General features: G+C 34.6%; 3 protein-coding genes and 1 pseudogene across 4 annotated transcripts; 1 reads left to right on the top strand and 3 right to left on the bottom strand.

Moving 5' to 3' along the window:
- Window positions 1–3,525: 3,525 nt before the first annotated feature.
- On the bottom strand, window positions 3,526–11,468 carry LOC147394440 (rust resistance kinase Lr10 pseudogene; annotated as a pseudogene). The gene is made up of 4 exons (XR_015181312.1): window positions 11,460–11,468; window positions 11,018–11,073; window positions 8,939–10,860; window positions 3,526–4,296 (listed from the first exon to the last, which is right to left on the bottom strand). The product of XR_015181312.1 is annotated as a rust resistance kinase Lr10 pseudogene (transcript).
- A 743-nt stretch (window positions 11,469–12,211) lies between these two features.
- Window positions 12,212–16,912, bottom strand: LOC147394439 (rust resistance kinase Lr10-like). The gene is made up of 4 exons (XM_086453299.1): window positions 16,899–16,912; window positions 14,931–14,952; window positions 14,763–14,833; window positions 12,212–14,661 (listed from the first exon to the last, which is right to left on the bottom strand). Exons 1-4 carry the CDS (start codon window positions 16,910–16,912, stop codon window positions 13,782–13,784), a joined length of 987 nt encoding a protein of 328 aa, XP_086309425.1. The 3' UTR covers window positions 12,212–13,781.
- A 9,005-nt stretch (window positions 16,913–25,917) lies between these two features.
- On the bottom strand, window positions 25,918–27,368 carry LOC147394438 (uncharacterized). The gene is made up of 2 exons (XM_086453298.1): window positions 27,144–27,368; window positions 25,918–26,475 (listed from the first exon to the last, which is right to left on the bottom strand). Exons 1-2 carry the CDS (start codon window positions 27,366–27,368, stop codon window positions 25,918–25,920), a joined length of 783 nt encoding a protein of 260 aa, XP_086309424.1.
- A 5,868-nt stretch (window positions 27,369–33,236) lies between these two features.
- LOC147394437 (uncharacterized) lies at window positions 33,237–35,023 on the top strand. Its single transcript, XM_086453297.1, has 4 exons — window positions 33,237–33,467; window positions 33,666–33,965; window positions 34,073–34,459; window positions 34,547–35,023. The coding sequence occupies exons 1-4, from the start codon at window positions 33,237–33,239 to the stop codon at window positions 35,021–35,023; spliced, it is 1,395 nt and encodes a 464-aa protein (XP_086309423.1).
- The last annotated feature ends 25,925 nt before the right edge of the window (window positions 35,024–60,948 follow it).

Genomic DNA, 60,948 nt, shown 5'->3' with positions numbered 1-60,948 from the left:
ATCATGGAAGTGGTATGGAATTAGGTTGGATTAGGGACAGGCTAGAAATTAGATTGGATTAGGGACTTGGCTTGATATGATTCATGTATGCATGAATGTATGAATGCATGTATGCATGCATACAAGAGGAAAATGTGCTAAGTGGCAATTTTATGCAATATAGGTCCATTGAAGGGTTTTGGATTTTTTATTAAAATCCACTTGAAATTTTCAGAAATTCCTAATAGATTCGTGCAAATTGGAGTGTCTACAGTTCGTGAAGAATAATTTGATACAGATAACCATAACGTGTAAAGTTGATGGCTGTCCATGGAGGATACATGCATTAAGGATCCTTACAGATCCAAAGTCCGCGATACAAATGATGACAAATTTACATACATGTGGTGGAGGAATTTCAAGTAAGATGGGTCATCCTCATGTAGCAAAAACAATATTTTCGAAGTTGGTAAGGAAAAACTTAGAAGATAATCCTCAATACAAATCATGTGACATGGATAAGGACATAGTAAGAAACTACATTATCCGCCTTCCTTACATCAAATGTTGGAGAGCAAAAGAGATTTCAATGAACGAATTGCATGAAAATTATAAAGAAGCGTTTAATACCTTGGTATTGTTCTATGGTATAAGAGACAAATCCGGGTAGTATTACTATGCATAAAACTGGTCTAGAAAAGCATTTTCTTCATTATTTTCTATTATTTCATGCTAGAATAGTTGGGTTTAATAATTATTGTTGTCCACTCATGTTCTAGGATGGAACTCATTTGACTTTCTAAGTCTAAGGGATGTTTACTGGCCACTACCACTATTGATGTTGGGAATCATATATTTTTATTTGCATATGCGGTTGTGAGCAATGAAAATGATGATAATTGGACATGGTTTATCATGTAATTGAAGTCCGTTGTGTTTGATCCACGTGGGTTAACTTCTATATCAGATCATGAATGTCATTGCAAATGTGCTTCCAAATGCGTTTCATGCCTATTGTGTTTGTCATCTCAAGTATAATTTGAAAGACTTTCTAAGGGGTCAATTTTATGATCGGAAAAAGCCACAATTGCACACCAAATATAGTCTATTGTTAATATAACTGACATGAACACTTATATGGACCATCTCGATAAGTTGAAAGAAGTCTCTAAAGAAGCATATGAGTAGGTAATGAGTAGTGAGCCCGAACATTGGTGCAATCTTTTCATTCTAGGTTACCATTACAATCACATGAGTTCTAATATTGTTGAGAGCTTTAATGCATGAATTTGGGATGACCAACAACTATCAATTATTCAGTTGTTGGATGGCACCAGATCGAAGATGATGGTTAAAATGCATGAGCACAGGGAATTAAAAACATAATGGCTAACTTTTTCGGTTTCATTAATTAATGGTCTACTCAACAACACCTTTTATTTATTTATTTTTTTGCAAATGGAGGGGAGATTGAGGTGAGAGATTATATTGTTTGTGTTGTGAGGTTTAACGAACAAAAATGCACATGTAAGAAATGTCAACCATCAGGTATACCTTGTGTACATGCATGTACTGTGATTATCATTCGTGGTTGTTCCATATCATAATATTGTAAAGGTAATTATTTCACATCAGACAATTTTTGTATGAGTTTTGTAGAAACATTTATCTAGTTCCTGATCATGACAAACCTGTTGACTATAAGTTGACACCAATGGAAGTTTTCGTACTATCCTCAATTGTGTGATGACCACCAGGATGACCCAAGAAATGAATGATTGAATCTCAAGCTATTGTAGAGGTCATGGTCATAATAGGGGAACTGGCAAAGAACCTCTTTTGTAAGCCTATAACTTTTTTAATGAAATATGTTGCTTTTGATTACTTTACTTACATATAACATACAAAGAACATCAAAAATACGAATCACATACATTTGTGTCATATAGATAAAATCAATGTACAAATAATATACATACATCCAGTCATTCATACATTACAAAATTGTTTACAATAATTACATGCAATCAAACTTCAGGTATCACCCCTATAAGAAGGGAAGTTGTTACTTTGTAATGCATGTCTTTTATATCGTGTTTTGATATTTTACCAATCTTATCTGATTGGCTGAGATATTCTACAAATTTCAAAATAAAAATCCCACAATCATCAGTGTTAGCTTGTTGGGGGTGCATCTGGGTACTCCATAACGGTCCAATCAGCCCAAGATTCTGACTTATCCACCACCTTGACATGGTATGGCACTTTCGATAGGATGTTCAACTGTAAAACACAAAATGTTTAATTAGATCAAAATTAATTAAATTTACAATGCCAATGTTTAAATAATGATTGAGACTTACAATTATTTTCACTTGTGACCAATGTGTCTTGGGTGAACGAGGGTTCAACTGTCTACAATGACAACCTTCTTATCATGTAGATGTATTCCAATGGCCTTTAGTAAGTATGGGAATGAATACCTAGTATAAAATAACAAAAACCATAGAATTCTTAGATAAAGGATAATCTAATGCTCTTTTTTCAGACGTCCCCTATACGCTCCCTGACCTGGTAGTTACAGAAACATAAATATTTTTCTTGTGTATCCCGAAGCAAAGGATCTATGATTCTATGATGGGGGCATATAGGGTCATCTGAGAAAAGAGCATCATATTATCACAACTTTAATTCTTACTATATCCAAAACTAGTTCCCTTGGCACAAAAGGCTGTCACTCTCCTTTGTGATTGTAAAGTACAATATTTCAAAGTAAGGAATTTAGAAGTCGCAAAAATTTCCGCAAAATCATAGTATTTACCATTTTTAATCCCCCATTTTTATTATGAAAATATAAGTAAAACTCATATGAGCTCTAATTCAAAATTTTCATTTTGGATCCAAGCGCATTGAATTAGATTACAAATTTTTAAGAGACAATGTTGTTTGGGGATCACTTTTGGTAGAGTTTGTATCAAGCTGGTCTTCATCTAGCCAATATCACTACGTGAAAATACCCAAATTTCGATGGCCCAAAACCGTCGAATTATGTAAAGATTTGTCAGCCTCGACCGTCGAATTGGTCCATCGAATTGGGCCTTGTCGAAAAAAAATTTGACGGTTAAAAATCATAGAATTTCATTAATTCAACAGCCTAAAACCGCCGAATATGATATTTGTACCATATTTTCGACAGTTTGAGACCGTCGAATTATTTTAAAGCCCCCAATCAACACACTTTTTTACGTGCCCAAATGCTTTTGTCTTCAACCTATACCTGCGAAAAAAATCACATTCATATCCATATCCCATCCACTTACATCCGCATCCACCCTCCCATCCCATCCACATCTACATCTACCACCCCATCCCATCCACTTACATCCACATTCACATTCACATCCCATCCACTCTCACCCCCATCTATTCACATCTCATCCACACCAATTAACATTCAATTCATAGTATCAAAGAATAATAAGATTTAAAAAAATGATTTAACATGTTACAAACAAAAATTACTTATCTAAATAATAGAAATCAAAGTTTATATGAAAATGTGTTATAGAAATACACATTTTACACACCATAATAAACCCACTCTATTTTTATTCTCGAATGAATCCTACACTACATAAAACAAGTATTTTATTTAATCCGACTAATGGCTCACAACCTGAACTAGCCAGGAAACCTCATCTACGAAAAAAGGAAACATAGATGTTTGTCAGGATTTAACTATAGAACACACAAACTTCTATATAAATAAAAACATGAAGATTGAAATTACAAGCTATGTTTGAAAATAGGACTTGTATTCACCTGATCACATGTTTACAGATGTGAACCAAAGCCATGCATGCATCTCACCTGGTGGGTTTGTAATTCTTTCTAGTTGGCATCAGAAAGATGACTAGTGAAGCAGTTTGTGAGATATTCAGCATTTGTTCTGCAATCTTAACTTACAATCTTTGGTTATTAGCTTTTGAGTACTACAATAGCTTCAACTGCACCTATCAGACATCTTAAACTCCGGAAGCATTCAAAGTTCTCACTATTAATAACCCCCAGGACCCACAATGATACCTTGACAGTGGCACTACTATGGTAGCTACTCACTATTAACCCTACAGCACAATTTGTGACCTACCAACGCTTCGAAAGAGTCAACCACTTTTCCTTGCTTAATTGATTCCACAAGAAATCTAATTACCTCTTTGAATTTTCTCAAAGAAACCATGAACTGCAAAGAAATAAAACCAACCCAAGTTCACAGAACCTTTATTTATTTATCTATGCATCCTTTCAATAGCATACCTGGTAACCATACATCTCCTGTCAGACCTCTTAACAACAACATCAACAAGGACCAATTTTCCTCAAACAAACAAAAACCCATAAACAATCAATAAAAAACAACCCACAAACAAGAAGAAATTAAACAAATCTGAAGTTATGATCTGTCAATTTAATAATTAAAATCTAAAATATGCCTGGTCGATTTAAAGTTGAACTTATTAGTATCGAAGGAAACTACGTAAAGATTTAAAAACTAAAAGCAACCAATAGCATCTCAGTGAAAGAGCAGCTTAACGGTGATCAAAACTAGGTTTAACATGTTAGTAGCCAAAAATATCTATGTTAAGTCTAAACTAGTGTGAAAATAACAACTATAAAATTTTGCTGATCAAACATACATGAATCTATAATGGCCAACCTCCTCAAAGAACAAATCCTACTTAACTCGTTTCCATTGCTTGTAAGGAAAACAAAAATGCATCAATAAAAACAATACAAATTAATGAACATTTGAAACAGAGTATATAAATTAATAATTAGATTAATACTTACCATTTCTTCTGCCTTTTTTGCTATACCCTTTCTGCCGGTTGTGTGTGGAGTTTTATTTTTCTTACGAAGCTTTTTCATTTTGTCACACTTTGTTGATAAGTCTGTCGAATTATCCCCAATGCATTGCCCCATAAAATTGAATTCCATATGGAGGCGTGAATCAAATAATGAGTGGTTTGGTTATAGCCACCAAACCAAAACCAGTACAGGCATCCAAACACACCGCGGCTCTTGGAAAGAACAAATTCTCATTGGCAAAGTGGTTTGGTTTCGGTTCCAAGTGGAAGAGTGTGGCAACTCAGCATTTCATTCATGATAGCAAATCTCATGAACATGAGTTTTCTACTAACAATGATTGTTGGGTTTAGGTATTTGGCAATATTTCTTGTATTTTTTTTTTTTAACTCTAGTTGAAATAAAATAAGACTGTAAAATTTTTTTTTTTTTTTTTGAAAAGTAAATAATTTCCCTCTATAACAAATCACCAACTCCACTGGGGATCGAACCCAGAATCTCTGGTTTCATAAACTAGTGCCTTATTCATTGGGCCATAGAGTCATGACGGAATTCTTGGCATTTTTTATTTATTTGATGTTTATGTGTATCATAAAAAGAGAATTTACATGTTTCCCAAACCACTTTTTCAATTATAAACACTAATTACCCCCACAGAACTTTGAGATACCCTTGTATTTTCAACTATTACATGTCCCATTTGCCCCACCCACCCCCGCCCCCCAATTACCTCTTGATTGGGTCTTCTCTCAATATACTAATTGGAAATGACCTAAATATCATTTCTTTAACTTCTAATAAAAAATCTCTTAATATTTCTCCCCCAAACCATCATTTTCAAACTCTTCAATTGTACCATTAACTATAGTTTGCCCCCACTATAGGAAAATCCTGGCTCTGACTCTGCCCAGGGCCCATCAGAGGTATCAATTGATAAACTAACAATAGAGTTGAACCAACTTGAATTGATTGTATAGATTCCCTCTCTCTCTCTTTCTCTCTCTCTCCCTCCTCGTCCCCTAAGAAAAAAAAATCAAGAGTAACTCTCTCTCTCAAACTTTTTGAACCAATGGGATACAATTAAAATAACAAAGATTAACCATCCACAATCAGAGCAGTTTATTTGATTTGGAAATTGGTGTGAAATGTAAAAATTGAAGAGATTATGCCAAACATTTATTGGTTATTAAGTCGGAAAGATTATGCCACATGCTGCAAATTGGAGAATTGGTATCCTGACCTCTTAGAGCACTCGAATAATCCTTGAGGCACATGCAATCCCCTTCCTCAAACAGTAAAGTGTTCTCATTTCTCTCTTGAGGGCTTCTTACATTTTCCCTCATCTGTCAATCTAATATGCACACATATAATTCGTGGGGTGGTTTTATAAAATTACCTCTTATTAAATGGGCCTAAGTACCAACTAATCATTGATTCCTAGTGAGACAATTGGGGATGTGTGGCATAAGATCTAGTAACGACAAACAAGATGAACGCAGGCCATAGTTTCATGGGTAATTCTCCAACAGATGATCCACATAAACAAACAAATCTCCAACCATTACATAAAAGGAAAAAATTATTAAAAAGTTGGTTAAAAAAGAATTATCATTAAAGACCAATACCCAAGTGGGTTCATTTATCAATTGTCCCTCAAAAGGAAGACTTATCGCTAGAGATAGTGTAGAACAACATCTTGAAGATGCGTGCAGCCTAAGGTGCTTAAATAGTATCTAAGAATCCAAAAATAGAAAGGTTGCGTTCCTTTTGAGGTTATACCAACAGATATGGAGATTTGTAGCTAATGTTGGAAGAGCTCATACAAAGTTTGCTGATAACATTCATATCAGAATTGGGTATGATTGACACAACCACAATAAGACTAAAACATAGCCAAGAAGTAAAATTTAAAACCTTTAAGCACAAAAGATGAATGATCTTCCATCTTTTTCTCACCAATATAAACAAAACAAAGTCATAAAGTAAGCTTGAAACTATCAACACATTAACAATAAAATCCCTGAATTATGAAGTCAAACTTTCAATCTCATCAAATCAAGACACCTAAATTGGGCTACAAGAATTTAGCAGTTGACAATAAATCAACATCTTACAATTATAATCCATTTCAATAGATCCTATAGCAGAAGCAAAGATCATGATTGATCTAAGCTAGCATAAACATTAACGGATAATAGGAAAATAGGTTCTAAATAGTGATGATGATTAAAGCTTCTGACATGGTCGTGCATCAAAATAAAAGAATATAGAGAACCTTCACAAGATCAAATAGCCAAGTGTAATCTAATAACGAAGTGAAGTGCTATCATGGAACATTGTTCATGTATTATTTACGTTTAATTTGATTTTTTATTTGGAGCTTGAGATAGTCGCAAACAACAATCTCCTCTTGCAGGGGAATGCCACGTGTCTCTTTTAGCAACTCATTCAGAAATAAGCATACGTGGATCAAGATTATTACCCGATAGTCTTTTCTTCCGCACTACTAACTTCAGTAATAGCAGGCGGTTTCTCAGTCCGGAGTGCTAAATCAAGATCCAGTACACCTAGGTGAAACTAGACTTGCTCAGACCAGTCTGAGAAATTTATTCCATTAAGGATCGGAACAGATGAAGCATGTAGCGAATCCAGATTAGGATCCGACATAGCACCTATTTAATGCCTCAGAACACTAATTAATTTGACTCCAAGGTAAATAGACTTATTGGCCCAAAATTTCAGTACTCTTTGCCACAAATTTCTGGCTTTCCAAGGTGATCGATCGTTGAACGTTGGTCCTTGATCATTAGTACTTGACACAGTCATGTACACAAACAGTGATTAATCAACAATGATTGACAATCTCAGGTAAAAGATATGACTCAATCAAATATGATCGGGTGATAGGAGTCTAGACGACTTCTACCGCGATACAACAATTTGCCACGCATATGGTCAAAGAGGCGCCTTAGTGCAAATTTTGGAACCCCACACAAAGCCTCTAGTAACACTTACACAACAGGGAAGAAAGGCACCTTAGTGGAAGTTTTGGAACAGCAAAAATCATGCAGCCTTGCAGAAAAGGCTTGAGAAGTTGAAAGATGCAATTCAATAGAGAGTAGATTGAAAATAAACCACTCATCCCCCAAGCCCAAACTCTCTTACCCTCTAAAAAAGAGGAAATATTTGCATCATTAAGCAAGCAATAAGGATAGATACAGTGTCCAACACCTAATCATTGAGTTCCTTTACGAACCCAAATTCTAAGAGATCCCCTCACCTCTACCATCCAAATGTTCAAAAGAGAAACTGGATTAAAGTTTATTCACTCTCAAAACCAGAACAAAGTGGGGGAAATCCTGGTTTCACCTGACCATCATCAAGAATTATAAAGAGATCTTTACTAGACTACGCCATCCTGCATAATGACTTCCTAATCCCCCCAACATGAACTTGGCCAAAACCCTACTCAACACTTACAAAAAGGATGTCAAAATATCAAATTTGCTCCAACTAGTACTTTTCTCAAACAACATACCTACTAAATATTTTTGACCATGCACAATGTAACTCAAGGGGGAAAAGCTAATGGATCCACTAATCACAAGGAAACTAAGATGCACAATATATTCATGAATATCACAACCAACATGTTTCAATTCTCGATCATGGAAACTAAAATTATAAAATAATATAACACAAAATTAAACTAGAATTTCATTTTTGTAAGCAGTCCAACGTGTGTTGGTTCAAAAATTAGAAGAAGTTAAGGTCCAAATTCAGGGGGAAAAAAAACATTAAAACATAATAAAAGGTTGAGGCAGAATTTAGATCATTAAAGTTCAATTTAGCATTTTACAAATAAAACAAATGAATTGCATGAGTAAGAGGGTTTTCAGTTCATTATAAGGCTCCCGTCAAACATCAACAGAGGAACAAAAAACCTACACAATTTAATTAATTAGTAAACCAAGCTTAACTTATATCAGGAATCCCAACACCACTACTTATAATTAATGTGAAAATTGCAATAACACAAGCTATACATAGAGATCTAGAGTGGTTTTTTAGGGTTTTTGAGAGAGAGACTTACAGATGAGATTTGGAGTGGTTTGATCCGTGGCACTGCTAGGTGAGCGTCAGTTCTTTGGTTTTCGACTTGAGCTTTGATTTTTTCTTCGATTTGAGCTATGAGAGATTAAAAATCCATTGACGAAGTGAGTTATCAATCCGAAATGGGAGATTGAGGGACGTGAGTGAGATTGAGAGATCGTCCCGAGTGTCTGGTTTGATCGAATCAAATCAAGAGGAATTTTTGAGTTGTCGATTGAAATGGAGCTTCAGTTCTTAGGGATTTTTGAGTTGTCGATTGAAATGGAAGAAATTCCTTCGAACTCAAAAATCGGTAAAGATGGCTGAGAAGGAAAATCTATAAAGAAGGTTTAAGGTTTTTTTTTTTCTTTTCTTTTTTAAATAAAATAAATTTCGATGCTTCGTTGGGCTTGGGCTGTCGTATTTTTTTTATTGGGCTGGCAAAAATAAGCGTGAGACTTGGGCTGCCGACTTTAATACTGTAATAGTAATGAATTGTAACTTTTTTGAGGTAGTGTATGCTTACCAAGGGTAATTCTTACGAAGGAAACTACAAAATATATAAGATTGTTGCTGAAGTCAAGACAAAAGAAAGCAATTAGAATGGAAGACTCAGGAATATAATTTGTAAAATGCTCTCATTCATAGTCAGAAAGATACTTGAAGAGGAGAAGATCTTTCCAACATTCAAGATAGAAGCTGTTATTTATATATCCTTGTTTGTATTTTCGATTTTCTTAACTTCTGTTTATTTAAATATATAATTATTGGAAGAACAAACAATATATATGAGTACAAATATTCAAATCATTGAGCTACAATCACCTTGACCTACTTGATTCTCCCATGGATTGAGAGTCCCTTATTGTCTAATTTTGTTTCATCTGATCTACAGAAATTATATGGAACATTTTTAGTCAAGTATTGTACCCCTGCTTTCAAGAAGAAATAAAAGGCTTTGGTGGGACCTTCAAGCTTCGCGAATCCCCTTCTAACATTCGGATCACCATTGTCATAGAAGGACGATCCACTGGGCTACATTGTATGCACCATAGTGCAACAATTGCGAGCTTTCTCATGATCTCCTCTTCTCCTTCTATCTGACTTGCTAATCCAAGTTCTTTCCCTTGACTCAATTGATCATAAATCCATTCTGGATAATAAATTTGGCTAAGATTTTCAACAGTAATATCCAAATTTTTTCTTCCCCCAACCATCTCTAACGTCAACATTCCAAAACTATAAACATCTGCTTTGTAGGATACTGTTCCAAAGTTCCTCGAGAAAAGCTCAGGTGCAATGTACCCTATAGTTCCTCTAGCAGCTGTCATGGACACAATACTTTGCTCCTTGGAGCACAACTTGGCAAGACCAAAATCAGAAATCTTTGGAATGAAGTTACGATCTAGTAAAATATTGTGAGGCTTGATATCAAAATGGAGGATGCGTTGGTCGCACCCTTGGTGCAAATACTCTATCCCTCTAGCAATGCCAATTGCAATTTCTTGTAGCTTTTCCCAAGTAAATGGCATAGGAATTGTATTAGCTTCTTTTGGTAAAATGAACTTTTCTAGTGATCCATTTGGCATGAATTCATAAATGAGGGCATGTCTTGTCCCCTCTGAGCAGAATCCTAGAAGGCGAACCACATTGAAATGATGAATCATACCAATAGTACCAACTTCATTGACAAAATTTTCTTTGCTTCCACTAGAAATCTCGAGCATCTTGACTGCCACTGGGATTTCAGTAAGAATATTTCCTTTGTATACACTTCCGAATCCCCCTTGCCCCAATTTATGCTTAAAATTTCCAGTAATTTTCTTAATATCCTTAAATGTATATCTTGTTGGCTTGAAAGTCTTGTAGTTTGCTAGAAACCTTTCTACCTTGAGCTGAGTTTTTCTTTGCTGACCATTTTTCCTACGTAAGTAGAAAATAATAAGTATTATTAATAAGGAGCCTCCGATGCTTGTTCCTATAAATACCCAAAAGATGGAATTAGCACCTATATGAGAATTTATTTTGCTCAGTAGAATTTTCTAAAAATAGTTTGCAATAATAAATTGAGGAGACCCACCTATGATCAATGGAGTGTGAGAACCTGAACCTGAAAATTAAACAAAAATATAATGACTTAGTATAAAGGAGTGTTTAAGATCTTTTAAATGAGACACTAGTGGAACACACACATTAATTAAATATCAAGGGATTACATACATAATAATATTTTAGTGTATTAAATTATCATAAAAAAGTTTATTATTATTTTTTTAGTTCTTTAACAGCTATTAATTACAATTTACTTGGGACAATTTTGCAATCAAAATTTGGAAAAATTATTAAAACAAATTGATTGTTGATTTTCCTCTTCCAGGAGTGGAATGGAGATACTATTACTAGCGAGAATCTTCTCTGGTGGTCTAGAGTAGAGTACAGTCCAGGATTGAGAGTGGGATATGTGTTAGAGAGAGGAATAGCCTCTTTGCTTCTTTTACTGGCAGTGAATTGCCCAACACTACCTTATACATTGTTATTGTTTATTCCTAGCACCCAATTATTTTTTTTAGACCTTAATTTTAGTTGAGTTTAATTTATTTTATGCTGCTTATTTATTTAATCATAATGACTTATTTATTATATGGTTATCATATGAGTTGCATGTTAGCTAGCACCATGAAATCCTAAGATAGAATCCAAGGGATTTGTGTTAAAATTTTGGGTGCGCTACAATTTAACACACGATTTGTCATGCACACCATATTCATCATATTTAATGGTTTGTGTGAGCAATTTGACCTTTAAGAAAAAAAAAAAAAAAGATCAAAATCCAACCTTAAACCCAAAACCAAATGCAGTCTCCCAATTTCGAGGACTAATTAGATATAATCCAAAGCTAAAATAATCCTTGTTTATATTTGGTCGTAATTGTTATTAAAAAGTTGGGAAAATTACTTAATGGTACCTAGTGCTGACATTTCTTTTTGATTAGTCCTTGACTTTTAATAAATCCCTCTTTTTTAATCAGTTCCTGAACCTCAGTCTAGACATTTCTTACAATTGAAATGTCAAAATTGCCTTAATCATTTAAACTCATTATTTTCATACAAAAAAATTGGATTTTCAACATTCCAATCAAATTTTGGAGACTCCATTCCGATTAAAAGGATTTGAGAAGGAAGAAGTTATTTTCAATGATTTTTTTCAAGCAATTTGAAGATGTATGTATAAAACTCAGATATTTTTTAGATATATTTACTTCATTTTCTTATCAAAAATCGATCAAGGATGGCTCTTTTGGTTTGAAATCATCTATACAAGTCATTATGTCAAGTTTTAAATCGATCTTTCTATGTATTTTACTTGAAAAATGAAATCGGGTAAATTTTACAGCACTGAGGTCGGTACTATAAAATATACCCGATTTCGTTTTTTTTTTTTTTTTATTGAGTTTTTTCAACTAAAATACAATGAAAGATTGGCTTAAAACTTGACATAACGACTTTTGTAGATGATTTCAAACCAAAACAACCATCGTTAATCTATTTTGATCCAAAAAAGAAGTAAAAGAATTGCAATATTCTGACTTCATGTTTTGTTATAAATCGTTAAAAAAAAAAAATACATTTAAAAGTTCAAAATGAGAAATATATCATTTTCATTTGTCATGCACAATAAAAAAAAAATCGTCGAAAAATGACTGAAATCGCTGTTGGAAAACCTAAGTATGTGATGAAGAAGAAAAAAAGGGTAATTTCAACATTTCAAAAATATTATAACATGGAATGAAGCTGAGGGACTAATTAGAAAAGAGGGGTAAACTAAATGGACTATTTAGGTCATCCCTAAAAGTGAAGGACTAATCTGGAAAAGAAGTTAACGTCAGGAATCATAAAGTAATTTTCTCTAAAATGTTCCCTTGATGTACGCATACATTTAGCATCGTTAGTTGATAAAAGTAAAAATAATTGACAATGTAAAAACAACAAAGTGAGTCAAACTCTTCAAGTCCTCGGATGATTAATGAATTAGAGAATAAAAGTAATACCAAAATTTATTTTTATACAAAAAGTATATTTTCTTTCGATGTATAACTATTCTAATGATCAAGATAAGGCCTTCCTGAGTTGTGACTTGTGACCATTTCAACTTTACACGGAATGTCTCTAATTAAAGTCCTAAGTTACATATTGCTCTTCTACAATATTATCTGTAAACATTATTTAATCTCTTGAAAATAACTAGAATATCCCATGAATGAATATATGGTAGAATAGAAAGTTTTACCCCCATATTAGTTATACAGGTACCAATTCATTATGGATTCTATTGACTAAATAAATATAACTCAAGAAATAACACAAGATCTTAGCCGAACAAACACAAATTTGAATAATTGAAAAATTATCATCAAGATAAGTATCACCAAGATGTATATTATTTAGATATACCTAACATCCAACTATTCCATGTTGGGCGGGATCTTTTGAGTGATATTTCGTGAGTCAATGGAAAAAAACACACCAATTCAGGTTGATCAAAAACCTGATTTTTAAATGAAAAATGTTTTCCTAAGTAAGGGAAATTTCATGATGGAGTCACCGGCCATGTGGGAATCAAATCATGATTGGATGCAATTAGGTTATAGATGACAAAATTTTAAGAGTTCTCATAAAAGAAAAAAATAAATAAAAATTGTTCACCGATAAGCTTAAATTGTAAATTTGAGAGTTTTGTGGCCATTCATTTTCAAAACCTTGGATAACTCAGTTCTTTTTTTTTTTCTTTTAAGATTTGATTTATACCCTGAAATGTTGAGAGGGCTGAGTTAATTATTGAAGAAATTAAGATGGAAGTAATGGCCGGTACTCACCATGACCCGCGAGACAAATAGTTTCATTCTTTGCCGTGTCAAATCCACAGTGCTTCCCCTCCTGTTCACAAGTAGAGCATATCTCTGGGACTGAGTCACCCCACCGAACGATGATCTCTCCCGTTTGGTAGAAGTTATCAAACACATCTGGGAACCACTTAATGTCTGTCTTAGCTGTTTTAGATGTCAAGCAATTCGGAGGCAGATCACCCATATCTGAATTGGAAGAAATGACGTAAACAAAACTATTACCGTCACTGAGGCAATTGATTGGGCCAATAATATTTCCATCATTTGGTACGGTTTTGGAACAATTCAGTGTTGTATAAGACATCGCCTTCCCTGTGAAATTGAAAATAGAATTTGTGACGTTGAGAGAGAGAAGGCTTTGGATCGCGCAATGAGTATCTTTTGTATCGATCATGGAGATCATGTTATCACTATAATCGATTTTTCGAATATAGAAATCACCCGAGAAAGGTAGGTGAAGGAGGGTCTCCTCTCCTAAGCATGATAATTCGAACCCTTTAAGGCCACAAAACCATGGGCTGGTTTTAAGTCGGAATGGAAATCTGATAGTTGGGCCTTGATCGCTGCAATTTATAGGTTTGCAATCTCTGGAGAAAGTATTATTATCTTTATCTCCTGCAGTATAAGGAGGGGAAGAGGATAAGGATGTGGCTGAGATGTGGAGACATGTAGAAGAGAGGAAAAAAATGATGATCAGATGTGGAGACATGGCTGACATGAAGCGATAATTTCGAAGGAAACAATTGATGCAACTACTATGTGTATGTGTGTCTGTCTGTGGAGAGAGAGATCTAAAGGGAAGAAAATTCGATCCTTTCAATCAAAGGGTATGTATGTGTTTAAATGTTAAAACCCCAAAACTAGACCCGACTTGACTTGACTTGGGTGTGTCATGTGGGGTCGAGAATTATTGAAAAGAAACGCGTTCCGTTCAAGAATAAGACCAGAGAAAGTTCCACCACGGCGAGTGCGAGATTTACCGACCAGACCTATCTGTTGTAATTTTATTACAAAAACACCCTTACTTTATCAAATTTGTTATCGAAGAAACCTTATTTTATAAATCATGCTATCATGACTAACTTAGATTTAATAGGAAAAAAAAAAAAAAGCTCACAATCAAATGAAAAAATTAAAAACAAAAATCAATTTTGAACTTGAAGGTTTAAGGAAGCTGTTAGAATTGATGGCTACTGATAGGGACGAAGCTAGGATTTTACTCATATGGGGGCACTGTAAGAGTGGAATTTTTTTTGTGAGGGCAACAAAGATTGTAATTTTTTTTGGGGACAACCAAGAGTGTAAAACAAATTGTGAGGGTAATAATGACAGATTCCTTTATTCGTCGTTATTATCTGTCGCAATAACTCATTACTCCACACAAGATTTCAAAATTCTTATGGGGGGCCATTGCCCCCACTCTAAATCCGTCTTGTTTGAGCTTAACCGAAGCTGTTGGAAATGGATAACTACCAAACTTTCAAGTCCTGATCCATTTGATGAGATAAGTAATTTTTTTATTCTATTTAATAAATAAATATATATATATATATATATATATATATATATATATATATATATATATATATAGATTAGGGGGGGCATTCAATGGCCAACTTTTTGGCAAAACATTTTTCAAAACATGAGTTAGAGGTTTTGGAATGGGCTGATTTTTGGTGAGGATGATCTCTACGGTGAGGAGATCATCATCACCAAAAATCAGCCCTTTCCAAAACTTCTAATCCTATCAAAAACAGTTTACAAAAAAAGGACGGTCCACGATTTTTCAACTTGTAAACATGGGTTAGAAGTTTTGGAATGGGGTGATTTTTGGTGAGGATGATCTCCTCACCGTAGAGATCATCCTCACCAAAAATCAGCCCATTCCAAAATCTCTAACTCATGTTTTGGAAAAATGTTTTGCCAAAAAGTTTGCCATTGAACGTTACCTTATATATAGATATATGAAAGATAGCAGATATCATATATCTAATTAACATAACAAATATAAATATACATTATTTTTGTATTTCAAACACTAAATACAAATCAGATTGAAAAGTAATTGATCCAAAATCGATCCAATAAGATATCACATCATGATCATATCCATTGACAAGTAACGTTCAGATTGAAACGCGTTCGCATTTGTCAAGATATATGCGATGTCTTGCTTTAATGGTCTCCTTCGTCCTCACACGATAAGTCTTCGTTATATTGAAACCGGTGGGGAAGGGTTTGAAAAGGACTTCTATATTGGTCCTCCACTCACTAATTACCATTTGTGACTTTGACTGGCGAGGATTCATTGTCAACACATGGAAATTTCCCTCTGGACGATAACGTTATATATATTTCACCTAGATTTAAAGAAAGAAAAATTAGACATTGTCACGTAGAAGATAGAGATCATTGAATGGAATTAGCAACCAAGATACTGTGGTATGGCGTAAATATCTCTATTATTTTGAGAGCTGCTATTCGCATCCCAACATTTACTTATTAGAGCCCAATTAAAACATAAAGAAAATAATTGAATGGTTGAGAATAAGTAAATGTTGGGATGCTTTTAAGGGGCGGAGCCAGGATTTTGCTCATGTGAGGTCAACCAAGAGTAGAAAAAAAAAAAATAGTGGAGATGATTAAGAGTGAAAAAAATAGTTGTAGGGGCAACTAAGAGTGGAAAAAAAATTTGTGGGGGCAATAGTGATAAATTTCTTTATTTGCCGCCAAAATCTGTCGCAATAACACATTAATCCATAGAATTTGAAAACTCTTGTGGGGGCAAGTGCCCCCACAGCCCCCACGCTAAATCCGCCCCTGGCTACCGAACTCCTTAAATTTAAAACTAAAATTCAAGCATCAAAATTAATTATATTTCTTTTTTAGAATTTTATTTTTCAAAGTAGTTAGAATTTTGTCCTTTATAATCTAGTGGCATCAGATCATGTATTTGAATGCTACAAATTGGCGTAGTTAGGATACATACCGAGATGTTTAACATAATAAATTAAATTTTAATTTGATAAAGTAAGGTTTTGTGGGTAACAAACTTTACAAAGTAAGCCACATTCCAAGGAATCAACACCTACAATATCTCCTTCTCAAGGATCCACAACGGTATCCCTCTCCTATAACAAGGTAATGTGTCTATGTGGCATATTTTTAGTGGACTTCAAATGCGATGTTGGGTTGTCTGTACAACTTGGTTAAGAAAGTGTTTTAAACACTAACAAAAATGAGTCATGTAGACACCTTACCTTTATTATAGGAACGAGACAACGTTCTGGATCATAACTCTTTCAAAATTTTCTTGGATTCAAGTTTACATGAAATTTATTGAGGTGTGGGAAGAGGATTACAATCCTCCACTCTAGGTGTATATGATTTGAACTATTTTTTATTTCAAGAAAGTCAATACCGAATCCACCATTCACATGATGTTTAATGTGAGTAGTCTTGAGAAGAAACTTTGAAACGGTGGGGCCGCTCCAAAATTTTGGATTATACATGGCATTTTCAAGGAGGTGTTTATAATTTTGGCAAAAATGTTAGGGGTGAAATAAATTCAAAATGCCACGTGTCTTGTAACGAAGAGGGTTCCTTCAAAATTGGAGGTGGGATACCCGCTTCAAAGTCGGACTCTCTGCCTTGTAAATTGGGATGCCCTCAATACACTTGACTTACTCTGATTGGTTAATATGAGATTTTATGAACTCTCAAATTGACTTTCTTGCAAGTAAATTTTTTTTTCATCACTTTACCTCCACATGGCATCCAAAAACATGATCCCAACCATAGTAATAATCTTAATAAATTTTAAAAAGGTGAGAAAATTTTGGAAATATCATTTTTATTAGGTATTTTAGAAACAACACCCTGTAAAATTGGTAATATTAGACTTACCCCTTGCAAAATGCAAGATTAACTTTACCTCGTTGACCGTAAGTCAGCATAGCTTTTAGATTTGAGAGTTAATCACCGTCCACTTTAAAAACCTTTGATTATAAAATATATAGGTTAGCATTTAGTGGACAAAGTTGTAGATAATATTCTAGATAAAGTTTTGTCTTATATGATTAAAATTTTTAAGAATTGACTAATTTTTTGTGAGGGTGATTACTATAAAAAGATATCATCCTCACTAAAATCAGCCCATTCCGAAACTTCTATCCCCATGAAAAATGGTTGCAAACTAACGGTAAAAAATTGACTGTCCACAAATTTTCAACTTTTATAAATTAAGGTTAGAAATTTCATAATGGGTTGATTCTTTGTGAGGATTATTTGATCACCATAGGAATCATGCTCACAAAAGATCAGGTCATTTTGAAACATTTTGTCTCTTGAACCCAACCCATATATATAGGGAGCGTTCAAGTAATATAAGTAAAAAGCATTTGTAAAAACAAATATTTTTCAAAATATGGGTTAGAAGCTTCGGATTGAGTTGATTTTTTGTGTGGATGATCTCTATGATGAGAAGATCATCCCCACAAAAACTCAATCCAATCTGAACCTTCTAACCCTATCAACAGTGATTTAGAATGTGGATCGTCGATTTTTACCAATAATTTGTAAACCATTTTTTATGGATTTAGAGATTTCAGATTGGGCAGATTTTTTGTGAGGATGGCTTTTTTTTAGGATGATCATCATGGAGATCATCCCCAAAAAAAATCAGCTCATATATATATATATATATATATGTTTAAATCTGTCATGGCCACAAAACCAAGGGAATTGTGATTCTATTTGGTTAGCATTACCAATTCAATATTTGGGTTCTGGTAACCTTATAAGAATCCTGAGGGTTCAATAAGCCTAAGTAGAAGTGGTAGTCACGCTAGCTAAATTCATTGGAAGATACTCTATAACAACCTAAATTCATTGGAAGATACTCTATAACAACCATTTGACATGTGGTGCAAATGACATCAATAATAAGAGAGAAATTTTCTCTCTCTTTCCGACGGTGGAAAATAGAAAGTTCTTGATCGGATCAACTTATGTCATTAAAAAACATGATCTGATTCCATGGGATTATAAGGGAAGAAATTCGACGAACTTCAAAATTTTTTTTTATTTTTCACCGTTAAATTTTAATTGTAAGTTTGGATATTTGATATGTCACGCTCCGTAATTTAGGATATAGATATTTTCAAATCTCGAAGGTGGAGCAAAAAGAAAAGAAAAATCGAAATCAAGATTTTCAAAACTTAAATACAATATGAATTTCTTCCAAATAATTTCAATAGAATATCCCTTAAAAATTGGACTTATGAAAATTTTTTACATGTATAATCAAGATTTATATACCAAATTGCATTTCAATCACCATATCATATATATATGGGTCCCTATCCGTGGCCAACAGTTTGGCAAACATTTTGGCAAACACTTTTTCAAAACATGGGTTAGAGGTCTTGGAATGGGCTGATTTTTGGTGAGGATGATCTCTACGGTGAGGAGATCATCCTCACCAAAAATCAGCTCATTCCAAAACTTCTAGTCCCATTTTACAAGTTGAAAAATCGTGAACCGTCCATTTTTTGTAAATCATTTTTGCTGAGGTTAGAAGTTTTGGAATGGGCTGATTTTTGGTGATGATGATCTCCTCACCATAGAGATCATCCTCACCAAAAATCAGCCCATTCCAAGACCTCTAACCCATGTTTTGAAAAATGTGTTTGCCAAAATGTTTGCCAAACTGTTGGCCATTGATCGCTACCCTATATATATATATATATATATATATATATATATATATATATATATATATCAATATAAAAAACATAACTATAAGTATAACTCAAAAGGGTTATATACATCAACTATACATCTCACATAGATCGATAGTTATCTACGTCATAAACACTAAACTCTCACTCTCTTGACATATACATATAAGAATGTACAATACACATGATGTTAATATATACAAAGAAGTCCAAAGTACACAAAGTTAATTCCACTAAGTTCAAATATTAACTCACATATAACAGAAATAATGCTCATCATCCTGATCCTATGATCTCTCTATACAATGTGCCCCATCAAGAATAAGCAACTCGATAGCTAGGACATATATAATGTTTTGATAGAAGGGTGAGTAACAAGGAAGTTACTCAATAGTAAACTCATATTTCAAATTAATAATTCTAATATGAATGAATAAATAATCTAATCTATTACAAATAATGCAATCTTTTAAATAAGTAAACAAAAACGGATATCACTCGAAACAGACTAATCTTTACTAAAACATAAACAAAATATTTTCATCTTATAATAAAACAAAAGAAATATAAACATGTTATAAGAATATCAATCTCAATAGTGTATTTTAATAGAAAGACGAGGTACATGATCGATATAAAAGTACCGATCCATATATTGATGCTCCAGTACTTAACCAGTATGGAACTCATCGTTAGTTCTTGATTTTATGGTCGGTCTAGTAATTTATCCTAATCAGTTGATTGTGTCTTCCGGCTCAGGTTGACCGTTGATCCCTAATAAAAATCAATCGTTTGACTATTATAGACTATAAATGATCATTTGACAAGCTAGCTTCATCATACCTTTGTGGTATCCATGTGTCCTCAATAAATCTAGTCATTTACAAACCATCTTTATATTATAATTAATTATTTTCCAATAATGATAAGATATGAATTTTTTAAATATTATGTACAATGTTATTCTCAAGTAGTATCACATACTACCGGAGAAAATATCAAACTCCTATTATTCTAAATTAATTGGTTACTTCCGAAAAGACTTATCGATTAATCATATAAGCATTCATTATCCCTATAATGGACAACAAAAATTATATATATAGATATATATATTTTTTAAAATTCATTTGAAACCAATTAAGCAAGTATGATGACTTTCACAAGTATTCTAGAATTATAAACATGTAGTAATATATCGAAAGTAGTAAATCGAAAGTAAAAAAATCATAAAGCAGTAAACATGTAGGTATACCGTCGCACGGTTATCATCATAATTGCATTGCATGCTCTATTACACAGTGCTCAAAAGCACTCTAAACCTACAAATTCCTCGACACAAGCACATACAATCGAGACTTTCATTCTCGATTTCAAATTTAAACTTAAATATTTCATTTTTTTTTAATAGATTATCATCCAATGAAAATACACTTTCAAAATAGAGTGTCTTAACAGTTTTTCAACTGAATACTCTATGAAAATTACTATGAAAATCAATTTGTTTCAAATTGATTTTCTGGTTACATTCACCAAAATTCATTTATTTTTATTTTGTAGTATTAAAATATTAAAAAAATATATATAAAATGAATTATTTTATAATTCGATGTATGAATTTTGAATTTAAATCATAATAAATTTGAAACTAATTATCAAAATTGAAATAAAATATATTTCATTTAAAACTATAATACAAATTTTAAATTATAAATTTTCTACCTTCGCAACTAGGTTTTATGCATCTTTATGATATTAAAGTAATTTTTCTAGTTAATTTCCTCAGTGATTCGATCAAAAAGTCTAATGACTAAATAATTCAATCGAAGGTAATATACACGAATCCACTATCAAAATTCACTTGTCTCTGATTTTTGTTTATCTCACGCGGGAACAAATGAACATCAATTACATTATAATATATAATAATACAATATATTATATTATAATATATAAAATGAATACACCTTATCTAAACTGGTAACACATTTATAACTTATAATATATTATAATATTATATAATAATATTTATATTTATGTTAATTACATTTTACCCCTTTATCACTTCAATAATTTTAAATCTATCCCTCTTATATAATAATTAAATAATTTTTTTCATATATTTTTCTTTTCTCCATTATGTCCATTACATTAGACCATTTTGAACCGTGTATTTTGGATTTTCAAAATTTCTCACCGATTTTTCTCTATTGACTAAAATACCTCTTATGCCCTGAGTTCTCTTAATAAAGTTAATATTTTCGTAACCTATCCTATTATATTCATATTTAAACATGTTTACAGTTTAAACTATGTTTTTTTAATGCTTTTGGACTCAAAGACAACGTTTATTTGACTAATAGAATTTCTTATAAATTTTTGAGTTTTATCTTTTTTGACTAAATGTTCTAATTTTCTTATCATAATCATGGTAAAGTTCATCGAATTTTACATTTCATTAATCAAATTCTCCTTTTAAAAAATCTTTATTTTATATCAACAATATCATGATTTTTTTAATAATATTTTTATTTTTAAATTTAATAAGAAAATAGGTCAATATAATTGACTTAATTCCTCGATATACGAAATAAATTTTCATGGCGTTACAAGATAGTAGATATCATATATCTAATTAACATAACAAATATAAATATACATTATTTTTGTATTTCAAACACTAAATACAAATCAGATTGAAAAGTAATTGATCCAAAACCGATCCAATAAGATATCACATCATGATCATATCCATTAACAAGTAACGTTCAGATTGAAACGCGTTCGCATTTGTCAAGATATATGCGATGTCTTGCTTTAATGGTCTCCTTCGTCCTCACACGATAAGTCTTCGTTATATTGAAACCGGTGGGGAAGGGTTTGAAAAGGACTTCTATATTGGTCCTCCACTCACTAATTACCATTTGTGACTTTGACTGGCGAGGATTCATTGTCAACACATGGAAATTTCCCTCTGGACGATAATGTTATATATATTTCACCTAGATTTAAAGAAAGAAAAATTAGACATTGTCACGTAGAAGATAGAGATCATTGAATGGAATTAGCAACCAAGATACTGTGGTATGGCGTAAATATCTCTATTATTTTGAGAGCTGCTATTCGCATCCCAACATTTACTTATTAGAGCCCAATTAAAACATAAAGAAAATAATTGAATGGTTGAGAATAAGTAAATGTTGGGGTGCTTTTCAGGGGCGGAGCCAGGATTTTGATCATGTGAGGACAACCAAGAGTAGAAAAAAAAAATAGTGGGGATGATTAAGAGTGAAAAATATAGTTGTGAGGGCAACTAAGAGTGGAAAAAAAAAATTTGTGGGGGCAATAGTGATAAATTTCTTTATTCGCCACTAAAATCTGTCGTAATAACACATTAATCCATAGAATTTGAAAACTCTTGTGGGGGCAAGTGCCCCCACAACCCCTACTCTAAATCCGCCCCTCGCTATTGAAATCCTCAAATTTAAAACTAAAATTCAAGCATCAAAATTAATTATATTTCCTTTTTAGAATTTTATTTTTCAAAGTAGTTAGAATTTTGTCCTTTATAATCTAGTGGCATCAGATCATGTATTTGAATGCTACAACTTGGCGTAGTTAGGATACATACCGAGATGTTTAACATAATAAATTAAATTTTAATTTGATAAAGTAAGGTTTTGTGGATAAAGTAAGGTTTTGTGGGTAACAAACTTTACAAAGTAAGCCACATTCCAAGGAATCAACACCTACATTATCTCCTTCTCAAGGATCCAGAACGGTATCCCTCTCCTATAACAACGTAATGTGTCTATGTGGCACATTTTTAGTGGACTTCAAATGCAATATTGGGTTGTCTGCACAACTTGGTTAAGAAAGTGTTTTAAACACTAATAAAAATGAGTTATGTAGACACCTTACTTTTATTATAGGAACGAGACAACGTTGTGGATCCTAACTCTTTCAAAATTTTCTTGGATTCAAGTTTACATGAAATTTATTGAGGTGTGGGAAGAGGATTACAATCCTCCACTCTAGGTGCATATGATTTGAACTATTTTTTATTTCAAGAAAGTAAATACCGAATCCACCAATCACATGATGTTTAATGTGAGTAGTCTGGGGAAAAAACTTTGAAACGGTGGGGCCGCTCCAAAATTTTGGATATACATGGCATTTCCAAGGAGGTGTTTACAATTTTGGCAAAAATGTAGGGGGTGAAATAAATTCAAAATGCCACGTGTCTTGTAACGAAGAGGGTTCCTTCAAAATTGGAAGTAGGATACCCGCTTCAAAGTCGAACTCTCTGCCTTGTAAATTGGGATGCCCTCAATACACTTGACTTACTCTGATTGATTAATATGAGATTTTATGAAATCTCAAATTGACTTTCTTGTAAGTAAATTTTTTTTTCATCACTTTACCTCCACATGGCATCCAAAAACATGATCCCAACCATAGTAATAATCTTAATAAATTTTAAAAAGGTGAGAAAATTTTGGAAATATTATTTTTATTAGGTATTTTAGAAACAACACCCTGTAAAATTGATAATATTAGATTTACCCTTTGCAAAATGCAAGATTAACTTTACCTCCTTGACCGTAAGTCAGCATAGCTTTTAGATTTGAGAATTAATCACCGTCCATTTTAAAAACCTTTGATTATAAAATATATAGGTTAGCATTCAGTGGACAAAGTTGTAGATAAGATTCTAGATAAAGTTTTGTCTTATATGATTAAAAATTTTAAGAATTGACTAATTTTTTGTGAGGGTTATCACTATGAAAAGATATCATCCTCACTAAAATCAACCCATTCCGAAACTTCTATCCCCATAAAAAATGGTTGCAAACTAACGGTAAAAAATTGACTGTCCACAATTTTTCAACTTTTATAAATTAAGGTTAGAAATTTCATAATGGGTTGATTCTTTGTGAGGTTTATTTCATCACCATAGGAATCATGCTCACAAAAAATCAGGTCATTCTGAAACATTTTGTCTCTTGAAGTCAACCCATATATATATATAGGGAGAGTTCAAGCAATATAAGTAAAAAGCATTTGTAAAAACAAATATTTTTCAAAATATGGGTTAGAAGCTTCGGATTGAGTTGATTTTTTGTGTGGATGATCTCTATGATGAGAAGATCATCCCCACAAAATCTCAATCCAATATGAACCTTCTAACCCTATCAAGAGTGATTTAGAATGTGGATCGTCGACTTTTACCAATAATTTGTAAACCAATTTTTATGGATTTAGAAATTTCAGATTGGGCTGATTTTTTGTGAGGATGACTTTTTTTTAGGATGATCATCATAGAGATCATCCTCACAAAAAATCAAGAAGATCATCCTAAAAAATATGTTCAGCAACAAACATTTTGGCAAAACATGGGTTAGAGGTTTTGGAATGGGCTGAGTTTTGGTGAGGATGATCTCCTCACCGAGGAGATCATTCTCACCAAAAATCAGTCCATTCCAAAACTTCTAGCCCCAATTTACAAGTTGAAAAATCGTGGACCGTCCATTTTTTGTAAACCATTTTTTATGGGGTTAGAAGTTTTGGAATGGGTTGATTTTTGGTGATGATGATCTCCTCACCGTAGAGATCATCTTCACCTAAAATCAGCCCATTCCAAAATCTCTAACCCATGTTTTGAAAAATGTTTTGCCAAAATGTTTGTTGCTGAGCATTTCCCACATATATATATAGGGTCAGGTTCAAAGGACAACCATTTCAACACACATATAGACAACGTGTTTTGTCTTATATGGGCAAAAATGTTTGGAATGGGCTGATTTTTTGTGAGGATGATCTCTGTGGTGAGGAGATCATCCTTGCCAAAAATCAGCTCATTATGAAACTTCTAGACCGTCCAATTTTTGTTGAAAAATTATAGACCGTCCAATTTTTGTAAATCAATTTTGATGGGGTTACAAGTTTTGGAATGGGATGATTTTTTGCCAAGATGATCCCCTTATCACAGAAATCATCCTCACAAAAAATCAGTCCATTCCAAACATTTTTGCCCATATAAGACAAACACGTTGTCTATATGTGTGTCGCAATGTGTGTTGCAGGAACCCGACCCATATATATCTATATATATATATATATATGGGAGGCGTTCGGAGGCATCAGTTTCGTCAGCCATTTTAACAAAAGTTACCCGACCGTTGGATATAATTAAATCGGACGGTCGAGATTGCTTATTACGTTTAAATGATAATTTATAAGTTTTTACTGCGCCATCCCTCATCTTTTGACTTATTAGTGTCACCTCCCTGACTAAAAAACAACAGAGAGTGCTTATTACGTTTAAATGATAATTTATAAGTTTTTACTGCGCCATCCCTCATCTTTTGACTTATTAGTGTCCCCTCCCTGAGTGAAAAACAGCAGAGAGAACTCGTCTGTTCTCTCTAAAAGTCTCGAACAACCCTCCTCTGTTCTATCTCGTCTGTTCTCTCTAAAAGTCTCGAACAACCCTCCTCTCTCTCGCTGCAACTCCTCGACGAAAACCTCTCTCTCTCTCTCTCTCTCTCTCGCGACGCCGACACCCTCGAACCTCCTCACTCTCACTCTCTCTCGTTGAAACCCTCCTCTCTCTCGCTGCAACTCCATCGACGAAGCACGAACACGAACACGAATGGCTCCTGCAAGCTCCACGTACCACATGTCTGGAGACATCTTCCATAGAACGAACCCACCCGTTTCAGCAGCTCTAGAGGCGTTCCGGGTTCTCATGACTTTTGTGGCTGTCTCGATCTCAGCAGCTAGCATCTTCACCTTTCCCATGACATAGGCATTGCGAATGGAGTTCTGCAGCTTTACACCTCCTGAAGCAGCTGTGTATTGCTGCAATATATACTGAGCGGACGAAGTTTCCTGCAACAGTAACCACACAGTGAAAACGGAGTTAATTTACAGGGTTTTAGTAAATCAAAGGAGAGTGAAGAATCTCAAAACAGAGAATGATTCTCTCTCTGCCCTCTAACATTACTCTAACAAAACAATTTTTAGCCATCAACACCAATTCCTCTAACCATCAACATCTCATTAAGATGCAAATTTAAGAACTTTCTTGTTCTGCTCTCCAAATAAAGGCAACACAGAGATACTCATTTACATGCTTCCCTAGAAATAGCAACAATCTCACGACCCATCTTAGAATTAAAGAAATTTGGGGGAAGAATTAAAGAACAGTGCTTCCATGTGAACATTCACAAAATTAAAACAAAACCCAAAATAAGCATTCCTCTACAGAAAACCAAAACTAAAAACACACACAAAATAAAAGAAAGAAAAAGATAGAAAAATCCATTTTCTCTGAAACTCAAACCTACCCAAACGCACAAAAAAAAATATTGTTTTACCAAAGAAAAAACTCTCAAGAAAACAAAAGCTTCTGAAAATGAAGACTTGTTTGGATTGCCATTTACGCGGAAAAGTGGAAAAACAGCCTCAAGAGCTTCTTTGAGCGAGAAAATGTGGTAAAATAAATGTCAAAAACTGATGAAATTTGGAAACTGAGAAAGGAAGAAAGGGGGACTCACAATGGGTGTGTCTTTGATACTAAGGTGAGGGAGAGGATCAGACGTGCTAACGTGCACCGGTGCGAGAGGAGCACCCATGACACCAAGTAGGAGCCTCAGATCGGACCGTTTATAAGCGTTAGAAGAAACGGAAGGAGTCCGAGAGAGCTGACCCTTCATCCAATGTCCCCACCCTTCCCTCTTCGAATCACCATTCTCAGACCCATCTTGATCAGGCCCTTCCATCACTCTCTGCTGTTTTTTAGTCAGGGAGGTGACACTAATAAGTCAAAAGATGAGGGATGGCGCAGTAAAAACTTATAAGTTATCATTTAAACGTAATAAGCAATCTCGACCGTCCGATTTAATTATATCCAACGGTCGGGTAACTTTTGTTAAAATGGCTGACGAAACTGATGCCTCCGAACGCCTCCCATATATATATATATATGTATGTTTAAATCTGTCATGGCCACAAAACCAAGGGAATTGTGATTCTATTTGGTTAGCATTACCAATTCAATATTTGGGTTCAGGTAGCCTTATAAGAATCCTGAGGGTTCAATAAGCCTAAGTAGAAGTGTTAGTCACGCAGGCTAAATTCATTGGAAGATACTCTATAGCAACCAACTCTCGAGTGCCTTTTTGCTCAGTTCAACAACCATTTGACATGTGGTGCAAATGATATCAACAATAAGAGATAAATTTTCTCTCTCTTACCCACGGTGGAAAATAGAAAGTTCTTGATCGGATCAACTTATGTCATTAAAAAACATGATCTTATTCCATGGGGTTGTACGGGAAGAAATTCGACGAACTTCAAAAAAAAAATTTATTTTTCAAAAAAATTTATTTAATTGTAAGTTTGGGTATTTGATATGTCACGTCCCCTAATTTAGGATATAGATTTTTTCAAATCTCGAGGGTGGAGCAAAAAGAAAAGGAAAATCGAAATCAAGATCTTCAAAGCTTAAATACAATATGAATTTCTTCCAAATAATTTCGATAGAATTTCCCTTAAAAATTGGACTTATGAAATTTTTTTACATGTATAATCAAGATTTATATACCAAATTGCATTCCAATTACCATACCATATATATATATATATATATATATATATATATATATATATATATATATATATATATATATATATATATATATATATATCAATATAAAAAAACATAACTATGAGTATAACTCAAAAGGGTTATATACATCAACTATACATCTCACATAGATCGATAGTTATCTACGTCATAAACACTAAACTCTCACTCTCTTGACATATACATACAAGAAGGTACAATACACATGATGTTAATATATACAAAGAAGTCCAAAGTACACAAAGTTAGTTCCACTAAATTCAAATATTAACTCACGTATAACAGAAATAATGCTCATCATCATGATCCTACGATCTCTCTATACAATGTGCCCCATCAAGAATAAACATCTCGATAGCTAGGACATATATAATGTTTTGTTAGAAGGATGACTAACAAGGAAGTTACTCAATAGTAAACTCATATTTTAAATTAATAATTCTAATATAAATGAATAAACAAGTTAATCTATTACAAATAATGCAATCTTTCAAATAAGTAAACAAAAACGGATAACATTCGAAACAGACTAATCTTTACTAAAACATAAATAAAATATTTTCATCTTATACTAAACCAAAAGAAATATAAACATGTTATAAGAATATCAATCTCAATAGTGTATTTTAGTAGAAAGACGAGGTACATGATCTATATAAAAATACCGATCTATATATTGATGCTCCAGTACTTAACCAGTATGGAACTCACCGTTAGTTCCTAATTTTATGGTAGGGCTAGTAATTTATCCTAATCAGTTAATTGTGTCTTCCGGCTCAGGTTGGCCATTGATCCCTAATAAAAATCAATCGTTTGACTATTATAGAGTATAAATGATCATTTGACAAGCCAGCTTCATTGTACCTTTGTGGTATCCATGTGTCCTCAATAAATTTAGTCATTTACAAACTATTTTTACATTATAATTTATTATTTTCCAATAAAGATAAGATATGAATTTTTTAAATATTATGTACAATGTTATTCTCAAGTAGTATCACATACTACCGGAGAGCCTATCAAACTCCTATTATTCTAAATTAATTGGTTACTTCCGAAAAGACTATTGATTAATCATGTAGGCATTCATTATCCCTTTAATGGACAACAAAAATAATATATATATATATTTTTTAAATTCATTTGAAATCAATTAAATAAGTTTACAAGTATGATGACTTTCCTAAGTATTATAGAATTATAAACATGCAGTAATATATCGAAAACAGTAAATCGAAAGTAAAAAAATCATAAAGCAGTAAACATGCAGGTATACCGTCGCACGGTTATCATCCTAATTGCATTGCATGCTCTATTACACAGTGCTCAAAAGCACTCTAAACCTAAAAATTTCTCGATACAAGTACATACAGCCGAGAATCTCACTCTCGATTCTAAACAATCGAGACTTTCATTCTCGATTTCGAATTTAAACTTAAATATTTTATTTTCTTAATAGATTATCATCGAATAAAAATACACTTTCAAAATAGAGTGTTTTAACAATTTTTCAAATGAATACTCTATGAAAATTACTATGAAAGTCAATTTGTTTCAAATTGATTTTCTGGTTACATTCACCAAAATTTATTTATTTTTATTTATAATATTAAAATATTAAAAAATATATATAAAATGAATTATTTTATAATTCGATGTATGAATTTTGAATTTAAATCATAATAAATTTGAAACTAATTATCAAAATTGAAATAAAATATATTTCATTTAAAACTATAATACAAATTTGAAATTATAAATTTTCTACCTTCGCAACTAGGTTTTATGCATCTCTATGATATTAAAGTAATTTTTCTAGTTAATTTCCTCTATGATTCGATCAAAAAATCTGATAACTAAATAATTCAATCGAAGGTAACACACACAAATCTACTATCAAAATTCATTTGTCTCTGATTTTTGTTTATCTCACGCAGGAACGAATGAAGATCAATTACATTATAATATATTATATTATAATATATAAAATGAATACACCTTATCTAAACTGGTAACACATTTATAACTTATAATATATTATAATATAATATTATATTATATAATAATATTTATATTTATGTTAATTACATTTGACCCCTTTGTCACTTTAATAATTTCAAATCTATCCCTCTTATATAAATAATTAGACCTAATTTAAAAAATATTTATTTATTTTAATATTTTAATAATAAATATAATAATTAAATAATTTCTTTCATATATTTTTCTTTTCTCCATTATGTCCATTACATTAGACCATTTTGAATCGTATATTTTGGATTTTCAAAATTTTTACCGATTTTTCTTTATGAACTAAAATACCTCTTATGCCCTAAGCTCTCTTAATAAAGTTAATATTTTCGTAACTTATACTATTAAATTCATATTTAAGCGTGTTTATAGTTTAAACTATGTTTTTTAACCCTTTTGGACTCAAAGACAACGTTTATTTGACTAATAGAATTTCTTATGGAATTTTGAGTTTTATCTTTTTTGACTAAATGTTCTAATTTTCTTATCATAATCATGGTAAAGTTCACCGAATTTTACATTTCATTAATCAAATTCTCGTTCTAAAAAATCTTTATTTTATATCAACAATATCATGATTTTTTAATGATATTTTTATTTTTAAACTTAATAAGAAAATAGGTCAATATTATTGACTTAATTTCTCGATATACGAAATAAATTTTCATGGCGTTACACGATAGTCGTCGATTTTCAGTTCTATGGATCAATTTCAAAAAATATATATTTTTAAAAAAAATTTTGAATATACGTTTTTAATAAAATCTAGAAGACTGTGGTGTTAGATTGACAATGTTAAAATCCATGTGGTCTCAATAACCCATTTTAAGATTTTAAATCTCAAAAGTGAAATTTGTGGGTAGAGGACGTGTGAGCAAATTTACTCAGTGCTGTGAGCAAAAAAATCATTCCCAATTCCCTTCAAAGTTTAGAGAATAAGTTTTTTTGTTGCTCACGTCACCATCATAATTTATCAACACACGATCAAGAGAGAAAAATATAAAAATTAAAGAAATTCTTTCTCCTACCCTCCCAAACTACAGAATTGCACAAAATTTCTAATTTTGTAATTCATGTTTTCTTTCTTTGGTTAACAAATAGAGAAGTTTTATTCTTTGGGTCGAGACTTGATGTGATTATCTCTATAATTGAATTTTCTTTCACAATGGGCCTACCTACAATAACTTGGTGTGGCATTTGAGGCTTTAACAGTGACATTATTTGTGTGGGTTTTGAAAATAAATCTTTTACTATTTCTTTTATTTTAATGGAAGGAGACTAAGTTAGTAGCTTATGGTTTTTATTGTTTCCTAAGTTAAATCTTCATTCATGTTCTCATCGCCAAAACCTTTTCCAAAATTTTGAGGGTGATTGTGAATATCAATACTAGATTTGTGCCCTAAGTCAAAGAAGACTGTAAATTAAAAAAAAAAAATCCTAAATCAACATCACAATACCTAAATCAGCATATCACAAATCCTAAATCATTAACCCAAAAAATCATGTATTATAAACAATAGAAAATCCTTAAAAGCACAATTAATATATTCCAAGAACAACACAACCCTCGAAATAACAGAGGAATTAACAAAAAGAACGAACCGCTTTGAATTTGTTCTCCATGGGAATCAAAGAGAAATTGGCTGATGGTTCTGCAAACTTTTTTGGATTTCTTTGTTAGAGTTTTTGGAACAAAAGAGGAAAGAGAAGCAAAGTTGAGAAAGTATTGGGGTGAGGTTGATAGAGGGGAACAAAATTGAAAATAGTAGGTAGTTTGTGTGGGGGGGAGAGAAAATTTCTTTAATTTTTATCTTTGAGTCATGATAAATGACACCCCAAAACCTGAAGTTCTTTGTACAGTCTCTGACATAGTAGTGCATAGAACATAGATCTTTTTCTTTGAGATACACAAGTAAAAAATCCATGGTTATATGCCCTACCACATTAGGAAGCATAGAAAGAACGTTAGGTTTTGGGGCATTAGTCTATCATTAGTCTTTTATCTTTTTCACTCTTTACCATGTGGCGATAAACTGTGCAGCTGCAAGAAAAAATAACTAAATTTTGGAGGAACTGCACATTTACAATAGAGAGAAAGTCACATGATAACTGAGAAGAACAATTCTCGAAACTATTGACACGTGGCTACTACTAAAAGAGTTACCGACCCACCGAGTATTAGAAGTACTATAAATGCATGTAGAACCGATGTAGTTAACTCGGATCACTTAATGTTGATGTGACCACATTGACAACATTACCATTGATGGGACAAGCGTGACAACTCATAGTCTGACAGATCGGTTGTAGCAACTCCTACAGCTGTCAGGTCAGAGAACAAGTTATCTACTCTGAGTAGAATCATTGAGAGTATCTTGGGAAATCTATCAACCAGGACTCCTATAAATACCAGGTTACAAATAATATCAAAGGTTAGAAAAATTCTTCTTAGAGAACTCTTTAATAGCTTGACACTAATTCAAAGTTGATCGTCAAAGTGGACCTATTGTAGGTCCCACACTGAGCTAAGGAGACTTTGAAGGGTATCTCGAGATAGTGCGGGAAATTACATCTACAATTTGACACCATCTGTGAGAAACTTACAAGGAGAAAAACGACCAACATGGTAAGAACTAGAGGTGAAGTACGTGGAGAACCATCAAACCCTTTACTAGCAGACCAACCTCCGACATTGCAAGATCCCATGCTCGTAATGTACAACTTACTAACGGAGATGAGAGAAGAGATGCGTAGGGGGTTAGAGAAGCAGAATAATGAAATTACAGCAATAAGGAGAGAAAACGAGGAGCTCAGGTAGAAGTTGGGCAAGAGAATCGAAATCAGAGGAGGCCTAGATGAGGAAAGAAGTCAAGGCCACACCGTTCGAATGACGAGAAGGACCGAAACGGATTGAACTGTGGATTCTGCAACGGTGGGAACGCATCAGGGTAGTTCTGAAGCTCATGATTGAATGACGAGGAAGGAAGTCGAGGAAATGCTAAGAAGAAGGGATGAGGAACTTGCTCAAGGGAAGGACTTTGGGCAGAAGGCTCAAAACGCAATTCGGGAGCTCAAAGGGATGTCATTTTCACTGGCAATAATGAATTCAAAACCCCCAAGAGCATTCTATGCACCGAAGTTTGAGACGTATGATGGGACGAGAGATCCCATGGATCACTTGCTTCATTACAGAAGTCAAATGGTATTGTATCAGAGCGATGACTCTTTACTTTACAAACTTTTCCCATCTACCCTGAGGTACGAAGCTATGTCATGGTTCCAAGGATTGCTGGCTAGGTCAATAATGAACTTTTTCGAACTAGAAGAGATGTTCGTCGGGTAATTCGTACACTTATGAAAAAAAAGAGTCGAAGTTAACACTCTTTTCAACTTACGACAGGAGGTCGGAGAAAGCATACAATATTTCGTTACTCGATTCCGAACAGAGGCGACAATTGTTAAGGGTATGGATGAGGCAACTGCGTGTGTAGCTTACGTAATAGCTGTTATCCAAGGGACACGACTGCATAAGTCATTGATAAAATCAGATCCTACACGGCTCGAAGATCTGTACTCGAAGGTAGAGAATTACATCCTGGTAGAAGAGTCGATAAAAAGCAAAGGTCGAGGAGCTCAAATTGTAGTTAATAATGAGGGTGGTCAAGCAGTCCAAAAAATAGCTACTGAGCTAAAAAAGGGGGTAGTAAAAAAATACGATGAGACCCAAATGAACAATTGAGGTGGAAGAGAGGTCGAGTATATACACCGCTCAACGAGAAGCTGTCTGTGATATTAAGGCATGTAAAGAGTGACCTCAGTTTTGTTCAACCACTTAGGGAATATCGAGAAAAACTGGGGAAGCTGTACTGTGAATATCACGGGGTAAAGGACCACCCAACTGAGGATTGTTACAGATTACGACATATCATCCAATATATGGTCGAGGATACGAAACTTAAGAGATATGTATCCTCCATAGAGGAAGGAAGACGGGAGGCCCAGGGAGAAGAGAATCGAAAATTGCAACCTCGACTACCAAGGGGAGATAGGCAACGTGAACCCGAGGGACGTAGGGTAGTGCACACCATCTTGGGGGTGCTTGAATCAGATAGACAGTCAAAGCAGTTAGCCAGGACAAGGATAATGAAGATTCGCCATGAGGTCGAAGTCAACCAAGTAACTTCGGGGGTAAGGGTAATAAGGAGACCCAACCCGACAGCAGGGTAACAAGCGATAGTATTTACAGAGAACAACTTGAAAGGAACGGCTATGCCTCACCAGGATGCTCTTATCATAATACTCCCGGTCGGAAACGTGGATCTCAAAAGAATACTGGTGGACGTTGGGAGCGCAGTGGACGTCCTTTTCTTAAGTACAACAAAGAAGATGGGGATCTCGGATAACTTGGTGCCGACTCAGTCTACAGTGTATGGATTCAATGGGGCCCCGAGTTGCTCTATGGAAGAGATCACCCTCCCGATCACAATAGGATTTAAGGTGGTGATGAAGAGATTCATAGTAATTGACACGGACTCAGCCTATAATGTTATTTTTGGGAGAAAGTGGATACACGAGATGGAAGTTGTTCCGTCGACTTACCATCAGGTAATCCGATTCTCGAGCAAAGAGGGAGTAATGGAAGTCAAAGGAGATCAAGATATGGCGCAATGGTTTTTTCACTTGGCTTTAAAGCCAGCACAATGTTCTGGAACCAAGCCACAGAGGAAGAGAAATGAGCTTTCCATCAAAGAAGAGTAGTTATAGCAGTCAAAGATCGAACCACAAGGGGAACGGACAGCAGTAGTAGAAAAGTTGACCTAGTAGACCTTGGAGCTACTAGGGCACAACTTGTCGACATCAGGACAACGCTGCTACAACAAGAATGGGATAAGCTTATGCAATTGTTAAAAACCCACAAGGATGTGTTCGCGTGACCCTTCTACGGCATGTCAGGGATAGATCCCTCGATTGCTTGTCATCGGTTAAATGTTGACGAAGCATTTTGACTAATTCAGTAGAAGCCAAGGAAATTGTCACCATGTTTGAGGCAGGGGATGAATGAGGAAATCAGTAAACTCCTAGGGGCGGGATTCATAAGGGAATTCGAATACCTTGAATGGATAGCCAATATAGTGGCGGTACCTATGAATGACAGAAGGGTCCAGGTGTGCATTGATATCACGAACCTCAATAAAGTGTGCCCAAAGGACAGTTTCCCATTACCAAGGTTTGATAGATTAGTCGACGCTACAGCATGGCATGAGAAGATGTTTTTTATGGACGGATACTCAGACTACAATCAGATTCCCTTAACAGTAGAGGACCAAGAGAAAACGTCATTCATAACCGATCAAGGTTTGTTCTATTTTAAAGTCATGTCGTTCAGCCTGGAGAATATAGGAGTAACTTACTAGAGGCTCGTGACTAAAATATTCGAAGGCCTGATCGGGAGAACTGTTGAGGTGTACATCAATGACTTACTAGTGAAAATCAATAAAGCGGATGATCACCTAAGGGACCTCGAGGAGACATTCGAAAGGCTAAGGGAGTACTAGATGAAGCTAAACCCGAAGAAATGTGTGTTCAGGGTATCTTCTGGGAAATTCCTGGGACATCTCATGACTAGGAAAGGAATTGAAGCCAATCCCAATCAAATTCAATCCCTGATCGAAATGCCAAATCCGATGGCACAGAAGCAAGTACAGACTCTGGCAAGAAGAATTGCAGCGTTAAACAGATTCATCTCTCTAGTCTTGGACAGATGCCAACTGTTGTTTAGCCTGTTGAAGAAGGGAAAGGGATTTGCATGGAATAAGAAGTGTGAGGCAGCCTTCCTTGACTTGAAAAATTATTTGGGACATGCACCTATCCTTAGTGCCCCGGAGAAAGGAGAAGAACTAGGAATTTATTTAGTTGCCACTGCGTCATCCATAAGTTCGGTGCTCTTCAAAGTTGACTTAGGACGGGAGTATCCGATCTATTATGTTAGCAAGACACTTGGTCCATCAGAGGTCATATACACAAGGACTGAGAAGGTGGGATTGTCCCTTGTTTACTTGGCACACAAGCTCATACCTTATTTCCTATCACATCGAGTCCAGGTACTAACAAATCATCCATTGAAGGACATGATGTATATGTAGACACCCCATTTTTGCATCCGCCTGATTAATCAACTCGTCAACCCGATCGCAATGATTCCCAATGATGGATGTTATTTCTATTGCTTTACTTTGTTACCAGATATGTTTCAGAAATCCGGATGAGGTATCTCGAATTGACAAAACCTTAGAAACCACGCTACGCTAGGAAAATACGACCCCAGAAACATAGAAATCATCATATTGCAGACCAAAAAGAAGCTTCACGATAAAAATCACTAAAAATTACCAAATTACCAAAATACCCCTAACCTCAAAACAACCTTAGAGCCTACGCTACGCTTAGGAAAACCCATTCGAACACATAAAATAACAAATCGAAATCAAATAAATCATTTCACCAATTTTAACAGAATTCGATAAAATTACGAAAATGCCCCTCATAAAGTTCACAACCATTTCACACAAAAAAATTTATAAATAATAAAAACTAATATTTCCATTGAATTCCTTACGAAAAATCGATTCTAAAACATCCTAGAACATCAAAAACCGACTTAAAACGTGAAAAGTCCTCTCTAGGGGCAAAACGGTAATTTCACAATTTTCATGATAAAAAATTTCGAAATTAATAAATAAAATATTAAATAATTAAATTTAAACATTAATGAAATTAATTTAAAATTTTGAATTAAAAAAATCGATCAATCGGACTCTCAGGCAAAATTGTTGAGGGTTCGTGGGATATTTCTTTAATGACCCCTCTATTTGGGGGTCCAAAGAATTAAAGAAATAATGGAGGGGGGTTCTCCAAAAATTTAAAGTAAATCAAGCAAGATTGAAGTCAATGTATTAAAGTCAATCAAGTGAAACTGAAGTCAAAATTAAAGTCAATTAAGCAAGACTAAAGTCAAGATATTGAAAGTCAATCAATTAAGACTAAAGTCAAAACATTAAAAGTCAATCAAATAAGACTAAAAGTCATAATAGAGATCTAATTAAATAATAACTCTATCTAATAGAGTTCTAACTTAAAAACAATTCTACCTAAAACAATTTGAATTAAAAAAACATTCTACCTAAAACAATTTTAATTAAAACACAATTCTACCTAAAACAAGTCAAACTAAAACACAACTCTAATTAAAAGATCTCTAATTAAACACTAACTCTATCCAAATCAACCCCTAAAAACATCTATAAATAGAGGTGCTCACACCCTATTTTCGTATCAAATCATAAACCCTAAGAGAAGTAGGTTTAGAAGTTCCCCTAGCCCCCCCATAAACCCTAATTTTGAAGCCCCAACTCCTTACCTTACATCCCCCCTTCAATTTTAGTCTAGAAAACACCTAAAATCCCTCCAAAAAACACCCCTAAATCCGCAACAAATTTGAAGAGTTCAGATTTAGAAACAAGGAGATACCTTGATCTAGGAGATCCGAAGTCAAATCCGGAGACAGAACAAAGCAAGGGAGTACAGTACAAGGAGCTCTTTTTGTCAGATCTGAGGGAACAAAATCCTTGCTATCGGAAAAGTATGTAATTTTTTATTTTTATTTTTATCTAGGTTGTTAGCAATGTGATATATTTGGGAAGTTAGTAGAGACCGGCTTTGACCGGGCGTGGTTGGTGCCTAACACCTTCCAATCCCGTAACGTGATCCCCGGACTCTTTTTCTCTTTCGTAGATTAGTTTGTTTTTTTTTTAGAGTCAATTTGGTTCCTAGACCATAACAACTAGGTGGCGACTCCCAAACCTCAAGGGTCAAAAGCGGATCCGCGCACCCCGTGGATCGAGGGCGCTTTCAGTGGCGACTCCACTGGGGACATTGAGGATCAAACTTGAAAAGCCCCAAGTATGGGAGTATCGCTAAAAATAACCTAGAATGTTTTTATTTATTTTTATTTATTTATTTTGTTTTTTTTTATTTATTCATAATTATATTTGCATCTTCATTTTTTTTTTCGATTATTGAGCATGTGTTTTGATTTTGAATACTTGATTTCTTGGCATATTATTTTTACGGTTTAATCAAGCTTTACTTTTGTGGCTCAATCGAAGGGTATTTAGAATGATCCTAAATAATTAGAAGATCGAAAAATTTAATTGAGGACGGAATGATAATTAGTGAATCACGTAAGTTTTTGTTTCCTTCGTTTTTTTTAAAAATAGAGTTTGTTGGTAGGTGATGTATCTTTCGAATTTTTTTTTATTGTTATTTTTGCCCTTTTAAGTTTTTTTTAGGGTCCATTAACCATGATATTGGGCTGGGGGGAAGCTTGAATTTTTTAAAGTAAGGTGCTGTCAACCAAAATATGGAGGGCTGCTGTGAAAAAAATCGTTTTTTTTTTATGTGCCCATATTTCGTTATTTTTTGGGTTCTGCTCACAGCAGCTTTAGATGGTGTGTAAGAAGCAAAACCGATGATTATTTTTCGCACATCATCTTCTTTAAAAGGATCCACCCCATTTCAGCGTCATTTAACAGAGAGGACGCACATGTCTCTCTGTTCGATCGGCTGAAATCCCAGCCCGATCATTCGTTATTCTTAATCAAAGTCGCTGGTTTTTTCTTGATCTCAAGTTTAGAACTGTTAGCTCCTTGTGAAATCGACCCAAAGCTAAGCCTTGTCACCAGAAAAAATCGACTTTTCTGGTTTCTATCGAAGAAAATGGCAGAGTTTTAATGGTTCAGATAGATTAAAATCATTAGCAGGAGGTTCATAAAGATTTTATTCGTCTTAGCAAATTGAAATGGCGAACAATTCGTCGAAAAATCCCATGTTACAGGCTGATCTCGACGCTGATATACTGTTATAGGCTGATCTCGACGATTAGCCTGCTGTTCTAGGCTGATCTCGACGATTAACCTTCTGATCTCGACGATTAACCTGCTGATCTCGACGATTAAGTTGCTGTTATAGGTTGATCTCGACGTTGAGCTGCTGTTGAGCTCGACGTTATCCTGCTGTTTTAAAACAGCAAGGCCGATCTCGACATGTGCCGGATCAGTTCGATTATTGGCAGCGGCGTATAATCTGTCTCACAAAATTATCTTGGTTTTTTTAAGATCAATTTGTTTTCTAAAAAAGGGGGAAAATCAAAATAAAAAAATAAAGAGTAGAAAGTTTTTTTTAAAAAAAAGGGAAGTTTAAAAAAATAATGAAATCAAAATTTTTAAATGTTGCTAATGGCGACATATGCTCAAGTTGTTTTGTTTTTTGAATTTCCTTGATTGGGCTCAATTTTTTTTTTTTTTTTTAAATAAAAAATAAAAAAAATGATGAACAAAACCATCCTCTTTATTTCATTGATCATTATTATACCCTTAATTCGAAATTCTTAGAAATTTTGAATTATTTTTGGTCGCCCCAAAATAATCTTAATTGGACTATATAAACTTAGGTGAGACTTGGAATCATGAGCTTATTTCCATGGTTCGGACCATATTATTAATTCATGATAATTGCCTATTTAATATGCTATAGTGTCATTGGGAATGCATGTTTGATGTTGGTCATAATGTTGATCATGATTAAATGTTTATGTGATTGGAATGGTGCTTATATCCATATAATTCATGTTATAATTGGTTTGATTGGGCCATGGGCCCATTTGTTTGGAAAAAGGCCCCGGGCACACCCCACCCTGTTTTGCACACACCACATGCACGTTTACCGTTTTACTCACTTACACGTCCCATTTAGCCAACGTGGCACTAGTGCGTGGCCCGGTCTCTTCGGAGATGCGACGTCATTCATGAAACCCACAACTCCAGTCACGTACCTTAGGGTATATCGAACTGGGGCATCAATACCGTCTGATCAGGTGATTCTGAGAGACATATTGATGCACCCATGCTGGGGCGACCTGAGCCTTTGACCTATTGTAAGCCACACAGTCACATGTCCCGATTGCCAACGTAGTACTAGTACTTGGTCGGTCCCCTCGTGGGATGCCAAACCATTTATGAAAGCTACAACTCTTGACTCGTACCCGTAGGTATAAAAGGTAATCTAAGTATATCAATTGCACTTCTTGGTCAAAACCGGTGCCTAAGCAAGATCTTGCCCCGCTGTACCCTACTGTATGAGGGGGATAGACTACGTCTATTCTAGACGAGAGGTATTTAAGTGGGCCCTTGCTCAGCATTGTGCGCCACCTCTCAATTGGAGATCAAACTGGCTGTTTTTGGCTTCAGAGAAGTGGATTGAGGTTTTAGATTATCACCTATACGGTATATCAAACCAAGTCACCATGTATCGAAAGGTATATAGGTGTGCTTGGGCAAGGGTGGCCAGATAAAAAATGCATTGCATGTAGTAAGCTTAGAGTCTAGAAACCTTCCCAGTAGGTCACGACTCGAACTTATCGTGGGTGTTCCCGGGTTGTTTATTGAATGGAGTCCGTTGATTGATGAATGTATGTGAGTGATGTGAATGGTGAGATCAGAGTGTATGATTGTCCTTAAGGATCAAAAATATTGTTTTTGAAAATCAAAATAGGTGCACCGACCCAATAAAAAATCCATTCTTTTATAATAATGACCCAGTCCATCCCGATTCAATAGTCCTGATGGACCGGGCCATTTAAATCGAAATAGAAATCAAATTTTCAAAGAAGAAAAATAGTTTACAAAGGCAAAATATTTCCCAGAAAAAAAATATTTTCCAAAAGAAGTGTTGTCCAGAAAAAGTGTTATTCTCTAGAAAAAAAATTTCTAAGAAAAAACGTTTTCCAAAAAATATTTTTCATAAGAACAAGATTTTCCAAGAGAAAATGTTTTCCAAATAAAAACTATTTTTCAAAGAAAAAATGTTTTCCAGAAGAAAATATTTTCCAAAAGAAAAGAAAATGAAGGAAAAATGATTTACAAAAGATATATATTTGCATGAAAAATTATTGAAATATATTTGAAGTTGTTATTCAATGAAAACATTATTTGTCAATATTTTTCAAGAGTGCAGTAAAATTATTTTTCTTTTGAATAATCATTAAATGGATGAACTTTTTAATGGATTGGTGCACAAAATTCAATGAAATCTCAGGGTTCATTTAAAATGTTATCAAGGGGGTGACACTGAAATTGGTTAAATTCATCTTCAAAGAGGTTTAAGGGTTATCATTGTATCTAAGCTCAATCGTCCATCGTCTAGGTAGGGTTGTAAATCCGATCAGTTAGAGTAAACGTCAATATCAAGTCAACAGTCAGAAATGACCTCAAAATTTCTCAACATCATCCAATTGTTCTTTGAAAATCATAGTGCTTCAATCCTACCGGTTGTAAGTAATGTCTCAGTTCTCATCAAGCCCGTTTTGGGTAGTCTTGAGTTTTCATGGGTCATTTGGGTTAGCTCGAGTCCTTTTTTCTAGCAAGGTCATGTCTTCCTTAGATTGAACCTACTCTTTCTTATTGAGTCAAGTTAGTTCGTCGAGTTTATAGAGGTGTCTGTCGCCCCTTCTGAATTGATCGTACAAAAGAAATTTTTGAATATCTCGAGCGCATTAACGAATTAACTAATAATCTAGCTTCAAAAACAAGAAGATAAGAGTCGGACTCGAGAAAGCAAAGGTCATTGACCTCGGAACAGAAATAAATTCCTAAAGAGATTCAAATAGAAACCATCTTATCTCTAGAGGAACACAAGGGGATAATGAATTTTCTCAGAAATTTCAAAAGACTTGTTCGTGTGATCATATGAGGGTATGTTAGGTACAAGCTTGAGTGTTGTTCAACATGGACTAGATACTCGTTTATATCAATGGAATTAAAGAAGATGTTATAAAATGTATCAGTGCTATCCACACTACATCTTAAGTTGCAAATCATATATTATCAGTCGATATGGGGATACCTTTTGAATTGATATCTGATAATTGGTCGTACTTCAAAACATAAATCACTACTCTGTGTTTAAAGTTAAAGACCTGGAATCACAAATCATCCCCCTACCGTCCTCAAATCAATGGAACAGTTGAAGAAATTAATAAGAGTCTCAAGACTATCCTTAGAAAAATGTGTCAATCACATCAAGATTGGTCAGAAAAACTACCATTTGCATTATGGGCATATCAAACTATTCCGACTCGAGTGTTGGCATAGTATTAGTAACACGGAGTAATGACAAGCTAGAGAAGGTGATAAAGCTCAGATACGGAGCTTCGAATAATGAGGCAGAATACGAAGTAGTTATCAATGGGCTCAAGATGGCGAGAGAGTTGAAAGTTGATCGACTCGCGATATTTACAGACTCACATCTGGTGGCAAATCAATGCAATGGCGATTATGAAGCTAAGAGCGAATGAATGGCGAAGTATCTATCAGCAGTACAGCGGGAGGTCGACAGATTCAAAGAAGTAAAAATATGTAGAATCCCGAGATATGTGAACAGGCATGCGGATTCATTGGCATTCATTGCTTCTATGCTCGGAGAATCCAAGAATAAAGCTATATCGGTGGAATACCAACTGAAAACATGCATCGATTGCAAGGAAGATGAGTGCATGTAAGTAGGTTGGGTATTGGGGTATATGCAGAAATACGTGGATTACCTACAAGCTAAAACACTACCGTAAGACCAAAAAGAGGCCAGAAAGCTATTTTACCATGTCGAAAAGTACACGTTTGCCAAAGGAGAGCTATACAGGATGTCATTTGGAGACCCCCTTTTGAAGTGCCTAAACATAGAGGAATCCGAGCTTATAATGGTAGAGATACATGAAGGAATATGTGGTAATCACTCGGGAAGGCGAATATTCACAAACAAAGCAGAAACACAGGGTTACTTTTGGCTAAGGATGCAGGAAGATTATAAGAGATACGTCTGAATGTGTGATAAATATTAGAAATATGTGTACATGAGCCTTCAGCCAGCAAACGAGCTGCACCCAATGAAGGTAGCTTGGACTTTCTCCCTCTGGGGAATGGATTTTGTTAGGCCCCTGCCTCGGGAAAAAGGGGGTAGACTTTTTATCTTGGTGGCCACGAACTACTTCACCAAGTGAGTGTAAGCTACTTCCCTTACTAGGATCAGAAAAGAAGAAGTCATCAAGTTTACTTGGGAGCACATCATAACGCGCTTCGACATATTGTATGCATTGATTTCAGACAACAGGACACAGTTCAAAAGGAGCCGAGTTCAGTCATACTACCAGGAATATGGTATCCGCTCGCTCCAATCATCTTCGAGATATCCACAAGGCAATGGGTAGGCAAAAGCTTCCAACAAAACTATACTTGACAACTTAAGAAAAAAGCTAGTCGAGCATAAAGGGAAATGGGTGGAAGAGCAACATAGTGTGTTATAGGCGTACCGAACAACACTTAGGAGGGCCATGTGATTGACTTTGTTTGCACTAGCCTATGGGACGGAGGCAGTCATCCCTACCAAGATACAAATTCCCACCGTTAGGACATAGGTTGCAGAAACATGTCTTAACGAGGAGATGATAGCACGAAACTTAGATTAACTCGATGAAACTCAAGAGAGAGCAGTAGAAGGACTGTCACGGTATCACCAACAGCTAAAGATGTCTTATGACAGGAAAGTACAGAGAAGAGAGTTCAAGGTTGGGAACATGGTTCTGAGGAAAGTGTTTTCTAACACCAAAGAGCTTAACAGCGGGAAGCTCGGTGCTAACTAGGAAGGACCATACATTGTCTATAAGGTCAGAGATGCAGGGGTTGACCAGTTAAATATGGTGGCATGAGATGTAATTACGGCACCATGGAATGCTTTTAACTTTAAGAAATACTATCAATGAAGTTTTTTATCTTCAAGTTATGTTGTGTTCAGTCATTCAAATAAAGCCTTGGCCCTTCATTGAAACTGAGCCTAATTGGGGAGTTGGTATAAAAAAAAAAGCTATGACCTTTCATTGGAGTCGAGCCCAACTGGGGAGTGGCCTTGGCCCTTCATTAAAGCAGAACCCAACTGGGGAGTTGGTTTAGCGAAAAGCCTTGGCCCTTCATTGGAGCCGAACCCAACTAGGCAATTGGTTTAAACGAAAAGCCTTGGCCCTTCATTGGAGCTGAGCGCAACTAGGGAGTTGGTTTAGTGTAAAACCTTGGCCCTTCATTGGAGCCGAGCCCAACTAGGGAGTTGGTTTAGCGAAAAGCCTTGACCCTTCATTGGAGTCGAACCCAATTGGGGAGTTGGTTTAGCGAAAAGCCTTGGCCTTTCATTGAAGCCGAGCCCAACTGGGGAGTTGGTTTAGCGTAAGGCCTTGAAACTTCATTGGAACCGAGCCCAACCGAGGGGTTGGAGTAACGAGAAGCCAGTACTGAGCCCAACCGAGGAATATGAATGCACAGAACTGAGGGTTACAACAGCAAAAGCCTTTGCCCTCCACTGGTATCGAGAAAAGCCATGGCTAAACGCGTCAAGCTCAACATGGCCCTATAAGTCAGGAGAATTTTTAAGTTATTAAGTCGGTACTGTCATGGTGTTAGGAAGCTACAAGACCGGGTGTCCACACATTGTTAGATAAGTTGGATTCGGGCACGCTATCTACTTTGGGAAGTAAAAGTTTTGCCTTATTATTAAGTCAACAAATGGTCGGTCGAATCAAGATTTTAAGTTGGGGTTTTAAATTACACACCTTGAAAATGGAAGTTGCGAATTAAGAGCAAGAGCATAACTTTCGATAATAGAAACACACATTTCATTTATGAGAGAGCTAAGTACATATAACAGAAGTTGTTCCATATACCAGGAAATTACAAAATCAAGCGTAAGAAAAACACTACAGAAAGAAAATTGGAAAGCTAGGCACCGACATGAGAGTTTTCTTGCTCAAGAGTTTGCTCAATAGCATGCACAATTGGAGCCTCAAAGACTACCATAATGTCTTTCTGGGGAGCCTCGACCTTTCTTAGTTTGGCTTTGAGTTTGTTGTAGGCCTTCTCCTAGGCAGACTCCGAAGCATCCAGCTGGGCTTGGAGGAAAGCAAGTTAGTCTTCAAGCATTTTCTCCTTCTCCATCTCCTTAGCACGAAGGAGCTCTTTGAGCGAGGCAATCCTTCTTTCCACCAATGCCAGCCGTTCTTTATTCTGCTTCAGTTCGGACAATGCGCTGTACAAACCAACTCAAAGTTTCAAGGAATTTGCCACAGCAGCATCTCTCTCAATCTGAAGTTTATTTACTCGATCCTCTGCCACATGAAGGTTGAGTAGCACTGAATCCCTTATTTGACCGAGTTTCGCCACAACATGTTGTGCCTATAGGAGGGGAACAAATGTTAAAACTCGAGAAATAAAAGACAGGCTAGTTAGGAAATTAAAAGAAAGAAGGAAAAGGACTCACGGTGGCTAAGTATTGAAATGCATCATTATAGAACTTCGTTGAATCCTCAACAAAGCCTTGGTTTGTAATCGCCAAGTAACTAGGAAGAATTGATGATTCAAAGACAAAGCGCACCACTGCAGGGTCGGAGAGCGTCGAATCATGGTCAGTGACTGGTTTGTCTCCAACCTTGGGTCTCGCTACCCATGCAGAAGGGGGAGGGAATCTCTCTATCTATCTTGACCCTACAGATGAGGTCTGAGAGGGCTCGGTAGGGGGTAGGTTGGTGCCCACTAGAGTGGGAGGAGTTGGAAATCTGGCAAAGATAGGGGAGACCCGCAGAGGTTGGGGGTCGGAACCCCTCTTGACCCTTTTGAGGAAAGTTTGGTGGTCATTTTCATCATCTTCTTCCTCCTCTTCGTCCCAAAGGGTGTCTAGGGGCACCTCCAAGACATCCTTGTCAGAGTTAGAGTCGATGGTTGGGGTTAAGCGGTTGGAACGAAGGGCTATGTCTTTTGCTGTTGAGGTTTGGGGGTCACTGCTTGAGCGGAAGGGTCGATTAGATGGAAGAAAGGGAACTGTAACATGGTGATAGAGTAGAAGGGTCAAACAATAACACAACAACAATAATATACACCAAGTGCGTAAGTCGGAGAATAGGAATAGTAGAACTCATCGTGGTGATTGAATGAAGAGAAGTTTAAGGGGGGAAGCTCATCCCCAGGAGCGTTCTCCCACCGACTAGTTAGTTGGATCGGGAACAGGAACCACTCCTTGTTCGAGTCTGGAAGCTCAATCAAGGACGACTTCCATCTCCTCCTGGTGAGATAGAAGAAACCTTGTTTATTTAGGTACCTTTTCATGGCAAAATGTGCCCTGATATCAAGAAGTCCGAGTTGGAGGCCTTCATCTAACTGCTCATTCATTTGCTCGCAGGCGTGAATGAGATGGAAGAAGTTCCCGCTCATTTGGCCGGGAACCCTCCGATAAAAATTCAGTACCTCCTACTCAAAGGGACTCGGAGGCCTGCCTTCAGTTACCCCCAGAATACCATGATGGTATTAGGGGCGAAATCATGGGACGTCGTGGGCTCATCCGCTTAGGACATGCCCACACTGTCAAGGATACCAAAAGTACCCTTGACCATGTCCAATGGAGGGCGAGTGGGGGAATAGGACTTCCCCTTAGCCATGGCAAAGGGTAGAGAGGGAGAAAAAAAGATTTAAGAGGAAAGGGGAAGATGCCTTGACTTTTAACCTTTATGGGAGTCGCCGAGAACCCTAAGAAGAGTTGGTAATAAGTTGGACGAATTCGCAGTGCCTTTGCTACATCCGAGTTCAGAAGATCGCACAGAAACACAGAGAAAGGGAGAGAAAGAGAATAGAGAAACCAAAAGGTAAAAATGAAAAATGAAAGGGATTGGAGTATATATAGGCTTGGGGGAAGCCTTGAGATACGAACTACAATCAACGGCCAAGATCCCCTCAAAAAATGAAGTAATAATGGGGACGTCAGGGCATTTAATGCCTTCAGAAGCGATGCGACCGTTTGAACGCGCGTGGACAGTCAACCATTCACAGAGTGCTACGTGTAGACGACACATAAATGCGCTGCTTAAATCAACGGTCGGGAACGCATTTCACGGGGGTAATCATGCCATTCATCGTCCTCAAAAAGTATATCGTCGGGCGCTATGATTCAATGCATTTAATGAACCGAGACAGGTTAGCACCCAGTATGGGTTTGCCACATGTCAGTTATAGTATTTCTCGGGGCCTCGGACAAGCGTCCAAGACCTTGAGAGGGGGTATTGTGGAGAGTGATTCTCGGATCTATTGACACGTGGTTACTATTAGCTCAGATGCTATTGTAGGACGGATGTAATTAGCTTAAATCACTTAACGTTGATGTGACCACGTTGACAACATTACCATTGATGGGACAAGCATGACAACTCACACCCTGACAGATCGATTGTAATCACCGCAAACCTGTCAGGGCGGTTGTAACAACTCCTGCAACTGTCAAGTCAAATAGCAGGTTATTCACTATGAGTAGAATCATTGAGAGTATCTTGAGAAATCTATCAACCAAGACTCCTATAAATACCAGGTTACAATTCATATCAAAGGTTAGATAATTCTAACTTGATCATCTAAGTGGACCTATTGCAGGCCCCACACCGAGCTAAGGAGACTTTGAAGGGTATCTTGAGGTAGTGCAAGAAATTGCATCTACAACAACAACATCGAAATCCCTTCATTCAAATCTTTGGAATTCAATGACCATTCATTTTCAAAGCCCCTGGTCATGCTATAGAAGAATTTTTTGAACTAATTTTTTTTATATATATCAAATCTGATCTAAGCCATGATCCTTGCATGCTTAATGTATTGATTTTTTATTTGGTGTCCTCTCCCCCTCTTTGCACATCACATATTTGCACTCCATGTTTTCACAAATATTTGAGATATATGCCTCTATGTTTTAAAATCATAGCATATCCCTTGAGTTTTGTCTTTGCTTACATGCTAATGAAAAATAACTTAAATGGCCTAAAAATAAGAGAGATTTCTTTCTAAAAAGCAGTAATATTCAACCTCTTGTATAAAGTTGATGAAAACGATGATGATGATGATAGTGATGCTACTTTTCATTAGTTTATTGAGGAAAGGTAAGTCAATGGGGACATGCATGTCATCAATTTGAAAACATAAGGAACTATCACAAGTATTGACAATAACGTAGAAGGGGCATGATGTAATATCATGGGTAAAATCCTAGCTCTGCCATTCAGGGTCATTTTGGTAAAAAGAAATGAAAATTGAAATTACAATCACGTTGGTTAGTTTCAAAATTATAATGGAAAATGACAGAATGTTTGCATTGGATACTGCGTTCAACACTGAGTTAGACAATCCAACAGTTGATTTCTAACTTGTGTCTCGAAAAAAAGCAAATCTATGGTTATCTATGCACTACCACGTCATCTCAGTGTTGAACGTAGTGCCCAACACAGGTAACGTAGCACGACTCAATTCCAAAAGTATCCCTTTTAGGGGTGTCAATGGGTATCCATTTAACAAAAATCGAAATCGAAAACTCCGGCTCTAATTCCCCTTTTATTAGAATCAATTAGAACCCTATCTAAAATGGAATCGAATTGATAGGAACCATAATCAATAATTTCTATCCAACGGGTACTCGTGGGTACCCAAAACCGATTTATGTTGTCATCTCTTTTTTATACAATAGATGATTTAATGTATTCTTTTATTTCAAAGTTAATGCATGTTCTATAAAGTTCTTCAATTTTTCATAAAAAAATATCGATTGAGCCTAAAATGATCTCTCTCTTCTAAAATTTATCAATTTCAAATAAGATAAATTTTTATTTTTTTAAAAAAAAAGTCATTAACTTATATATTTAGTATAACAAATTATAATTAAATTAATATTTTGTGGATAATATGTTAATTTTTTTATAATGATTTAAAAATATTTTTTTTCGCATACAATTTTTGAGAATCACAATTGATGGGTACCTGTGTCTTTTAACAGTTTCAATTTTGATTCTATTTATTTTGGAATTGGATTCAAAATCCACAAGAAATGGAATCAATATAAATATAATGATTATGATCCTAAGTTTCTTACGAATCGAATCGGAAGCAATAAACACCCCTAATCCCTTTTTCCCTATGTAATATTCAAAATCAATCTTTAATTAAGGCTCGTGCTCCACTGATTTCGTTGGATACTGCGTTTAATACTGGTAGTTAAACATTTTTCTTTAATTAATATTTAGTGCGTTTGGACATGCCACCTAATATCCTTCCAATGTCCCAGAAACTTCTACTCACAACTTTCTAAAAGTGGAAGTCAACCATTATGAAAAGGATGAAGAGCTTACAAGTCCTAGAAAAAGATGAAGCTTACAGGTGGCGGAATAGACACCAACCGTTTGACTAGTACCTTTAATACTTCAAAGGGACACCAAGCAGAAGTCCAATATGGCGGCTTAGCAGGGGAGCTGACCATTTATCCACAAAGGAGTCCCTTTCCAAAAGGCTCCATTAACATTTGTGACCTTAGATTTGAAAAATACTGGAACGACATTAAAATTAACATCGTTTCACACATTGCTGACGTAAATGTTTGTATAAAATCATAGATTTTTTTCATCGAGATAAGCGTGAAAAGCATTATCATCTCCACATCAGCAAAATGTGAAAATTGAGGTTAGCTTTCAGTCATTCGAACTCCAATCTTTCGAATTATGAGGGAGTCCCTTTTTCAAAGGGTTCATTAATATTTGGACAGCAAATGGCTAAGAATGCCACGGATAGGAAGAGAATGACAAGTCTTCGACCAGTCGAGAGTCAATTTTGTAGAAAGAAGGGAGAGGGAAATAACAAAATGTTAGAACACGTTTCATAAGTGTAATTTAAATTGGATTTTAATTAGAATTGTCAATAATTATTGAAACACCCAAACCATTAGAAACCATTGAATTTAAAAAGAATCCTCAATATGTTTTAATAGAAAAATAATCTTAATGATAACAAATTCTAGTAAAAGAGGAAAGTTCTCTACTACCCTCTATATAAGCATGGATCGACACCCCTATTTGGAACAACCATAAGACTAAATCGTTGGATTGTTCTCAAGTTATTTTAACTCTAAATCCATCAAGAAAGTTAAAATCATAAAGAATCATTGGTATTAGCTTGAATAGAACCTAATTTAAAATTTAAATAACACTGTGAGTGAATACACCCAATAAATTATTATTTTTCTTTATAGATACATTATTCTACTGTAGTTCACTAAAAGCAATCCAATATTTAGAGATAATACTATTGTTTTTTAGTTAGTCAAATAATTCCTTTTAGAAATACTAACCACCTCGATCCTATCATAATTAGAAGTTTACTTGAGATAACCACTATTAAGAAAAATAAAAAGCGACTACTCCTACTTGAGTCGGATACTAAAGCGCGCTAGAGCTATATCACTAAAGCGACTACTGCCACTAGAGTCAAGCATCAGTACTGCTACTAGAGGAACTAGAGCTAACACTGCTATAATTGTAAACACCCCATTTTTACCTAGGTTGAGTCCAAGAGCACAAAAAACCTTTTAAAAAAGGGATTGGCCCTAAGTGTATTTCAAAAGGACTTTAAAACTCAATTGTCAAATAGCCACAAGGCCCAAAGGCTATTTTCAAAGTTATTTTCAAAGTTCAAATTTTAAGCCTAGCCATAGGTGAACCATACCTCACCTACGACTAAGGTAATTGTTTTGCCTGGCCAAGGGTGACCCATGACTAGGCATAGTTTTGTTTAGGCCTTGGATTACTCAAGGCCAATTTTGTTAAGCAGTTACAAGTTCACGTGTAGTCGAATTTTCTTAAGAGAAATTATACTTTAAACCCTATCCTTAATGATTTTCCCTCCAAGAAATCCCTTATTTTTACTTTTTTTATCATTTTTTTAACTCTCCAATAATCCCTTCATTTTGATCTTTATGTAATTTCCCTATTCTTCCAATAAACACCCTTAGTCAAGTATTAGTCCCCATATGAGTATAATTACTACCCTAACCTCATTTTGTTATAGTCGAATTAAGGTAATTTTACTCTAATGCCCTCCAAGTTTATCCTCAATCCTAGAAGGTTCAATGTAATTAAATCAAGTTCAAGAGATTTTGACAATTTTGCCTAACCTTTAGAAAGCTCTAGAATTTATGCACAAATACTCTCTTAACCTTAGGTTGTTAGAAAACTAGCCAAGCTAAATAAAATTAATGTACAAAATCCTACCACCTATTTGCATGTCATCTAGACTAATTCCTTCTTGTTTGGCCAAATATTAAAGCATTTAAACCATTTTAATCCTCATTAAGAATTTTCTAGAATTTGTTAATTTTTACAATCCTATCATTTCATCATCATGATTGTTTATGCTCATATGATTGTAAAAGATAATTAAGAATTCTTTAATGAGGGGTATTTGATATCTTTTATTGAGGTTTTGTTGAAAATATTGAGAACTCTATAATTTAGAATAAATTTATCCCTAAGAATCTCTCGAAATCTTATAAATAGGAAATCTATTTAAAGTAAAAAAGGAAAAGCTCAAGTGGTCCAAAATTCTATCCAAATCTTTCCCCAAATTCCTCTAGCCTACCAAAACTCTGTCTAAATCATTTCTCATAGATTTGCATCTTCTTTAACTTGAGGCTAGGGGGTAGAAAGTAAAACTTCCTAGTAGTAATCTCTCCCTATAAATCTTCAATAAGCTCCATGAGAGCATTAAAATAATTGTTTCTTGTTTATTTATTTTCTTAACAAGCTTTAAATTTCTAGTATAGATGTCTTTACTTTCTTTAATTCCTTACAAATTTAAATTCATAGAATAAACATTTTCTTTATTTCTTTCCTAATAGCTTAAGATCTAGAGAGTAATCCTTTCTTAGAGTAATATTCTCTTTCTAAGTCTATTACATTCATATCCCATATGCGCACAAATCACAATGTGTTTCTCTAAAATGGCTAAGGGTCAAAGGTGGGGATTTACCTAGCTTTCCACCTAACTCTCTAAGCTAACAAAAAAATAATTCAAAAAGGACAAAACTCATACATAAGGTCCCTAGTATTTCTATGGTGTTGTCTAACTCATAGACACCTCCTAAAGGCTAAGCTAACAAAAAGATGTTCTTAAGTGAGCACATAAGCTATTTTAGGTTTGTTAGAACCTTTCAAGCTCAACCCTACTCGTGGGTCTTTTCAACATTCCACGTCGGCAAGGGTTGTGCAACTTGTTTTAATCCAAAACCTTTTCCAAAGTCGATATACAAGGGTTCAAATCTCATATATTCAATATACTCACTTTCAAGGTTCAAGGGCAAAATGACCCTATGCAACAAACATTTTCCAAGATCTTTCAAGTTCAAATCTCATACATTCGAGATACCCACTTCCAAGGTTTAAGGGTAAAGAAACCATATACAACAAACATTTCTTAAAGTCTTTTGGGTTTTGTCTCACACACTCGAGGCACCCAACTCAAAGATCCAGATATAACACTCATACAAGGAACTTTTTTTCCTTTGTGTCTCTTACATCCAAGACACCTTCAAATATCTTCCTTTTTTTATATAAATCGAGTCTCTTAACGACCTTTGGACTTTTAAAAGGTCAACTTAGTTCGTAGATCGGGTCTCTTAAAGACTTTTACCTCTTAAATGCCAATGTAGTAAGTTTTTATTTCCATAGAATGAGTCTTTCAAAATTCTTTGGACCTTTTAAAAGTCAACTTAGTTTTGTAATTCGTGTCTTTCAAAGACCTTTGGATTTCTTAAAAGTCACTTTAGAGTGGTCGAGCTAGTGTGAAAATCCCTTATTGTAATATGAGAGTTGGGTCGAGCTAGTGTGAAAATCGATGAGGATAAAGTGGGCGAGCTGGTGTGAAAATCGAGTTATATGTTGAATGTATTACTATATTTAAATGATGAAATGCGTGAGTGATTTGCATGTTAATATCGAGGAGAATACATTACTTTATAGTTGAAATTTTTGGGAGGGAAATCTTGTTGACTTTTCAAACTCATTTTTTTTAATTAAATTTTTTCAGATATTTGATTGAAAAAGAAAATAAAAGGGAATGTTGGCGAAAAACTCTCGAAGACTTAAATTTGTTATCTTGGGATGTTTTAATGTAATATCTTATTTTAGAGACAAGTAATGTTTATTTTATAATCATGATCATTATTAGGATTTTATTTTGGAATTATTACCCTTTAAGAATTTTAGTTAATGTTGTGGAGTTAACACTAAATTTCATTTACTTGTTTAATTTAAAAAATGGTGAGAATCACTTACACTAGAATCATTTGGATTGGAAAATTTATAGAAATATGTAAAAGAAAGTATTTATGACAAGACAAATTTCAAATTTTCACCAACTTTCGTAGGTTTTCCTTAAAAATATTTCAAGGCAAATAAAGCCTTTTAAATATTTTTTTGAGAAATATTTCCAACAAAAATTGTTGGTGAAATGTTAGTAGAAAATATTTTACTCTGTTTTGTGTGAACTCTTTACCAAGTAATTCTTTGAATTTTTCATAGTTTTAGTAGTCTAAATCGAAGTATTTCAAGTCTACTTTCTTAGAAAATTAATCCCAGCTTGTTTTGATTTATGGATTAATTGATATCGAAATTTTTGTCAAGAATGTAAGAGTAGGACAACAAAAGCTGATTTTGTACCATGCTTGATTTTGTGAAAATGTTACAAAATAAACATTTAGAAAAAGTATTTTTCTGAAAAACCTAATTTCTTGGTATTTCCAAACAAATAAGACACATGACCTTTGATCCAAAATTGATTATTTTAAAAATTCATGTACTCGGAGTTACATATTCTAAAATAGAAATCTAGATTTGTAAACATTGATTAAACAGTATGTATAAATCAAAAAATAAAAATTTAAGAGTTTTCTATGTTTTTTATTGTTAGCTAATTGAATTAAAAGTATGTAGGAAAATGAATCAAGATTGTTCGAGATATATATATTTTAAGTTATGGATTTTAAAGTGACCAAAGGTCAAGTTGGGCAATTTTCAAAAACAATCCAGTAACCTAGCTTTTTGGGTTTAAGATTTGAAAATCGAACAAGATTTAATTTACATTCCAAATTGTAAAAATAAACTACGACCAATACTACATTATTTTATTTAATACGTTAAACTCACCCTTGGGTTTGTTGAGAACCCTCATAACAACACCAACCTTTGGATATGTGGTGGAAAAGACAAAATTAAAAGAAAAGAAATTTCTCTCTTGCTCATACTTAATCTATTCATAAGTTTTAATCTTGAGATTTTAAATTTTACCAAAGGTCATTGGGTCTGCATGGGATTACCACATTAGCAATCTAACATCACAACTTTCTAGTTTCATGGAAAAACTTGGATTAAAAGAAATTATATTTAAAAAAAAAAAAATCTTTTAAAGCTTCATCTAAGGGGTTGGAAATGGACAGTCCTTGACTTTCAAATTTAATTTTAAAATTCAATGGTAAAAAATAATTTTTATCCTAAGTTCTTAGAATTTTTTTTTCTCAATAAATTCTTAAAATTTCATCTCTACAACTGGGACATGCTTAAGGTAATGAGTTCGGGAAATGTCAAATTTTCATTCTAAGCAGGAGAGAAAAATTTTCCTCTCATTTTAGTTTTGGAAAATGTTGGAATGACACAGGGCATTGACTGCGATTCTCACAATTCCAATGTGGGATGTGCACATAACCATAGATGTATTTTCTAACGATACGAGTAATAATCATCTACAATTATGTATGCATGTCCACGTTAAAATTGTGAGAATCACAATAAATCCTATGTCACCCCAACACGACTCGTTAATTTTTGTTTTATCCTTTTCTTCCGCATGTCAAAAGATTGGTACTGTTGTAAGACAAAAAATCAGCCCATTCTTAATCTTTTTAATCATATAAGATAAAAACGTTATAGTTTTATGTATCTCCGGAACCCGACCCATATATATATTCTTTATATTTTTCTCTCTTTCGAGATAATTAAAAGCAAAATTTGTGAAATTTAACATACTTTTTAAAATTTCTAAAGCAATTAAAGTAATTAGTGATGATTACTAATAATTAGAAGGTTAAGAATTGCTGGTTTTTGGCTGAGGTCGTGATTTTCAGTAGACTTTTTTAAATTTACCCTCCTATCCTGGCATAAATCTTGGGACACTTGGCTGACCAAGGTTAATGGTCCCTTTGAAAACGAGACTCCTTCATAAATCACAAGTGGTCCATTGACTGGCCGCCATGTTGGACCTCTCCTTGGTCTCCAATTAGGTACTAAGCTGTAGAAAGACTGTTAAGATGGGTGGTTTTCATTCACCCACGTGTGTGCTTTTCATCCATTTAATAATTTTAAAAGTAGTCTGAAGTGTAGTTTGTACGGCAGAAGGGAAGAGAGGAAATAGACATTAACGGTACGTGGAAATAGACTTTCTATTCATAAGTGTAACATGGAATGAATGGATAAAATTATTTAAACTATTTATTTATTTATTATTAATTTTTAAAAAATAAAAAATAAAAATCGTGATAATCTGACTATCCCACGTGGCAAATTAATCAATTACCCTGACTTGACAAATATGGGAATCGTAGATCTGTGCTTCTCCGGATATACGGCTGCATTTCTCCGTAAAAAAATGTATCTTGAGAGAATTATGTATTTCGAGGAGCACAAATTTACTGTTCTCAAGCTTTTCACATCATGTAATCAATTGAATTTTCCATATATGGGTAGTCAGATTATCACAATTCAAAACATAAATAGAAAATGATTAGTTAATAGAAGGTGAACATGAGTTTTGACTCCGCGTCAGGGTATCAACCAATGTTATTTGATTCATCAGTCCACTCTGACAGTTCGGTACCATGGGGATGGATAGGCAGATATAACTCTTCTAAGTTCACTTATGTATATATAATTCAAGAATGCAAGTTATAAATATAACTATTTTGTTTATTTAATCCAATGATAATTTAATAAATTGAAATGGTTAGATTGCAAATTGGTCAATGTGGGCTAGGTGAATTCCTTGAACCCAGGGGCAGATTTACAGTAGATGTTGATTTTTGGTAGATTTTATCAAATAAAATTTAATATTATTAATAAGTTCTTAGTTTCCCCCACGTAAACAAAATCTTGGTTTCGTCCCTACTTGAACCCAGTGTGAATCATATGCCAAATGGTTTGCTTTGTACCAGTTTGCAGTGTAGTCTAAGTAGGTATCAATACTCAAACTTTAACGAACTTCACAAGTTGGCACTTTCAATTGGCTTGCATTTGGTAAAATGTGTTGTTACATCTTATATTTTTCTCTCTTGCCATAAAATTACATCTTGTCAAATCCATTTTTTTTTTTTAATGCAAAACAAGTCAGATTGGTGATCAGTAATTAGTGGGTGAAGGAGGGTTTTGAACTCAAGTGATGGCATTAACAGTCAAATGTTAAAACCAACTTACCAACAAATGGCTTGTATTTAGGACTCAGAACCATAGCTCAGTCAGTTTGACAAATTGCAATACTTAGAGGTCGTGGGTTCAAGATGAACTTACCCATCACATAAATAAATAAATAAGTTAATTCATTAAAAGAAATTGCTAGTATTTTCTAAAATATGTTGTCACAACATGAGGAAATGTTTTGCTCAGAACCCTCGTAGCAAACCCCAAACCTTTGATATGTGGCCAAAAAAAAAAAAAATTTCAAGAAAAAAAAATTAAAAAAAATCTCTCTTGTCCACATTTAATCTATTCAGGAATTTTAATTTTGAGATTTTAAATCCTATTAAGGGTCATTGGTCCATACGAGATTATCACATTGGCAATCTAATACTACAATCTTCTAAATTTTATGGAAAAAGTTGGATTAAAAGAAAATTCTTTTGAAGTTTAATCCAAAGTATTGGAAATGGATGACTACAAAACTCTCAGATTTAATATTAAAATTTAAGAATCAATAAATTTGTTTTTTATTTTATAAAGTTGTTAGAATTTCATCATCTAACAACTGTGGGGCATGGGATCATGTTTAAGGTAACGGAATCAGGGAATTTCAATTTTCCACTGTGGTATGAGATAAATTTTCTCTTTTTTTATTATCTTTTCTGTTGCGACGTGTCAAACGACTGAGGGTGTTGTGAGCAAAAAGAAAATTTCTCCAGATTTTCTGTCCACCAATAAAAACAAAACTTGTTACATTGCTTTTTTAAATTTCTTCAAACAAATAGTGTTATTAGCGATGACAAATCAGTAAACTTTAACCGAGTCGTGTTCTGCTGTCAGTCAATCATATAAGGATAGTTTTGTAACTAACAACCTTTTGAAAATGAGGAACACATTCAATACACGTTCGTTTGTGTAGACACCCGAATTTGAGCGGGCCCTCGACGTAAGATGCCCCCAAAAAAATCGAAAGTTGGAATGGGCCCTGAAGCCCAAACCTACACAAAATCCAATACGTTTCAATTAATAAGTGTTCGAGGCCATTTACGTGGTCCATGGACCCGCACACCTCACCACTCTCATACATCCTTAAAATCAACCCAATCCATTCAACTTAAACCCAATCCAACTTAAGCCCAATCCAACATAAACCCAACTCAACACTATTCTACAACCCAACCCAAATCCATCACCTAAGCCCAAAACCCTACCCAATCTACCACTAAAGCCCAAAGCCCACTTCACTACCCAAATCCAATCCAACCCATCATCATCACATCAAACCAATCACCAAGAGATGACACATGTCATCATCTTCTTCCACCTCCCTCATCTAATCAACTCAACCCATAAACCTACCCTAACCTAATCTATTCCACATCCTCTCATCATCAACAACCCACAACTCAACCCATAACCCTACCCTAACCTAACCTATTCCCCATCCTCTCATCATCAATAACTCACAACTCAACCCATACCCTATACACCCTAACCTATCCCTCATTCTTTAACCACCCACATCACAACCCATATCTATCCATCACTTTCCCTTAAAACACTCCCATAAAATCACCTCAACCCATACCTCAACCCATACCTCCCATACCTTCTCTCTAATCATCTAACCACCATCACCAATCAACCAATCTCTCCATCTCTCCATTTGCCACATGTCATCATCCCTTCAATCCTCTCAAAATCAAACCAATCACCACTCATCTCTCCAAATCAAACACCATACTTCTTCAACCATCTCAACACTCTTTCTCCAAACAACTCCCTTACACCACCACTCCTCCCATCAACCATCACTCATCTCACCCCACCAAACTCTCTACCCAAATGGATTTGGGTAAGATCCAAACCATTTGGGTTAAAACACAACCCATTTCCCTCATTACAAAAATACCCTCATTTTCATCTCAAATTTCATACCCTTTTCCTCTAAAACCCATGCCATTATCCATCATTCTAAACCCTCACCCTATTATACCCCTAAAATACATTCCAACTTCTATAAAAACCCCTCCATTCTCCTCTTACAACAACTAATGAGAATTTGAGAAAAAATCCTCAAAACACTACAACTCTCTACTTTACCCTCTTCACTACACTCAACCCTCTCTCATCTCATCTCAACACTCTACTCTCAACACCTCACTCTCAATTCCACTCAATCTTCCACAACTTCAAGCAAGTCCAAGTCAACTCAAGGGAAGCACATTTGAAGATCAACTCGAGGACAAGGTGGGTTCAACAAAAGGAACACCCCCTCCACATCCCCTCTTCTACTTTCCCCTTTCCCACACATTTGCACACACCACCATGAGTTAAATCACAAAAGGGCCCCTTCTATATAAGGGTGCCCTTAATGATTGAATCCAACATTGAAAGTCCCTCATATTTGAGGGCACATATCGATTTTCTTTCTTTTTCATTTTCATTTTCTTTTTATTTCCAAAAAATCGAATCCGAGGTTACCACATCACGTGGATGGAGTAGGGTGCCTAACACCTTCCCTACTCCATAAATGGACCCCCTTACCTTCGAATCAAAGGTTGGACCATACACCTTATCTTACAAGAGTTAACAAAAAAAATGGCAAAATGATATGATTTTTCAAAAATACAAATCCGGGTGACCATTCACACCCCTTTACCAATTTGAATGGTGGCGACTCCAAAACACCCCAAAGTGGAGGGATGTTTGAAAAATATCGAAAATCCCGTGTCCACAGTTTGTGTGATTGATTGAACCAGAATTTGTGTGAGCTCTCTCAATAAAATTTTGTGAGGAATTTTATTCTACTTTAACCTATCTAGCAAATTCATAAGAACGAATTTTTTTTTTTAACTAATGATTTTTGAGCTCAATCTAACAATCGAATTCAAAAATTCATTGACATGTCATGTGCAAAGAATTGTAGATTCTTTCTTTTGAAATACACAACTGTACTCTTAGGATACATAATTGCAGATGACAGGCTTATCAGGGGCGAAACCAGGATTTTCATGTAATGGGGGCAAATTATGGTAAGTTGTATAGTGAAGAAGAATGATTTTAAGTAGAAAATAAGAGATTTTTAATTAGAAATTGAAGAAAATGATATTTAGGTCATTTTTAATTAATATTTGAGAAATCTTGATCAAGAGGCAATGTCATCAACAAAAAAATTGAAGAGACGAAGGAATGGGGACAAATGGGATATGTAATTAGTAGAAAATATATGAATGTCTCAAAGTTTTGTGGGAATAAAAATTGGAGGGAGGTGAGGGAATGGGGACAAATGGGGTATGTAATTAGTTGAAAATATAAGAATGTCTCAAAGTTTTGTGGGGGCAAAAATGAGAGGGAGGTGAGGGTGTGGGGGCAAATAGGGAGAGAGGTGAGGGAGTGGGGACAAATGGAACATGTAATTAGTTAAAAATATAGGAATGTGTCAAAGTTTTGTGGGGACAATTGCCCTTTACTAATTCCGTCCCTGAGGTTTATTGTATATCCTAAGAAAAAAAATCTACGATTCTTTACCCATGCCGCGTCCGTTTTGAATTCACTGCTACGTTGAGTTAAAAAATCAGTACTTTTTATTTTCTTTTGTCAATTTGGTAATTCATTTGAGTTCAACGATCCTTAGTAAGATTTTAAATTTTACTAAGTTAGTATGAAAAGTGCTTCTCTAAAATACTTTATTATGTCTAAGTAATCTTGGGCTCACCTTGTGGCATCCAAAAATATGATCGGATGCTTCAATATTGTAATGAACAAAAGTATATGAACTTTGAAAATACAAATCCTAAAAAAATAATTATTTTTTATCGTTATATTTCAATTTTAAGTTTGTGATTTATTTGAAAGTTTGATAGCCATCAAGTTTCAAAAACTTGGATCAAGCTAAAAAATTAAATTATTTCTTGAATTTTATTTTTTTAATCTAAGTATTTGATGAAACTTAGAGGAATGTGGTAGTGTTGGATTGATGATGTGATTATCTATATGAGTAAAATAATCCTTAATAAGGATTAAAATCTTATCATATTAGTAAGACAAGTGTTTTGTTATTTCATTGAAAATGACTATTTAAATTTGTATTTAATTAATAAAGAGTATAAGAATTATATAAAAAATTAAGATGGAGGGACTGCCGAAAAATATTTCAAGTAATCCTCCAATCGGATTGTGAGGTCACTATCCGTCAACGATATGCCTGTCAAGAAAATCGCACTCAGTCATAACAAGTGGT

The sequence above is a fragment of the Akebia trifoliata genome, chromosome 9 (genome assembly GCF_017979445.1).
Source record: "Akebia trifoliata isolate Shusen 1 chromosome 9, ASM1797944v1, whole genome shotgun sequence".
Lineage (NCBI taxonomy): Eukaryota > Viridiplantae > Streptophyta > Magnoliopsida > Ranunculales > Lardizabalaceae > Akebia > Akebia trifoliata.
Note: the sequence above shows the minus strand (reverse complement) of the source record. Positions and strands in the feature narration are given on the sequence as shown.

What these genes read in the sequence shown, in the direction of transcription:
- LOC147394439 (XM_086453299.1), bottom strand. An exon ending in TTTTTTTTTTTTTCCTATTA is followed by an intron (nt 14,834 to 14,930) that starts AATCTAAGTTAG and finishes AAATTACAACAG; the next exon opens with ATAGGTCTGGTCGGTAAATC. An exon ending in CTTATTCTTGAACGGAACGC is followed by an intron (nt 14,662 to 14,762) that starts GTTTCTTTTCAA and finishes ACATACCCTTTG; the next exon opens with ATTGAAAGGATCGAATTTTC.
- LOC147394438 (XM_086453298.1), bottom strand. Translation starts at nt 27,368, where the DNA reads ATGGAAGGGCCTGATCAAGATGGGTCTGAGAATGGTGATTCGAAGAGG. An exon ending in GTATCAAAGACACACCCATT is followed by an intron (nt 26,476 to 27,143) that starts GTGAGTCCCCCT and finishes TTACTGTTGCAG; the next exon opens with GAAACTTCGTCCGCTCAGTA.
- LOC147394437 (XM_086453297.1), top strand. Translation starts at nt 33,237, where the DNA reads ATGACGAGGAAGGAAGTCGAGGAAATGCTAAGAAGAAGGGATGAGGAA. An exon ending in TTCATTACAGAAGTCAAATG is followed by an intron (nt 33,468 to 33,665) that starts GTATTGTATCAG and finishes AACTTACGACAG; the next exon opens with GAGGTCGGAGAAAGCATACA. An exon ending in AAGTAACTTCGGGGGTAAGG is followed by an intron (nt 34,460 to 34,546) that starts GTAATAAGGAGA and finishes ATGCCTCACCAG; the next exon opens with GATGCTCTTATCATAATACT.